This window comes from Amblyomma americanum, chromosome 2 (assembly GCF_052857255.1).
Source record: "Amblyomma americanum isolate KBUSLIRL-KWMA chromosome 2, ASM5285725v1, whole genome shotgun sequence".
NCBI classification, from domain to species: Eukaryota; Metazoa; Arthropoda; class Arachnida; order Ixodida; family Ixodidae; genus Amblyomma; species Amblyomma americanum.
Genome location: NC_135498.1, coordinates 60,319,285 through 60,391,373, shown reverse-complemented (window position 1 = coordinate 60,391,373; position 72,089 = coordinate 60,319,285). Strand labels below are relative to the sequence as shown.

At 46.9% G+C, this 72,089-nt stretch overlaps 1 protein-coding gene and 1 long non-coding RNA gene across 2 annotated transcripts in view; one reads left to right on the top strand and one right to left on the bottom strand.

Annotated features, from left to right (window-relative positions):
• Positions 1-15,792: 15,792 nt before the first annotated feature.
• Positions 15,793-62,809, bottom strand: LOC144118599 (uncharacterized). Its single transcript, XR_013312065.1, has 3 exons — positions 62,624-62,809; positions 53,912-53,996; positions 15,793-15,861 (listed from the first exon to the last, which is right to left on the bottom strand). It is a non-coding gene; the product is annotated as an uncharacterized LOC144118599 (long non-coding RNA).
• Positions 62,810-71,197: 8,388 nt separating this feature from the next.
• The window catches only part of LOC144121312 (uncharacterized), a 6,464-nt gene continuing 5,572 nt past the window's right edge, over positions 71,198-72,089 (top strand). Inside the window, exon 1 of the mRNA XM_077654466.1 lies at positions 71,198-71,328. Within this exon, the coding sequence (XP_077510592.1) occupies positions 71,289-71,328 (40 nt within the window). The 5' untranslated portion in view covers positions 71,198-71,288. The remainder of the gene's footprint in view (positions 71,329-72,089) is intronic.

Here is a 72,089-nt window from a genome sequence, read left to right as displayed (position 1 = left end):
TTTTAGGGGTCAATATTACATTGCGAAAAGGAAGGCCGTCACGATTCAAGGCGAGCACAGTTCTTAAATTTTGTTCATCGGCGACGTGATTCGAAGTGTAGAACGTCAAAATGAAGCATTTGAAAGCTTGCTGAGTTGGCTTTCCTGCGTTTCATATTCATGAAATGATGTCGCTGCGCATATTCTCATCGGCGAAATCACGTTGACAGCTTCGACGTCATTAAATACACTAGTGGCGTTTGTGTTTGGTGCATTAGAAATGATAGCGACATTATGCATAGACAAAGTGGGAAAGCCCATACAACAAGCTTTGAGATGCGTAATTTTGACGTACGACATTTCGTACCATATTGCCGATCAAGAAAATTTAAAAACTTGGCTCCTTATCGTTGTTAACGGGTTAAATTTCGCAATATAGTCTTGCTTCCTGGAACCAAGAATAAAAGACTGATTTGGTTTAGGAGGGCTTAATGTCCCTGAGCGACTGACTATGACTGAGCGACTGAGGCTATGAAAAGCTATGAAAAGCTATGAAGGCTATGAAAAGCGACTGAGGCTGTGAGGCTATCAAGAATAAAAGAGCTGATTAGTTACTTTTGATTAATCAATAGCGTAATTATTGATCTCTATCACGTACATATTATCTGCCTTGCTGTACAATCTACCGGCACGACCGAAATGACGTATATCTCAGTCTTCAAAATAAAAATCTGTAAACATTAAAAAAAATCACCCGGTATATTTGCGCACATGTTTATGCAACGACACGCGCCAATATATCTATGCTTAACGCTATACTGAGGACGCGCGCTTGTAAGAAGATAACGCGTCCCATTTCTAGATAAAGCAGCTCGATTCGCACACGAATGCCCTGAAGAGGAGGCGATTGTGTGCGTCGATCGATGCCAAAGAGAGTGGAGAGTTGAAGATGGGTGGAGGGGGGGGGGGGGGAGAGAACAGGAGCGGAACTGATCGTCAGTAAAGCCGCACAACGCATACGCGAGCGCCGTCTATGCACGTGCCATAAGTGGCCGTAATGGACGCGATCATTTAGGGCTCCGTCCGTACGGGTCGGCGCAGCGAACTGTTCCGTTTTTAATCGCCGCCGAGGCTTCGTGATGGCCACGGTGTCAGAAATCCATATCGCAGCACTAATCCTTGGGCGCTGAACAACATGCACAGAGAGAGAGAGAAAGAAAGAGGGTGAGGGAAGCTCATTGACTGAAAAGCGAACATGCTCAAGCACGTCAAGCAGTATGGTATCGCCTACACAGGCTATACCGGTGAAGCTAATGGATCAACAGCACACTTATTGATCGCAGAGTAGCTCTCGTCGTGCAGACACTATCTTGTCGGTTTCTGCTTATAGCTTTTTTTTTTATTGGGTTTAACCTCCCAAAGCAACTCGGGCAATGAGGGACGACTTAGTGGAGGGCTCCAGAAACTTCGACCACCTGGGGTTCTTTAACGTGCACTGACATCGCGCAGTACACGGGACTCTAGAATTTCGCCTCCAGCGAAGTTCGATCGCCGCGGCCGGGATCGAACCCACGTCTTTCGGGTCAGCAGCCGAGCGCCATGACCACTGAGCCACCGCGGGCATTTCTGCTTATAAAGGACAGAACTACGCTTTCACGAAAAAATCGATATTACTGTTGATTTACGGCACAAAATGATCGTTCATTACTGAAAATAGCGCGAATTCTGTGCGTCGGTCGGAGCCCACTGTACATCGAATCTCAAGAACACTGTGCACGGGTCTCTAAAGCCAAAGGATTGTTTCCTTGGACCCTGAATGAACGCCACCTTTGATATGTAGAAGTGGCTTACGCGCTGTTGTTGCCACTGTGGACGGACGCTTCTCCAAGTCTCGTTTGATTCGCAGGCAAAAGGTTTTAAAGCATCGGCTGCACACTTTAAGCTCAGATTTGATGCCACAAACAATGCCCGGATGTATGGCCCCAACACGCCAGACATTTTATCAAGTATATATGACAATAAATGTGGGCAAATTAATTATGCCTAATTATGCCCTTATGTGGGCAAAGTAATTATGCCACTCGCCGCATCACGGCACGTATGCCTAAGAAGCGTTGGCCGAGCGGGAAGTGAAACAGGTAAACCAGGCGTCTTCTGACAATTAAATGCCAATAAAAGGAGCAGTTTCTTCTTCTTTTTGCATCCGAGTGCTTAAAATGTAGTTATATTCGACAGTGGCTTGCACAGAGTAGTACAAATAAGAAGAAAAGGTGGCCACAACTTTGAAGCGTCATATGGATTAATTCACTTTCACGGTACGGAACTCCGCTGATGAAGTAGTCTATTTTTCAACTGCTTAACCCCAACAATAGCGGCAGATAAGGAAAAAGAAAACACAGAAGAAAGTAGTAATAAAGGAGGCCGTTTAATAACAATACGGTTAGGAAACGGGCAAGCGAGATAAGGAATTCGTGTCGCAAGGCGCGACGCCCAACAGGCCCTGCTTACACTTAGAGAAATGAACGAAAGAGGCGTTCAAAACATCTGGATCGCGGCACGCATCGCCGACCTTGCGGGCGCACCATGATGAGTCGCCGCTCCGACGGCCACAGTTAAGTGGCCGTTACGGCGCAAGGCACGCGCGTCGCTCTCTGCCCGCGGTCCGTACCTGTCACTGGCAAGCGCCAAGTTGCCACACCGCCGCACTGCCGCTTGATGGAAGCACAGACCAGCGCGGCGAGCGGCCCCCACTGCCTGAAAATGTCGCCATTTGTCGTCTGCAGCGAGCCCCAACCGGCCGCCATCATCCTACGAACGTGAGTTCGCGTGGAAAGCAGGGATCGCTCACGGGGAACTTCACACGGCAGCCGGGAACTCAGGTGTTAAGGAAGGACTGCAGACTACATATCTGCCAGACTGGGCAGTTTCAGACAGTCGTATGAAGGAAAACCTGAACCCTGTGGCCTTCCTTATCCAATCAGCCTATAGATACAGAACACGAACACGGCCGTGCAGTGTGTCGTTCCACTGCCTGCCTTCTAGCTATCCAGTCGGCAGAAATCAGGAAAGTGCTGGGTTCGTTTTCGGAGTTGCTAAGTCAATACCGTCTGCCGAGTAAGCACTCGTCTGCAGGGCGTCCTCTCGTGATCCAGCCATGGAGTTCTAATAATACTGCAGGCACTTGCTTTCTCTCTTCACTCTTCGGGAGTGGGCGACCATAGAATACGGGGATTACAACGAGATCAGCACAGTGCTTGGAAGAAGGTGATAATGAAAAGGGAGGATCATGACAGATTTCATGCAGAGTTATAAAGGTCGGAGTTCGAGCGACGGAAACGTCATCGCGTGGATTCAACGACGGCTGTCCATGTTGTGCATCCGGGACTGTCTTCATGGGAGAACAACGTCGACGGCCGCATGAATACGTAGAAATGGGACATGGGAGATGGGATTTGGGGAGGGGGGGAGGGCGACACAGTGTATACCCTTTCCTCGGGTAGCAGCGAAAGTCATGCAATCATGCTACAGCAAGTACTGGACACGTTAATGTTGCCCCCTTTATAATCGCTAGGCTGCTTTCTTTCTCTGCCGCACTACTTTGTTCTATCGTTCCATTCCATCAATCATCAACGCTTTCTTGTTTATTTGCGCATTCTTATTTTCTTCCCGCTTTCCTTAATCCCCGTTGCGGGAAAGCACATAAAGCGTCTTTACGCGGAAGCGTAGAATGTGCAGCCACAGCCAGGCGAAGTACGCCGCCAGGAATACACAAACAAACTCGTTATTTACGAGTTCCTAAGACCGACACTTCGTGGAGAAAGAAAAAAAGAAAGCAGTATAATGATTAAAAAAAGGTACACGAAGCAATTTTAGAGGCCAGCCCAGTTCCCTTCAAAAAATTACTTTCTTTCTCAGGGACACACCCAAACGTGATCCAAGGGAAGAAGTTACACACACACACACACACACACACACACACACACACACACACACACCACACACACACACACACACACACACACACACACACACACACACACACACACACACACACACACACACACACACACACACACACACACACACACACACACACACACACACACACACACGCACGCACGCACGCACGCACGCACGCACGCACGCACGCACGCACGCACGCACGCACGCACGCACGCACGCACGCACGCACGCACGCACGCACGCACGCACGCACGCACACACACACACACACACACACACACACACACACACACACACACACACACACACACACACACACACACACACACACACACACACACACACACACACACACACACACACACACACACACACACACACACACACACACACACACACACACACACACACACACACACACACACACACACACACACACACACACACACACACACACACACACACACACACACACACACACACACACACAGAAAAAGCTGTTTACCCTCTTGCGCGCGTTCACTTCTATACTGCTCAGGTAGTTTCCACACACCTGCGCAATGCTTATAAGTTATAACCAAACGTCAGTTTGTTTAGCCTACTGGGCGACCTCCCTAGTGCTCTGTATAATTCCCCACCATCCAGGCAGATGAGGTACGTTATTTCGGTTCTCATGCCATGGCATGTTACTGAGAAAAGTCTCTTCCTCGTGCAATCGCATTACAGTCATCTCCGCTTCACTCCATCTCTGCACGTCGCTCCGCTACGAAGAAAGCAATTTTCTCGCTCGCAACTGCTGCTGCTTTTAATTATTTATTTTATTAACTTTCACGTTCTTGATCTCCGCGAAGACCATTCGCTAAGCATACTTCACCACTTGACGGGCGGATCTTTAGGTGAAGCTACATCACATGCGAGAGGGAAGCCTTTTCGGTGTTGCGGCAGAACGGAACGGAATTTGATCTCCGCCACTGGAGATCCGCCATTTTCCCGCTGCCTGGGGAATGTTTTATTTTTCCTGGTGTTTTCGTTTCCATTTATTCTTTTTGGGAGATGCGAGCTCGTTTCGGCAACTTCAAGCGAGTGTGATCGATCAAGCGAGATATGACATATCGCCACTGATGGAACGAAAAAAAAAATCAGATGCGCTGAATAAAACAACAAAAACTAAAACAGGGACAATTTTCAAGGAAGCAAGGATAAGGAGAGGGAGAGAGGGGTTCGGATTTCAGAGTAAGTATGACATCAAAAAACAACGGGAACGCGATGAATTTTTTTTTCTTGCGCCGGCAGTGGCTACAGTTTCTGAGTTGTGGGAACATATGCAAATAAAAAAAAAACGCAGCAGGAGGAGGGTAGGGCGACACATGTAACAACATATCAGGCGTGGGAGACATCGAGGGTTATTGTTTTAGAGCGAAAGCGCCATTGCTCCCGTTCTTCAAGGTATTGTCGGTATGCAAAACAACCTTGGGAAGCAGCGGAGCACAAAATAAAAGTTATAAAATAAAAAAATGAAAACCTACAACAAAAAAAATAATATAATTAAACCAAATAAAAATAAAAATGAAAAGTAAAAAGGATTCAAGCAAACCAAGAACAAGAAATAAATAAAAATAAAACAATGCGATAAAAATACAAAAAAATAAAATAAGAACTAACAGCAAAAATAATAACAACTCAAATAAAAGTAAAGAACTGCCGAAAGAAATGTGTAAAAATTGCAGAAAACACTCCAGAACGACATGTGTAAACAAATGCAGAAAGAGCTGCGGAAAAGCAGCTTTTGCTCAGCATTAATGTTCAGCAGAACTGCGACGAACCTGCGTCTTTCTTTTTCAAAGTTGTGGACGATCCTTCAATTCTTTTTCCTTTTGGATGTCAGCTGACGAAATGATTACTACGAAGTGTTATCTGAGGCATACGTAAAAGAAATGTCGAAATAATAATAAAATATTAACAAAAAGACTCGAAAAATACCCACAAATATCCCTCACGTTGTTTTCGTGCGTCTTTGTTACAGATCTTTTTCCATTCCCACAAATTCAATTTTTCGTGATCAGTTGGAGGCAGACAGTTGGAACAGACACCATCAGCAGTGAATGGTCACGGAAAAGTTCCCGTTTCAGGGCTTTATTTTAAGATGCATCCGCTATTCAACGCTGTCTTTGTAACTATGTGCTTTTACCGGGCATTGTAATAGCCTTGACGCCAAAAAATGATACGGGAGGGGGGGGGGGGGGGGGGGTCTGGACACTGCTGAGAAATTTAGGAATGTTATAAGTGATATATTAAAAAGCGACATATAAAAGCAAGAAAGCCCGAGAACTATCTATTCGGGATTGACATGACAAACAACCTCGCTTTAAGCGCCTGCGGAGTCCTCCAAAGGCGAGCTTCGTTACTATTGCCTCTTCCCAAAATCTTGATCTTCGCTTCGGCCATATTTTATTCTGGAGTACACACACACTGCGAATCCCCCTATTTGCATCTTTATTATCGCCTCCAGAGCAGAAGATCATAGAAAAACGAACAGCAAACAACTCCATTAAGGCAAAGATGTGCCGTACAAGAAGCATTATAATTTTTCTGGGTCTAATTTTTTACTCAGGATATTTTCTCCTTTTTTAAAATTTCGTCTTTCAGTTCTACCGTTTCAAAGTGTGTTTCTCAGGAGCCGTGGGACAAAGTGTGAATAAAGCCCAGGAGAAGGGACAAGTCTTCACTGCATAAATTTGATGGAAGCTGCACCGCGAACAGTGCGTAAAGGCGGCTTCAATATGAAGATAAGTCGAACGAAGGCAGGCTTAAACAAGGCGTCTACGGCTGGATAGAAAGTAAGTGCAGAAAAGCAATTAAAGGATGCTCGAGGGAACGTATGTGTGGGACACAGTGAAGAAAAATAAATTACTGAAAAGTGAAATCTTGCCGTAATCGCCCGCAAGAAAAGGCTGGCTCGCTGTTTGCGGACTGTTGTTGATTTGAAATCACGCATATTCTCGCGCGAGTGTGACCAGGAGCGGCCGCGTATATCATTTGGAGAGAGAGAGAGATAGAGAGGGGGGGGGGGAGCAGAAGCGGCGGCGCGAAGTGTTACTCTGCGGAAAGCAAATATTTATCCTCTCTTTGCAATGCGTATACGAGTGCTCGTTCCGGACACTTCAGGACGCCTAGCTGTGTTTACACTGTTGCCTCATATTTATAAGTCGGTGTGCTCGGATATATAGCCCCCTATATATGCAGCCGCACATATGTGTATGCCGCCCTATATGCAACATAACTATATACCACACATAGTATATGCAAAGCACAAGTATATATAACTTGCACATAGCCCGGGAGGACAGCTCTATGTCTCGAGATTTAACACTAGCGAGGCGAGAAAGGAGTCGTGATGTTTTGACGACTGCGGACTCCTCTATGTTCGGAGTGAGTGCTCTGTTAGGCGACGGCACAGGCCAGTTTATATTGCTTAGTATTGTTTTTATTTTTATTTTTGCTTAGGACAAAATTTCGGTACTCCGCACGGCTGATCTTCTTACCAGAATTAACCAAAGGCTTCGACTCGCAGGTCATTCAGGCTAAAAAACTGATGAGCACAAGATTCTCGTACCAAACCTCACCTCAGGATAAATCCCGAGGTGCTCTTTATCCCGAGGTGCTCTTACTGCCTCCCTGCAGCTTATATTAGTCTCTCACGGGCCAGGCTTGATGCGAATGTGTCCGCGTTCAGGTCTTCTTAAGCGCACACATAAAGCATTTCTTCTTGTTCCAATTACATTATAATCGCAGTCATTATTAGTATAATTATTTTTATTATTATCGCTCATAAACCATACGCACGTTTATTGAAACATATGACCGGGTTTTGATATTCCAGGCACTCTTAAGACCCCTGAGGTAACAAAAAATACTCAAAATAAATATAAAGAACTCGAGAGTAAAATAACACCCAGAAACAATTAGATTCATGCCCTTTTCCGTACGGCACGCATGCTGTCAAAAGTTTATTGCAAAGATAAAATACAAGCAAAATTGCCGGTAGTCTTCTGCTTCCTTAGTGAACCATGCATGATATTGAGAGCCCTAAGAGGAGCGGGCGTTTGAGACCGTTGCTGGCAGATCAGCCAGGAGATCAATCTGCAAACCACAGCGGGCCAGGGTTTATCATAGAGATCGCTACAAACAGCGCTCGATTGCATAAAATGCCTGCAAGGAGTTTCGATCTTTCACAGCCGCTGATTACGTAATGGCGTCTTCTCCCAGGCGGCTGAAGCAGCGGCTTCGCGAACACGAGAACTGCAAGCGCATTCGCTAGTACAGCAGAGCGGTATACCGTACACAAAAGGAAACCAGGGGCAGCAGCTCACGAACCCTACAGCCCGAGGCGCAGATGTGCAGCCTTGCGGCGCCGGACTTCACGTGAAGCATGAAGGAAAAAGAGGAACAAAAGGGGTCGAGACGATGGGAGACGGGAGCAGCACCCCTCCGAGGCACGCGGGCGACAGATGTCGCTGTCAGCAACGACCTCTTCTACCGAACAGGAGACACAGGCCTCTGGCGTCGAGGCGAGGTGACGCCGGGTTTTGAACGCTAGGCACATTTCTCCCTCGAAACAAGCAGGAAGAAAAAGGAAAAAGGGAAAGAGTTAACAGCAGGCCGACCATTAGGTCCGCCAGGTTATGGTGATGAGAACCGAAGAGAACGCCTTCTGAGATTTGTTCAACCACACTACTGCCTTTATTATAGTTTTTTTCATCTATCGAGACGAAAAACGGCCGAGCTGCTACACCGCTCTTGGGCCTTCCATACTGACATAACCAGCGCTCCTACTGAGCCGAACAATGTCACTTGTATCAAATGATTCTGAACCATACTTGTTACTTTTCTCTGCCCAGGAATTGGGCAGTACAGGAGACTACAATTTGTTTGTGCGCGCGTTTTTCACTGACGCCCGCAAGCGGTAGCGTGCGGGCAGCAATTTAGAATGCGCCAAACGCTGCTGCAGAATTTTTATTCCCTGCGTGTCTTCACACACAGAAAAAAACAAAGAAAAAGAAAAGGAACGAAGGAGCCCTGCGAGATAAGGCTGACTTCATTAATCACCACACACTGCCTCTCTCTCGCGTCTGCTACTTTGCGGTGTATTTCACTGGAATCTCCACCAAACATGAAGTCTGCTAGGCCTGACTTATTCGTTTGTTTCGTCCTTCCTTACTTTTTCCTTCTTTTTTCTTTGTCTCTCTCTCTCTTTCCTTATTACCTTCGTTCTTTCCACCTTTCCTTCTTTATCCCCTTCCTTCCTTCCTTCCTTCCTTCCTTCCTTCCTTCCTTCCTTCCTTCCTTCCTACCTTCCTTCCTTCCTTTCTTTCTTTCTTTCTTTCTTTCTTTCTTTCTTTCTTTCTTTCTTTATTTCATTCTTCCTTCCTTCCTTCCTTCCTTCCTTCCTTCCTTCCTTCCTTCCTTCCTTCCTTCCTTCCTTCCTTCCTTCGTTCCTTTGATTCCTTCCTTCCTTCTTTGTTTTTCTTTCCTTCTACCTTTGTTTGCTTGTTTCTTTCTTTCTTTTTGTTTTCTTCTCTTTCTTTCTATCTTTCTTGCTTTCTTTCTTTCCTTCTTTCGCTTCTCCTCTTTTCTTACTCTTTCTTTCTTTCTTTCTTTCTTCCTTTCTTTCCTTCTTTCGTTCTTTCTTTCATCATTCTTGGGTTCGTGTGCGTGAGCTCCGCTGCTCCCGCAGTCCAGCTCCATTGGAATGCACGCGCCGTCAGCGGAAGCGAGCGAGCGAGCGGAATTCGCGAGCGCCGAGGTTGGCCAGCACAGCGGGAACAGACTCAGCGAAAGCGAGCAACGCTTCCCGAGAGAAGGACACCCCGATTTGGCTGCAGCGACAGTTTCTTCTAGTTCCTGTTCGAAGTTCTTCCTGGAGGGAGTTGAAGCCTGCAGCTGGTTCTTCTGAGAATATGGCGAGTGCAGCATTATATCGAGGGTTTAGAGTAGCGATACAGAACATCCGTCGTCTCCGTTACCCCATGCAAGCCAGTCAGCCGACGTAAACGTGCTGTTCATATGTTACGTAGATCTCTCTACTATGTATGTCTTTAAGGAGGAAAAGATTGGAAAATTGTGAGGCTCCGTTTTGAATGCGCTTTGAAATGCTTGAAAGGGATTGAACACTATTGAAAGATTGAAAAAGGTTACAGGCAGCGCTTTCGTCGCCTTGTTCCTGTTTGAGTGTTCTTGTTTTCGTGCACAAAAAGGCATGCATGAGTATTTCATTTTTTAAGACAATGTACAGTTCAGCGGCGGCATTATATGTCTTTAAGGATGCTTGCATTTATTATCTGTGTTGAAAGATGTTTCTATGTTCACAATTAAATACTGACTGTTTTGAACATCATGGGTTGGTTCAAATATCCAGTTCTGTACCCTTTTTTTTTCTCCTTATTTGCAGAGTTTGCTGCCCCTTGAAAGCATATCGCGTTTGTTTTACGTCACCTACATGCGCAAGATTGGCCCATGTTTTCTGTATCTTCCGTTTCTTTACAACTGTCCCCACAGCCACCAATACCTTCGGATTAATTCAGTGTTCAAAACGACAGCCTAAAAGAACACTCCACGAGCGGCACAGCCGTCAGCTCACCCCATACACTTGCATTCATCAATTCCATTTTTTAAAACCTGCAATGCGACCTCAAATACTTTATTTACTACTCTCACGATCCAGCCTAGATACGGTGTGACGGATCCATTCCATTTCGCCATTATTAAAGAGAAACAAGAAAGGTAAAATAAAAAAACAGGCTCGCTTCGCCCGGCCGCACTCACACGGTGAATGTATCCAGTACGCGCGCGGGAGCAAAGAAAGAAAAAAAAAGGAAAAGTCTTTTTCTCTCTTTTTATGTGTGTTTGCGCCGTGCGCAAGCTGGCGCAAACCGCTTTCCACTTCGGCGCCTTCCGTTCTCTTTCCGCGCGCACTCCGCCCGTCGCACTCTCGCCACGACAGTGACACCGGTGACGACGAAACTGAACACGCTCGTGCACGAGCAGAGGGTGGATGCAGGGAGGAACTATAACTTCCTCTTCTTCTCGAGCGACACGATCGAGTCCCGCAGCTGGGAACGGAGCCAAGAAAACAGAAAGGAATTATATAAAAAAGACGGTAACCTGGCAACAGAAGCTCACCAGTGCGTAACGTTAACGTGTAGCTCCGCGCCCAGTCGGCACAGCACTTTTTTACTCACACCGTCGCTTCAGCGCGGAGTTCAGAATCAAGACTGGAAACGGCGCAAAAAACGGGACAAGAGAGAGAGAGAAGCAACACACACAGCTGTGTTGAATCATGAACCAACTGGCACAACAATCCTCCCTTTTGCAGTTAAGTTCAGAATCATTTCTAAACAATCCCAGCGTTCTATCCTTCGTGGATTCACGGTTCCCCTGCGGCGGCCTATACATGAGGACTGGTCTGTGTGACTGCGTGTTTTTTTTTTTGTGAGTGCCTGCGTGTTTTTGTTTCTCAATGTGTGCGCGTGCGTGTTTCTGTGCGTGTGTTTGTGCGTGAGTAAGTCGTCGCCTCGCCTCTGTACAACCCGCCTGCCGGGCTTTTCCGGAGTTTTCGCGCCGCCAACTCCGCGCTCGGGATGAAGCTTCTGACTCGCTTATCTTTCTCTCCATACCATGCCCAATCTGGTTCTTTCTGTATATATCTCTTTTGTGAGTGCTCGCTTTTTGTCAGCCTCTTTCCCGCCAGAGAGAGTGAAGAGTAAGCCTACTTCGTAGTACTTTTTTTTCGCTATCGAGCGTTTGTTCCAAGACAGACGCGCACTGTGCTCAGTTTTGCTGTGTTATCACATTTGCGCAACCAATCTTGCCTGGCATTCCTGTGAAAAAAAAGAACAGCTAAAAAAACGATACGTACTGCGCGACAAAAGCATGAAGCGTGCCTGCGCGTAGGTGAGTAGGTAAATAGGTAAGAGGACGGGGGAGCAATAGGCGACTAGAACAGAAACGAAGAACTAGCGGGTGCTTCTATTTTGTTTTTTCTTTTCCTTGCCTCCCGCTTCCTATTTCCGTTCAACAACCGGTGTTCAAGAGTGAGCAGGAAAAGCCCTGCGCTTGAACTGTTGAAAAAGCGAGAAAAAAAAACAAAGAAAAAAAGACAATAAAGCTGACCGTAGACCTCGCATTCGAGGTTTTTGGCGTGGGAATCAGTTGGAGCGGAAAGACGAAATGTCGACTTCCCGTTTTCCTTCTTAAGGCCCATACTTTGAACGTTTTCTTTTTTTCTTTGAAACCATGCTTGCTTTTTTTCTTTCTGTGCATAAGACGCATTTCTGTATTTGCCGCTTTCGTTCTTGAAAATAGATGAGCAGATTGAAGTGGCTTGTCTCCAAGCCTCTCTGACGCTTTGGAACTTCTATCAGCTGCGCGCAATCAAATCGAATGGTAATAAACCTTGTGCTCCTGGCTACATCCGCACTGAGTCACATCTGCGCGATTTCGCCTCAGACTCGATTCAGTGTGGCTCGGAAAGTACGTTCGCAAATTCGGGCAGTATGCACTCTTTACGCAGTTTTAACGCGAACCTGAAACATTTTCATTTTCTTTCGCGAAATACGTGCGAGGATGTTCCTGTAGTAACGCGTGGTGATAAACAGTATTTTTTTAACCGAGTCTGAAGGGCTTCATGCCCAAGCGCCAAAGCGAGCTTGAAAACGTTTCTTTTCAGCAACCGGGATTCCAGGGGCTACTTTAGTATCGACAATGCACAGTAGGGCGATAGTTGCACGCAGAAGCGCACAGTTTACACACTTATTACAGCGCGACAGAAGCGTGCACCCTTCCCTGCACCTTGCTTCCAGCTTCGTACGTTGCCTCAGAGAACCCGCCGCGGTGGCTCAGTGGTTAGGGCGCTCGGCTACTGATCCGGAGTTCCCGGGTTCGAACCCAACCGCGGCGGCTGCGTTCTTATGGAGGAAAAACACTAAGGCACCCGTGTGCTGTGCGATGTCAGTGCACGTTAAAGATCCCCAGGTGGTCGAAATTATTCCGGAGCCCTCCACTACGACACCTCTCTCATCCTTTTTTCTTTCACTCCCTCGTTTATCCCTTCCCTTACGGCGCGGTTCAGGTGTCCAACGATATATGAGACTGATACTGCGCCATTTCCTTTCCCCAAAAAACCAATTATTAATTATTATTGCCTCCGAGACCTGCTTTGTACTCATATTCTCCTATATACGTTTTCGGGTAAAGCTCGATTTCACCCGATTCTTGCATCCCAAACAAATTTCTTAAAAATCAAGTTAAACCCGATTTTTCTCCGAAAATGTCCCTTATAGAGAACACACAAAAGCAAGAGAATGAGGGGCTCGTTAAGATATCAGTATAATATAGGTACATATGAAAGGGCATAGAGAACTTACAGGGTTGTTCAAAAGTTTCCAGGCCACAGTGTCTGTTTTCGAGTTATGTGGCTGGACATTTACGTCGCCCTCGAAGCTGAATATACCTGTACGAAGTAGGAGAAGCATCACCCTCGCCTTTCACAACCTTGTTAGATTCATAGCGTGTTAGTGGATTGACTATAAGGCTTCAATTAAAGCAGACCCTGTGGCCTGCGAACTTCTGACCACACCTGTACATTTTGCTGAACAAAGCACAAGATACCGCACGGAAATTAGCTGATGTTCTGTGCTTATTCCGGAGGAGTGTTCACTCAACTAGTGGTTTTAAACGTGTCTTAAAGCTTGTTATTCGTGACGTGGCTTAATTTGAGGATATTGTTAAGGTACGCAGTTGCGAGACGACAAGGGCGTTGGACTGTCGCGGTGCTGGAGATGACGGCGACGTTGCAGCTATAGTGCTGGTGTGACGTGGTTTTTATGTGCTCTCCGAATGAGGGCTGTCGCGCTTGCCGCTTAGTTAACTTTCGTAATAACATGTTCAAAAGTTACTTTCAGAAGCGAGAGACCAAAACACCGGCACTGATCAGGCATTTGTTCAGAATAGTGTATCAGGCGCTGTCCACGCAAACGACGTCCTGGTCAAGGGCTATTGCGCGTCTATAACAGCCTCCATGATGTTTAATGAATGGTTTCGCAAGTTGCAAGGCAGGTGGGTCTTGAAAACACGCGAAGTCCTCGGCAAGAGACTCACAGTTTAAGCGACGAAATAATTGTAGTAGCGAGAAAAAAGAAATGTAATCTGGTGAACAGTTTTTTCTTCGCAACTTGTCACTTCCATGTTTGTTAAATACTGAAAAAAAAATTGGTGATTTTACATCCCGCACTAAAACGAGCACGCATAGTAAATTGTATCTTGCTGCGAAACCCCGAAAATCCCGGTTTATGGAAATTTTTTAGCATAACCAGATTTCTACCCAAATTTAAATTTTAAACATTCGTCGATTTTCTAGAAAAAATAAAACCCGAAATCGAAGGGCCCTATATACAAACCACAGCCGTAAAAAGGTACACTAATGAAAAAGGGAGGCAAAGATTTCCAATAAAGAGCGGATGGTCACTTTTGTGTCGGTCCCGTTCAACTCGTGCAACAAATGCTCCCCCTAGCGGAGGGATAAAAGATCGCCGCCAGGCTGGCCAGGATGCCCCGCGTGTATGTACGTGCATAAGGGTCGACTCTGGAACATCGATGGGCCTCTTCAGTCAGGGAAAGCCTCCGTACACTGCATGACGTTGCTTGCTTGCTTGCTTGCTGTTGTTGACAGCAAGAACGAAAGGGAAAGTGCACGGGCCTGCCCACTGGCTCAAGCCGAACCACAATCGCTGCCACGTGCTGAAAGCAGTAGAGTTGAAAGATAGGAGTGCACGGCGTTCCACGTTCAATACATCCAGGGCGTCGCAACCAATCATCAGGCGCCATCCTTCGTGATTCGCTATACGCGTCGAAAGGCCGCCTTCTGACTAAATAGTAAGGAAGGAGCATAAGTGCTAGCACGACGGGGGAACGGAGACGGGAGGGGGGGGGGGGGGTGCACCTTGGCTGACTGAAGACGGCTGAAAGGCGAAAACAGCGCCGCACAAAAATACACACACATACATTCAAACGAGGAACAAGACGTTTTTATTGACGACCCGGACGTCTAAACGTTTGTTATCGCTTCGATGTATGTATAGAGGGAAAGCAGCGCAGCGACTGCCCCACGAAAGTGGACGACGTATTGCCATTGTTATAACTGGCGGAGAGCACGTACATAAAAGAAAAGAGAAAGAAAATAAGAAAAGAGAAGCTTGCCTCCGGGGCCAGAACCTTTCGTTCCTTTGGTTCTCGCGCAGATGGATCACCGCGCCGTGTCGATAATCTGGCGGCGTCCTCCAAAAGAAGTGGGTAACACTTTATTCAGATCGTTGCGGGGAAGAAACGGCTCTCTCGATATTCACTGACTGCGGCAGTTCCATTGAGCGAAACAAATTGGAAGAGGCTAGGTTGTATCGTAATTGACAAAATGTTTTCGAACAGCTTGATCAATACAAGTAGTACTTTGGTTTAGACTAGTTGGTTGATAGCTGAAATTGATTCTAAGGACGGCGCAAAGGAGACAAGGTCAAGGAGGGTACATCCTGTCCCGTTGTCTTGGCTTGTATAGTTTGTTCAATTTCAAGATCATTATGGGCGGGGCCAAAGAAGAGTTCTCAATTTAAATTAAACTATAGCAGCGCCGTTGTAAAAAACGAGAAAATAAATAATAAATGGCGCCTTAATTGAAAGGCAGTATTCAATTCACTGGCATGTTTGACGCAAGGGAAACGCGCGTAGGATTAATGTAATGAAATATGTGACCCAAACCGCATAACGGCACGGATGGCAGGAATTACACTCACTTGTACGCTGGTTGACTTGAACACCTGTGATCATGTTCTGCCGCAGCCCAAGTGAGGTTTTTGCTGTCCCGAACATCGCCTGAAAATAAGAGATGATAATATTATTCTCGCAGTAGTATAAGGAATCACAGACAACCATGTTGTGATTAAGATGGGCTCTTCTAAATGTAAATGCCTTCTCAGATAAATAAAAATTGCACATATAAAGTTGAGAGAGAGCCTGCTTCAGGATTAATGTTCACTTCGGAGAAGATTGAAATAAAATAAAAGTAGCGCAAGTGCATAGAAAGGACTTCAAGAAACAAAATGGGAATTTGAATGAACGAAAAACATTCGTTGAAAAAACGAAGATGGGTTACCTCCCAAGCGAAACCATCTACTACAGGGACAAATCAACTGTTTTGTAACAACGCACTGTTCAAGTCGTCGGAACATCGAGCTATGTTTTGTGTGACCGAAAGCGAAACCATCTACTACAGGGACCAAGCAACTATTTTGTAACAACGCACTGTTCAAGTCGTCGGAACATCGAGCTATGTTTTGTGTGACCGAAAGCGAAACCATCTACTACAGGGACAAAGCAACTGTTTTGTAACAACGCACTGTTCAAGTCGTCGGAACATCGAGCTATGTTTTGTGTGACCGAAAGCGAAACCATCTACTACAGGGACAAAGCAACTATTTTGTAACAACGCACTGTTCCAGTCGTCGGAACATCGAGCTATGTTTTGTGTGACCGAAAGCGAAACCATCTACTACAGGGACAAAGCAACTGTTTTGTAACAACGCACTGTTCAAGTCGTCGGAACATCGAGCTATGTTTTGTGTGACCGAAAGCGAAACCATCTACTACAGGGACAAAGCAACTGTTTTGTAACAACGCACTGTTCAAGTCGTCGGAACATCGAGCTATGTTTTGTGTGACCGAAAGCGAAACCATCTACTACAGGGACAAAGCAACTATTTTGTAACAACGCACTGTTCAAGTCGTCGGAACATCGAGCTATGTTTTGTGTGACCGAAAGCGAAACCATCTACTACAGGGACCAAGCAACTATTTTGTAACAACGCACTGTTCAAGTCGTCGGAACATCGAGCTATGTTTTGTGTGACCGAAAGCGAAACCATCTACTACAGGGACAAAGCAACTGTTTTGTAACAACGCACTGTTCAAGTCGTCGGAACATCGAGCTATGTTTTGTGTGACCGAAAGCGAAACCATCTACTACAGGGACAAAGCAACTATTTTGTAACAACGCACTGTTCAAGTCGTCGGAACATCGAGCTATGTTTTGTGTGACCGAAAGCGAAACCATCTACTACAGGGACAAAGCAACTGTTTTGTAACAACGCACTGTTCAAGTCGTCGGAACATCGAGCTATGTTTTGTGTGACCGAAAGCTTGAAGCTTGAAGAAACGATTCTCGGCAATTCATGTGTATCGGCATCAGAAGGCTCATGATACATGGCGCATGCCAGACGCTTAGACATGTGTATGTGCGGGACGCGTTTCTGTTTTGAGCAAAATAAAGGTAGCTGAAACCATAGCTGTAGGATGCCCCACGAATGGCAGCAGCAGCTAACTTTGCTCCTCTCTGGATTAGTCGTATATGGTTGGTCGCGTAGCCGCACGTGTAACAAGAACCGCCGGACACGCCACTCCGCGGGCCATTACATAATATTATATTCTCTTATACGAGGACGATCTAATTAGGTCTTTGTGACCGAAACAAGGAGACGATACTTTTGTCACGTCATAGTGTTTAATAACTATAGTTCTAAAGCTCCACAGCGCTATGCTGATAAATAATCCCATCTTGGTCAAAATGCGTAGGAAGGCAATGTTCAGAAATCACTCAGAGACGACTTATTTACTGATTCATATCTGCTTTCATTTTGTCCTTTTTTTTTCTTTCTCAGTGACAAGCGTTTGCACATCTGACATCAGTGGCAAAAGGTAGTAGTCAAAGGCTTCTCTTGCGCGAGTTGGCAAAGTGTAACCAGTGTGGCAGCGGAAGGCGCACAACTGTAGAATAAAGAGAGCACGTCTCACTGAGCCTTGACTGATGCGCGTTTCATTCTCGCTGCCTGTTTTCGCATAAACGCTCAGGGTGCGGACAATAAGCACTTTCATCACATAATTGCGTGCACTGAATGTAGGGCTCCTTACAAGGTCGCGCGCGTGTGTGTACGCTGCTGTGATAAACGAGTTTGGTAGTCACTTATTGTACCGCTACAATGTTTATATAGCTTCGTGAATCATGTCTCTGCAACACGTACTTTTCTGAGCTCTCGTAGCTTGCCTTGCGTCACGCCGCCACGTCGGTCTGGTTGTTTTCCTTTTTATTGCGTTGCGTTTTTGTATTGTCTTCGGCGCTGCTGTGTTGTGTCACGCTGTGCTTACGAGCAACGCCACTATGGGGATGCTCTGCGGTATGAAAGCGAGTGCTACAATCGGCGAAAAGTCCACTGCAGCAACCGCCACGACATAGAACGAAATATACAAAACAGCATGGCCAGTGATAGGAAATTCAGGAACGAATAAAATGGATAAAAATCTTATTAAGGCCTTTCTGTGAATATAATATTTCACTTATGAAAAAAACACAAGATATATAACAGCGGTGCACATGCATAAATGATCTGCCTTCTTTGCCAAAAGTGACCAGGCTGCCTGGTTTTGCTTTTCAGTCGTATAGTTGAGCACCTATGCCACCCTGCAAACTAAATCTCTGTACACTCAAAACACGAGTACAAATACATGGAGTGAAAAAGGTGTAGGCTGTCCTTAAGGTCACCCACTTAATTAAAAAGGTGTGCGCTAGAGGACAACTTACTCCCTTTTTACTCCTTTCTGTTTAGAGTGTAAGGTAAGAGGAAACCTTGTCCCCACCATCCGAGACCTTTTCATCTTTAGGGATACCGTAAGAACTCAACTATACGAGTCAGAAGCAAAGCATGCAGCCCGGTTACTTTTTGCAGAGACGGTACATTTCTGTGTACACCAGAAATATCACGAACTGGGGCGGTGAGTTCGTTGTTCGCATCAGCATTCGCCAAAAAAGAGAGAAGAAAATGGTGGGAAAGAATATTGATTTCGTGCAAGCAATGCATATGAAGGAGGCTTAAGGACAGCCGAAGGTAAATAAATCAAAGTGGACCAGAAAGCGCACAACACCGACATTAAATGCCGCTGCGGAGAATAACACTATCCGAAAGGGCTCGTGAAGCAAGACGGACCATATATATGGAAAGAGAAACAGTGGATCACGACGGGGAAATCTGTGTACGCATTAAGGGCAAAAGAAGTACGTAGTTCGCAACCGCGGTTAGGCTTTCACGACGAAAGCAGTGGAAATACAATAGATGTGCAAAAGTAACAAGCCACATTCCACGAACAACCTAAGAAGCAGCCTAAACGGTGCGGCAGAAGCTTCTAGAATAGATGTCCATCGAGTAAAAGAAGGCGGCCCGTGCTTAGCTGTAGCCTGCGAAATGTAATAGACGAGATGGCTCTGTGCTCATACCAGGAAACCGAGACATGAAAAGGCTGTTCATTGCCGACGGGAGAGTACGCACGTACAGAAGAAGGAAGAAAAGATAAGAGAAGAAAGAGAAACCGAAGAAAAAAGAAAGACTACTTTTCCCTAGGGAGCAGTCAGGAGAATCACTTAGTGCTTGCGCAAGCTGGGACTACATCCCTTTGCAAGGACAAGCTACGAGCCAACAAAGCGGTGTAGGGCGCGGGAGAGAGGAGGTAGAGCGAAGAGCTAAGAAAGAAGGCACAGTTGGAATGACAGATGAAACGGCGGCTTCGTCAGGCAATCTCGTATAGCGCCGTTTAGAAAGAAAAAGAGCGAAAGAGGAAACGAAAGTGAAAGGAAAGAATTGAGGGAGCGGCTGTTTCTGGAATTCCGAAGCTTGTATATTGGAGGCGCCACACGCGCCGAGTGCTGTAGGTGCTCCCGGGAAATAATAAATTGCCCCAGGGATACCTTCAACGTGTGAGCGGGCTCTATAGCGACAAAGCGGGGGGCGCTGTTTTTCCACTATTCGCTCAGCCTTCCTTATCCAGAAATTTCGGATTATTTAAGTTTTTCATTTCATTTCATTTATTAATACCCCCAGGGCCGTTTGGTATTACAGAGGGGAAGGAGTGGATCCTTTCTCGTGTGAGCCTCTATGCAGACTGTCGCTTTATTCGAACGCAGCAGAAGGAAAGCCCACACGTAAGCTAAAAAAATATAAGCGAAACAAACAAGCAAGCAAGGGAAGAAAAAAAGTAAACAGTGCGCAGTGCTGGCTGGCAAACGACGCAAGTGCGTATTTGTCATTCGCCGACGGCTCTTCAGTCTCACCTGTTAACCTACTGCCGTTTCTCAAAAGACGTCGAAAGCATTTTATACAAGTACGGAAAAGTAGAGCTCGACAAAGGAAGCACACGGGGAAGAGTTTTACTGATACAGCTGTAATGTTCACGGGTAACTCCCGTGGTCGAGAATAGCAAGGTAAAGCAGACTGGGCAAGCTATTCTTCACTTTTCTATTTTTTCCCTTCGTTCTAGCTTATGCTAGGAGAGGCAGCAAAAAGAGAAAAGGACAAGAATGCATCAGAGAAAAAAAAAGAAAGCATAGAAGGATGAAAAACATATGGCCGAAATAAATATATTTAGAAAGATTTCCCAAACTCCACTCTCACTTGAAAGACAAATCGCGACCAAGACTTGGTACGATTAATTCGCACTACTAGAAGTAAAGACAGAGCTTCAGGAGTTTTTTTTTTCAGCTATGAGACGTATAACGAAAATTAATTGCTTTCTGTTTGGAGCATTTAATAGCTATCAAGAAAAAATTAATTGTAGTTAGACCGCCGTTATTTTATTTGGGATATACTGCAGTCCCAGGCCTCCAAGGCACTGCTCCGCTTCTTGCGAACTTCTGGCCTGCACGACAGGCTGTTACTTTAACGAACGCTGACTTTTCATAGTGGCTTCAATTTTGTGCTTCTCTCTTTTCTCTTTCAGTTTTTTATCCCCACACCCCTTTCCCCCCGTGTAGGGTAGCAAACCGATTATTCTTCCGGCTAACCTCCCTGCCTTTCCTCTCCTTCCTCCTCCCCCTACTGCAGTCTCGGAAGACCAAGCAGCTGGGAGCATACAGATACAAATTTTAACATAGCAGACTCACACAGTTGCATCTATATGAGAAGGCGTTCAGAATAAGCAAATAAAACGGCTACGCCAAAGAGAACTTAGCGACATACCTACAGCACTGTGCAAACTATGCAAGTGGCAGTAGAGAGAATGAGCAGATAAGTTCGAACAAAGCAGCCAAAGATAGCAGTGCGTGGTGAACCACCCATTTGAAACGATTTTCGTTAGATTCTCGAGGAAAAGCAAACAGTTAAAGGACTTAGTTCAAGTGAGGAGCGGGCAAGGAAAACGTTGACTACGAGCTGGAACAGATCGAACAAACTCGGTTTGTTTGTCATGACCTGCTGCCTGTACGCGCCTCGCCTGCTTCGGGCTGTTTGAGTTGGAGAAAGTTCCGCGGTTACCAAAGAGGGTCAGCATGATAAGCGTAGCGACGCGACTTGACGGCGGTAATAAAAAAAGATTTAAATCGGCAGAGAAGTTAACGGCGCATGCCAGTTGAGACGTTTGCAGTAATGAGCCTGAATAATAATAATAATAATAATAATAATAATAATAATAATAATAATAATAATAATAATAATAATAATAATAATAATAATAATTGGTTTTTGGGGAAAGGAAATGGCGCAGTATCTGTCTCATATATATATCGTTGGACACCTGAACTGCGCCGTAAGGGAAGGGATAAAGGAGGGAGTAAAGAAGAAAGGAAGAAGAGGTGCCGTAGTGGAGGGCTCCGGAATAATTTCGACCACCTGGGGATCTTTAACGTGCACTGACATCGCACAGCACACGGGCGCCTGGATAAGAAAAGGAAATGTTATTAAGAGTTACCACACCCTACCCAACAAAACTTCGCGCGGTGTAAGGGCGAGCGTTGCCGAAATGAAAATGTAAAGAAATACAAAAAAGAAAAAAAGAAACTTTAAGAACAGCTGTAGTCTGTACTGTATAAAGAAAACAAGTGCCACAATTCAAAGACAAGATATTCGCAATATGTGTGCTAGCAATGGCGCTGGCTTTCATATAAATACACATTACAAACATAATCATGCGATTCTCCAGAAGGGCGAAACGAGAGTTCGAACCGACGGGAACAAAACGGAGAGAACGAATAAAGGAGCCGGTTGGGCAAACCCACAAGCAGAGAAAGTCCTTACAGCAAGTTTAAGGCAATAGAATGAAGAAGAATGAGAAGAGAAAACAAGGCCTCCCCCGGAATCCCACAGACATTCCGACGGATTACGAAGTCGACGGCGTCAATACGCCGTGGCCACACACGGGGCCTCTTCGGGTTCAGGTTCTGCCGTGCTCGATTGGATCTGGTACTCCCTCACGCAAGCAAGCAACCTTCCCGCCCGTCTCATCACTCTCTCCCTCTCTCTCTCTCTCTCTCTCTCTCTCACACACACACACACACACACACACACACACACACACACACACACACACACACACACACACACACACACACACACACACACACACACACACACACACACACACACACACACACACACACACACACACACACACACACACACACACACACACACACACACACACACACACACACACACACACACACACACACACACACACACACACACACACACACACACACACACACACACACACACACACACACACACACACACACACACACACACACACACAAAGGGCAGGGAAACAAGGAGAAATCCCCATTCAGGAAAAAGCGGCCAGACCAGTAGCAGCCGCACAGAACATAACTTAGAAACGGCAGAGCTCCGCCAGAAAGGGAGAACCTATATCACTCTCATCCACACGTCCCGCCGCAATCCGAGCCCATTTTCCCCCGGACGTCTCCCTTTCCCGTCAGAGGCAATCTCTTTTCCACCGCCGCGGCGGCATCCCTCTCCATGCGTGCGTCGTCCTCCCTTTTCTCCCCGGTTCCGAAAGCATGCATCGGTGTGCACCGCTCCTATTCCGTGACCCGCTAATACCCTAGCAAATAATTCAGACGGCGAGCGCATTGCGGTCAACGTCGTGGTTTGGAAGGGGACACACTTGCTGTCCTCTCCGCTTGCCTTTCGGGGTGCCGCACTGTGCGACGGCTCCTTATTCCCCGCCTGAGGAAGAAGGGTCGCGAGCGAAGATACAATTTTTCGCCGGACACATAAATGTGGCCGCCCGAAGGGAGTGGAGCATAGTTTTCAAGAAACGGCGGCCCACTGGCCATCCTGCATTACTGAATATGCAATGGCGTTTACTAACTGCCGACAACTTTGGAATTGAATGCGGTCGAGGACGCAGGTTTATGGTTTATGGGGGTTTAACGTCCTAAAGCGACTCAGGCTATGGGGGACGCCGTAGTGAAGGGCTCTGGAAATTTAGACCGCCTGGGGTTCTTTAACATGCACTGACATCGCACAGTACACGGGCCTCTAGAATTCCGCCTCCATCGAAATTGACCGCAGCAGTCGGGATCGAGCCCGCGTCTTTCGGGTCAGCAGCCGAGCGCCATAACCACTAAGCCACCGCGGCGGCATGGTCGAGGATGCAGTTAAACTCCCCTATGCCAGCGTACTCGTGGGTGATTGCAAATTGGTTAGTAAGAGTGCATGATAGCCAACTTTATAACAGCATTAGCATGTTTACACTGACCCGAACTGATAACCTCTTCAGCAACATTCGGCAACCCATGACTTCATACTTGTGGCATATAAGGTGCCAAAGCTGCGTCTGGGTTTATGGAGGAGGCGTTGTTATCCTTCAGTTAAGATGTGCTTTTTCTCCTTTCTCTGAACCTGCATTTCTCCTTTTGTTCCTTCGGAGCAATTTTAAACCTTGTGAAAACATAGAAGGGAGAGCTGCTTTTCCCATTTTTTCTTCTTGGTTTCCGAAGTGAGCACCATCGACGAGAACGAGCGGTCGTTAAAACATTTTGCAACTTATTTGTTGGATGCATGCACTTATATCACAACAAGGTTCGACAGAATTCTTGCACTCTAGAAATAGGCTCTCGCTCAAGGGCGCACGTTAGCCCAAAGCACAAGTATACCTACATACTAGGCGCAACAACGTCTTGCCCTAGCCAAATAAAGTCAACGAAACACGTGGCGTGGGATTTAATTTTCAACGCAACAAGCGTTCATCCTGTTTCTCGCATCGGCATGAATGCTTCCTGCTTTCCCAGGCTCGGTCATGATACAAGAAGGCAGCGACGCTTTAGCCACCATGGAACGAAGGACAAGCCACACTGACAGCCGAGAAGTACACAATGGGATGAAGCGATCGTGACGCAATCGCACCTTGGCACTGCCACCTAGCGGGACTCGGATACACGGTGAGCGGATTATTAGAGGTATTAAGATGGGGGACCCTGCAGTATTACACATAGCTGAACTGTGAGAGCATTATAGGCATCCCTTGCTTCGTAAATTATGCAGGCAGGCGACGGCTGTGAAAGGGGCGGATATGTGTTGCCTCCGTTGGCGCTTTCTGTAACGGGATGCACCTTTCGCAACTCGCCTAGCCGCCTGTCATTTTCGTGGAGCTGTAACCAGGGAGTTTGAGATTCTCCTTAGATCCACATGCGAAGGCGAATGCTGTGAGACATAGTGCAAGGAATGTGTTGCGTCAGTAAAGCCTCGAGGAGCGCAAAAATAGACACGTGCGTAACTAAGAGCACCGCTTGGAGAGCACGTGAGGCAGCTTCGGCTTGGATGTGTTTTCCCGTCCGGTCTTAAAATATGCGCAGGAACGGCTTGAAAAGCTGTCAAGTCGATTATTCGAGTGAAACTTCGCTACCACGCAGTTATGGAGAACACCCCTGTGAAATCGTCGTGATTTATTTTACACGATTGAGAAAGGGCTGCTCAGAGACCGATGCATCGGCTCTCAGCTAAGGACTTAGATCAACAATTCCTTCCTCTACTGCAACTGCGACGCCTGGTATCTCCACATGATTCCGAACTCAAGTGCTTATACAGGTGCTACTTTCGTGTAATAATGCCTTCAATTTTGGTTCATCTTCAGGACGTTGTGTAGTACGGGAGCAGTTCTATTGGTATTCAGATGCGCAAAATTAGGTGGAAACCGAAAAACAGGATGTGGTTTCTATGCCTGCCTGCATACCAGATGAAACAGGAACTGGTTTTAGAAGCGGAAAGAAGATGAAAATATAATTCGTCTATGCAATCAGAAAATAGAAAATACAGGCAGGATTGACGTAATATTGTCATGTAGTAGTGACGGCAGTCGAAGCAGGGAGGAAGGCAGCCAGAAGTTCTACCAAAAGAAAACTCTTTATTTGGGTTGACTTGCGGTCACAATGGACTGAATTCCTCGGCGGCGGCGTAGCAACAGCGTGCTCGGCGGTCGTCGAACAGAATGCCCGCCACTGTCGGCCGTGCCCAATTTAAAGCCGATAGAGAACCTTCGAGATAAAGCGTGCAAAGTTACTAGAACATTCGGGAACACGATAGAATCGGTTCCGCCTGGATGCGAACATTCGAGATAAATCTGATCGCGCCTTGCATCCACAAACAAAGTGATAAAGCGGCGTGCCGGCAGATTTGAAGAAGGAACGAACAAACACTAAAAAGATTCGTGACAATATATATGTATTCACTCATACCTTTAAATCCCATATGAATAGTCTCATGGACATGACGTGCCGAAATAAAAAAAATTGGAGGGACGCTTAAGCAAAGCCTTAAGGATATGACGCGATATAGTTAATGAGTTCATGCCAACATATGCGGAATTCGTCATTCTCTACTTTACATTGACATATCCCTTGAAGTCCTCATACCACTCCTTCCGCAATGGTGCAGCGGTTGAGAGATGCACCACTGCCCTGCGATGGCAGGTGCTCCCACCTTTCGGGCCTTGTGCAACCCAAGTTGCTCTTGCTGAGCAACCTGTCGCGATCAATCATTAATTGAACCACCACCTGCCAGGGTGGTTAGTTTGCTGACAATCCGGTGGCTAGGTTGTGATGACCCCATAAGGTCACGTGACCTATATTGCCTACCTAGGTTGCTTCTACGGGGGTGGCTGCCTGGGCCACTCTATTTATCACTCACAACGTCGACGCTAACACCGACACCAGATTTTCTGCGTAACTGGGCCTTTAGCGCTATCGCGTTAAACCAAAGAACACAAAGATGCACAATAACGAAGGCTGATGTTTATCACGAGCTTTTAGTAATAATAATAATTGGTTTTTGGGGAAAGGAAATGGCGCAGTATCTGTCTCATATATCGTTGGATACCTGAACCACGCCGTAAGGGAAGGGATAAAGGAGGGAGTGAAAGAAGAAAGGAAGAGAGAGGTGCCGTAATGGAGGGCTCCGGAATAATTTCGACCACCTGGGAATCTTTAACGTGCACTGACAACGCACAGCACACGGGCGCCTTAGCGTTTTGCCCCCCATAAAAACGCAGCCGCCGCGGTCGGGTTCGATCCCGGGAACTCCGGATCAGTAGCCGAGCGCCCTAACCACTGAGCCACCGCGGCGGGTACGAGCCTTCATTGAAATCGTCGCTCAGGATGGTGCTATTCAATATTTGCCAAGCTAGATAGCACATGCAGCTGCGTAAAACTATGGCGGTGTTACCGCCCACACGACAAAGCATCAGAGGTGCATGCATCACATTATCAGCGTTACTCCCTGAATTTTAACGCATGCCATTACAGCTGCGCAATAGAGCCGGCGTCCGTACTGAAGCACCTTTTGTGGTCACGTTTTGATCTCGCCGAAGTTATAGACGAAGCCACAATGCATCAGCGGGCTCTTGTGCAATCAGGTATAAGGCGTCAACCTCTATTAACGCTGCTGATGTGAAGCAGCAGAACTTCACTGCATCGCTAAATTCACCCATTCATCCATAAGTAGGGAGCGCCACAAATTCGGTTACGAAACATCGAGCAGCAATATAAACGGCATAACACCGACGTTGAAGCGCTTAATTTTGTTGTTCCGTGTTTAATGAAGTTGTTTGTCTCGCAACCAACTTGGCAGCGCTTATTATTCTCTACGACGGCATACCAACCAACCTTTACGTAAACTACGTTATAAAAGTGATGCAGAGTGACAGCGCCTCGAAACAATAAAGAAGACGTACCTCTGCACAAGCAGCTCCTCCCAGTGCACCTTTTCCTCTGTCCGGTGCGTTAATGGCGACCGGCCGCATCGGCCTGACAAGTCAATGTCTTACCATGACGCCCGCCAGGAACTGCCCAGCGCCCTTCCGCGTTTCGGGAGTGCGCGAAGCCAGCATCGACAGAAGGGCATCAGGATAAAAGAAAACGGCAGGAGCAGCTACACCGGACCGCCACCCAGGCGTGACCGATGGAAGCATTGGGCTGCCTCATGCTCACCAAGGCGCAACCGCGCGCGCAATAGAAGAGAAGAGCCGGAACCCCGGCCCGAGGCTTCCTATACGCTACACAAGCACTACGGTATAGACGGACGAGGCGACTGCCGAAGCGCCCGAGAGAGGGCGCGCGTGTGGCTGAACGATACGGGCGTCGTCTCTTCGCCAGTACGCTGAGAGAGATGCGTACAGCTGTCGCGACGGGTCTGTGTGTCGCCTCTTATCCCCCTCCCCCCACTTCAAAGCAACAACCACCATCACCACCTCTACACCAGGGCGAGCACGGATGGGCGCAGGAAAATATGAGCAAGAAGACGCTGCCAGTACGGTGCTGTGGCGGCGCGTCGGAGATGGTAATAGGATACCGGCAAGCCCGTGGCCGAGATGTAGTGCATTCCGGTGGAATGACCGTCGCGAGAGGTCGTTACGGGAAGTGGGTCAGGTATTACGGCGACTCCGCGTCGTTGCAGTGATCATAGGTAGTGATGGTGGAGCACATATGCGCAGTGTCGTTTATGGATGCGACGATTAGAGTACACGTAGTTAATATATTAACGTAGCCGCACAAAGAGTAAAAAGGAATTATACGATGATTGCAATTGTAAAAAAAAAGGAAAAAAAACCAGACCTCGGAATTAAGCCTCTTTTAGGTGCGGAGCTCTCCAGAATGACGCTTATCCCATCTCTGCCACAAATAAAAGTGCCCTCTCGGAAACTCGCCTCAGTGCCATGAAAAGTACGCTTAAGAACCGAGCTCCGTAGTTAGAAAGAAACCTGACGCATCAAATATGGTGAATACTAAGAGAAAGATGGAAAGCGAGAGATTTCTGTTTCTGCCAAGGAAAAAAAAAAGCCCGGTATCAAATGGGTCTTCCGATAGCCGTTTTACGGGGACACAAAAGTGGAACTCTGATTACCGAGTTTACGATGGTGTTGGTATGCAGCGAAGCCAGTGCGTTCGGTACAATGCGTCGCCGCTCCCTGGAACTTTCATCTCGAAACGATTTCGGCGACGGAACACTACCCTCGGAGAAATGATTGCCACCAGTGCACTGCCGTTGATCGATTGGACGGATTTCGCGTCAAAGTAGTCGTAAGGACGATGACAGAAAAATAAAAGACCTAAAATGAAACACAAATACTCCAGCAGAAATCTCTACTCGGGTCTTGACTTCAGCGGACAGAAGGCAGGACTCCACGAGTAAAACAATATTAAGCGATAATAAAGAAAGGGCACAGAAAGAGAGGCGAAGGAAAAAAAATAAAATAATACAATGTCGCCCTCGAGCGAGACGTCGCTATCTGTGATGGTGGCGAGCAATCAATACTTTCCAAACGGAACCTCGCTGCGAACCTCTGACCTGGGAGGGATAGAGAGAGAGAGAGAGAGAAAAAGCGTGAGTGATAGAAGAGGAAAGAAAAAGAAAACGGGCGCAGGCGAGAACAACTAATGAGTGGAGTTGTGGATAGCTGTAAGGGGATATTAGAAACAAAGAAAGGGCAGGAAAAAATTCACAAACGGAGAGGCTGTACATGCACTGGTTAAAACCACAGAGTCTGTTGCACTCTGAATACATTATTTATCTTCATTCCGTTGTAGATGATGTTGTTCAAAACAAACTTCGTTGTAATTCGAGAGTCGGATGATTTAATCCATGCGCCTAGCGAAAATTCCGAGCGACCGGAAATAAATTACGCCGTGCTCATGCGTAAAGAGCGTTGGCGCTTTGAAGAACACGAACGGAATGAAACTACGTAAAGAAAGGGAAAGAGAAAATAAACTTAAAGAAAAGAAATGCCGGCCTTGCCTTTTCCTTTGAACTAACTCCACCCGTTTTTTGTGCATGGTATACTGCGTTATCTGGTGGACGAGGTGTCAAGAAACAGGAGACCGTCCAGGGAAGCGAACGAAGATGAAGTGTGTTCAACAACAAGAAAAATAATAAATTCAGAGAGACGTCAACTCTCGACTGAAAAGGAACTGGGGTGTAACACTTTATGCAAGCGGAGCAAAGAAATTAGATTGCTGGGAAAACGAACTCGCACCTGTGTCTACGGTGACTGAATCAAAGGTTCATTTGCAAAACATTATAGTGCACGCCTTCTTGTGTATACTGTTAGTTGCCGGTTGTTATCTGGATCTTTGCGTTTCTTCGCACTTTTTCCTTCTCGTATGCAATAGCGGTTATTAATCGTCAATATATTTTCAACACGGCTCCACTGACCCGATGCTTACAGCCTGAAAACTTTCCTGTAGCAGGGTCGCCGTGGTGTTTCCAAGGCTGGCGGTGGGATAACGGAAGAAATCGGTGTGGTCAATCAGGTGGCATGTGATAGTTCCATCACTTTTGGCCGGTTAGTAACGATCCTCGTACACTCTAGGTACAAATCTATGTGCCTTGTCTCATTTGCGCCTTCAGTTTTACTTCAGCACGGCGTCCTACCTTGACTATGGAAAGTGAGATGGAAAAATAAAGGTAACATCCTCTAGCTCAACCGAAAACAAAAAGAAGCCCGTGAAGGATGTTCCTCCTGATGCCCTATATCACTCTCGAGGGAAGAGCACGGTGAAAATTGCTATGCGAAGCGATGGGTCAGTCAGTGGCCACTGATTTTGCAGCCAATTCGTCCTCTATTGTGCTTCTCGAAGGCCTCCGTTGAGTGCGAGAAAAGTTGCTTCTCTCTAGAGGGCTTCGAACTCTGAAAAAAAAAAGAAAACAAGCACGAGTAATCCGCGATATATCGTGAAAAGCAGGCTGCGAGCCCCGCTGCCAACTCCTCTCATGCGCAGGAATGATGAAACAATTTCATACATAGCGTTGCAATCGCACCAGCATAAGACACGCAGGCAACATCTACGTTCACCTCGCCAATTATCTCGAAGCAAAACTTCTGGCCAACTTTGTTTCTCGAGCATAGCGTCGAATACAGCTTTGTTCCATGCTTTTGTAAACTTGAATAAAGCCTCAGACTTTCTCGCCAAACTCGGCTACGCGCGCACTAAATGAGCTCTAATTAACGCCCCGCCTGCACGCTTCGTTATTTACTCTGCGCCGTGAGCGTACGACATCAGCAGTGTTGAGGAAGGCGCTATGAATCTTGCAAGGTCGCTGTTTGTGCTCGTGTTAAAAAAAGTGCATACGCGAGATAACTTCAAGCTGCTCGCCATTCGCGAGCTCGTAGAGTCAATAGTTTAATCGCGGTTAACGACTGAACTTGAACGAACACAAACGAGCCATTAAAGCAAGGACGCGAGGAGAATTTCTAGCGCTTAGCAGGGCCCTAATTTTTATGCGCTTAGCAACGCCCTAATTTTTATGGAGACTAATAGGGCTAATAAAAAATCTGGAAACAAAAGAGGAAAGAAGTCATAAGAGGTCACGAGCTCGCACTATATCGACGTATTTTTTGGACGAAGCTGTTTTAATTAACTACATTTTTTTAATTGGTACTTTCGTGCCTGCGAATGCCTGCCCTCGTATTAGGCATAACAAAAAGTCCCCACTCGTCTGAGAATAATTATGATATGTGATAAAACGTCAGATAGACAGAACGTCCTGGCTCGCCTGAGTGCTACGAATATAGCCCCATTCTTCACGTATTCCATCTTCATTTTTTTCGGCCATCGTCACTAGTTAAGAAAAAATGCAGGTCTCCTTTGTTGCTTCAGGACCGCTTGCTATAGGTTGAGGCGAATGACGGGAACTAATCAGAATCTGACAAGAAAGACCCCTATATTGGTGCAGGCTAAGTTTAGGCATTCGCGGGAATAAGGTATCTCAGAATAAAGACAGGCGCCAGCAGTCATATACTCATGGGCGCGAACTGAACCTGCAAGCACGTTAAACGCGGTAACCCTGACCGCAAGTGACAGCCGACGTTTCGCGAGAAAGACCGCTACCTTTACCATAGCAGGCAAGTTAATAGAAAAATTGCGAAAGAGAAACAATCTTCTAGCTATATCTGTTTCGTCACTACTTCAGCTCAGCAGCGTGTATGCACCCCATGGCCCAGAGTTATTATACTCTCCGAGCACATATTATTTCTCGCATTTCGCACTACATAGTTGCCGTGGGTCCTCCGAAGGTACAGAAACTATAATTTTCATTGTCGTCATTTATAATCGTTTTCATTTTTTTCACAAGTTATGATTCGCGCGCTCTTTCTCGTAGTTCTTACGGAAACGGCAAGAGGCTGGCAGGCAGCGGAGATTTGCATCCGCAGAACGCGAAATGTGACGCAACTGTCTGCACTTCAAGAAAATCACTGCTGAACACCCACTCCCCTCCTCCTCCATCTAACCTTCTCTCCCCTTCATATGAGCGCCTGACGTTCTTGCCATAAGATTCCCGATATTGTATTTTTTACTCGAAAGCGCTCGCCAGAGTCACTAAATAAAGACTTAGAGTACCAGCACTCTTTTCTGCTATTGTTCTGTGCCGCCGCCACGATCATTGGTCAGTTTGCATCACGTGATATTTGTTTACACTGCGACGGTTCATGGGGGCTGCCATTTTGTGGCTTATGCGTTTTCAGTCGGGCAACTGTGGTATTCCTAGTGCTGCCGGTGACCGACTCAGTGACCAGGGATTCCGCGCCTCGCAGCATTTCAGCTGCACAAGAGCATACGAGGATGCCGTTTTGCTGCGTTGTTGGCTGTTTCAACTCGCAGAATGATGGAAAACGCTTACCGTTTGCACCTGAGCGGCTCCATGCCGTACGGCTACGATCCCCGCCGCAGCACAGGGTGGCTAACAGCGTTGTTTACAAAATGGCCGGGCCAAAGTTAGCGGCGAGGTCGCCGAAGCGGCAATCTGGCAACAATGATAAACAACAAAATGGCCGCCCCTGCTTACCGCCGTGCTGCAGTGACGGTACTCTAAGTCTTTATTTAGTGACTCTAGCGCTCGCTTTCGCCGCTGGCTTTTCCATCGCACAGAGCCGGCTGCAGGCAGAGCACGGTGGGATGCACATAATGGTGGTTATGGCGCAGTGTTTCTTCTCGTTACCATGGAGCAGGGGAAGGTCCTTGTTTCCGTCCTGTATGTTTTTAACGCTGGCGACTGCATGGAGCTTGTGTCGACGGCAGGGTGAGTGAAAAAAAAATTCGATGCAATTATGATCGAGCTAGGTTGGTAGTTAGGCCTAGACGAACTGAGGCTGCTCAGTGGGCTCTGCCAAAATCACCTGATACAGCTTTTCTTAGAATCAAAAATGCTTGCTATTAGTGCTGAAAGCACTATGCCGATAGGTAAACCCCAAGCAAGATCTAGCGATGTTTTTGGGTTTGTGCCAAGAGTGCATCCGAACACCGGAACCGATGTGAAAACCGAAGTGATAGCGCATCTAATTCGCATTTGGCTTAACTACGCAAATGAACCGTCTATTTCTTTTTTTTACGTATGGACACAAATTCTATGAAATAAAAAAGCACGCGACCAATGAGCAAACATAGTTGACTTTGCCCTCTGAGGCTTTAAGAATCGCGAATGTGTCCTTCCACTGAAAGAGGGCAGCCTTGCGAAAGAATAGTATGGCAAGGTACGGAACGATACGATGATAGGCGTGAGACGATGCGGTGCCGTTTGGTATGGTATGGGATGTTATGGTGTGTTGTGGTATGGTGTGGTATGGTATGGCATGGTACGATATTACCGCGAATATTTGCAGTGTTTGTTCGTTCTTCAAATCTGCCGCCACAACACTTTATCGCTTTGTTTGCAACGCAAGACTCGACTAGATTTATCTCGATTGATCGCAGCCAGGCAGAGCTGATTCTACGTTGTTCAGGAATGTTCTAGTAACTTTGCACGCTTTATCTCGAAAGTTCGCCATCAGCTTTAAATTGAGCACGGCCGACAGCAGCGGGCATTCTGTTCAACGACCGCCGAGCACACGATTCTCGCTACGCCGCCGCCGGGCGATTCAGTCCATTGTGGGCGCAACCAGCCCAAATAAAAAGTTTTGTTTAGACACCATTTTCGCAGCCTTTCTGCTCTCCGGAGTGCAGTCGCCACTTCGTGACAATATGGTATATGTATGGTATAGAACTGTATGGTATAGTATGCTATGGTATAGTATATATGCTATGGTACGGCACACTACAATACGGCATGGTATGGCATGGTATGTAGGTTTGTTTAACGTTCCAAAGTACACATGGGGTATGAAAGAGCGGTTGGCTATGTGCCCCCGTTAATACGGTGGCTTCATTGAGCTAGTAGATAAAAAATAGTCTTGTACCACGCGTCGAGATCGACGTTTATTGCTATCTAACCAAGGACACAAGAGAAAACGGTGCCTGCGTCTGACAACTTGTGTTATCGCGTGGAAGTGCACTTGTCCAAGGATTTGAGTGGAGAGTATCACCTGTCACTCGAACTATAAGCTTCGTGATGCTAGAGTAACGAGTTTGAAGTCTCCCGAGTTTGTGGGAAGCTTAACGTTTTACTTGCCAATGTTCCAAAATTCAAGATTGGAACATACGAAATCTGATTTTTTATTTGATTGACCATCTATCGCCGTTTTTTCATTTTGTTTTCGCACACTAGTTGACACTTGTAGAAAACATAGCAATTTTAATTTTTATTATCAACCTATTTAGAAGCTTTGGATATATGCTCACAAACAGGCATATTTTGCGCTCCTTCAGCGCCATACGTTTGTTGATTTCTTTCGCTGGAAAAATGTATTGTTTGAATGAGCAGAGCAGAACTAAAATATCGGCATATAGTTAGGTATTACTTGGCAAAAAATGAAAAACAATAAAGACATTCTATTTTTCAGTTTTATGTGAATGTTATATTTTTGAAACGCGTTTTACGGTGTCGAAAGCAGCGTAGACTCGCGCATGCATTTCGCCGTGTTTATCTTCTTCTTCGGCATGTTAATGACGCCCCCTAGGTGTCGTTTGGCACAAACTTGAACACTATCTTTCCTTGGCATTATGTTGACATTGCGTTTTTGCGTGGCACGTGGAAGGAGCAGCATTCTACTGAAGCACATAGCCGCATCAATACTTGTGAATATAAGTAGAAAACGACTTCGCGTTTAGTTTTATATTGTAGTACTGTACTTCTCAACGCAATAACTCTCGTTGTAGGTCATGGCACAACGCTTCCTCCCACTGGAGGCTGCAATTGACCTTTTCTTCAGCCTTCCCGATGACGAACGCGAAGGTGCGTCTATATGCCAATTGCCGCCTGATGAAGATGGCAATATTACTGACGAGGAGCACGTGAACGACAATGACTTTTCTGAAGTTGTTTCCGATGATGTTTGCGGGCACGTTGAAGTTCTGCAGTGCTGCTATGAAGACTTTGATTCGCCTACTGCATATTCGAGTCCTGAGCCGCGACGAAAGAAACCAGCGCGGAGGCAGTCGACTGCTGGATAAGGGCGCAAGTCTTCAAACAAGGCTGGAAAAGCAAAAACCCCAAAGCGCTCCCTTAGGGCAGTATGGGGTTACCGCGTTACGTTCGACGAAACACTTCCCAGAGATGATCCTCCGTTGTTGCTAGAGGCATTTCCTGAACTAGCGAACATGAGCCCATTTATGCTGTTCAGCAGAATTATTTCTCCAGAATATCTTGGTTCACTGGCTGAACTGACTGCAAGGTACGCACTCCAAAAGTGGGAGGAGGTGGATGTCACAGGAACGGACATAGGTCAGTTTTTCAGTCTCTTACTTTTGAGCGGATATCACTCCGTCCCATCTGAGGACTCGTATTGGAGCACCGCAGAAGACCTTCGTGTGCCTTTAGTCGCGACAGTGATGGCCCGCAATAGGTTCTGGCAGCTGAAAAGGTTTTTTCATGTAGTGAACAACACTCAGTTGAAGCAGGCGAGAAGATGAACAAGATTCAGCCGTTTTAAGACATCTCCAAATGTTTCCTCCAGTTTGGAGTGTTCCACGAAAGCCTCAGCATCGACGAGTCAATGGTGCCCTATTATGGCCACCACTCGTTCAAAATGTTCATTCGCGGTACACCTATTCGATTAAGGTATAAGATATGGATGATGTGCTCTTCGAATTGGTACCCCTATGCAATGGAAATATATTGCAGGAGAAACGAGAAGGCACCTCTCGGGCTGAGGGTTGTTAGCAATATGGCATCTGTGCCGCCCGCCCCTGAACAGCAAGAAGTCTGCTTTGACAACTTTTCCACTTCAAATGGTCTCCTGACGAAACTGGTTGAACAGGGGATTCGAGCGACGGGGACTGTACGAGATACAAGAAACAATGGTTGTCCACTGAAGAGCTTGAAAGACGTCGGAAGAGAGGAAAAAGGTTCTGTCCACTACAAGTGTGATGGGTTGGTCTACGCATGCAGGTGGAACGACAATGCAGTCGTCACAGTTTCTTCAAACCACCTCGGCCATGAGCCTCTTGGAACTGCAAAACGCTTCTCACGACGCGCTAACAAAAAGGCAGACATTCCTCAACCATATTTCATCAAAAAATACAATGAGAGCATGGGGGGAGTCGATGTTCCCGACCACCTCATCGGAAGTTATCGCCCAAGACTTCGTAGCAAAAATGGTGGCGGAACCTTTCAGCAGTGGTCTGAACATGGATATTGTCCCAGGATGGCTCCTTCACTGCGAGCTTCACAAAGGAACTGATGGCGCCATGACGGACATAGAATTTCGGCGGGAAGTCGTCATGTCCTTGCTGCACCTCAAGCAGAGAATCACTCTGCGGCCTGGACCTCGGGTTCATCCGAGACGGTAGGGTAGGAAAACTGATGGCCACAACATCATCTCAGCAACTCAAGGGAGGTGTGCAGAGTGCAAGAAAAACACGACGAACCAATGCCAGCAGTGCAAAAAGCGCCTGCACACGAAATGCATTGCAGCATACCATGGCTTGTGAAGTGTTCACTGACCTACATCAAGTAAGATGAAAAAAAAAATGTTCGCAAGCATTGTTATAAACATTTATACTTTTGAAAGGCCTTGTATGACGCTAATAATTACTCTTCTGTTAACATGAAGAAGCAATCCCCATTTAACAGTCAACAAAAGTTGTTCCAAACAAAATTTGAGATTTTATATGGAAAACGCCAATGTTCCAGAAATGGAACATGCGAAAAAACCTGTCTTTGTGAAGACCCATGCAAAATTATCAACATCAATTTCAGTTTTTTTACTACTCCTGCCTAGTGCGGCGCTTAAAAGGTTAATGTAGAGCGTTGCAGCCACACGTTTGGACCATTTTGTTCACGCGGTTCTTCAAAGCACCGACTAGTTCTAAGCAGGCGAGGTGACCGGCTTATGGAGGCGCCTGCCGTAATAGCCACATCATTCCACGACGCATAGAACATGCTCCAACAGTTTTCTTCCGATTGCTATAATGGTGATAAACTCTCAAAGCACCTTTGAAGACACGCGTTCACATAATGGGCAGAAAGCCGCCACAACCGGACGCTTTAAACCCGTTACACGTTTACTCTATACGCTCTACCAACCCTACAACCTCTGAGGCCTGCGGAACTTAGTGAACGAGTAGAGCCTAACTCTATCTCACTGAGAGCGCAGTAAATAATGCCACGTGTATTGTGTTTGCTTCTATCTTAGAAGAAACAGGCCACTTTATCACCCTCTCCGTTTTTGAGTGAAACCCGCTTGAAATATGAGATAATATTTGGCCTATAAGGTACGCATGAAACAGCCTTCACAGTAAAGGATACAATACAGATGACGAGAGTTTTGTGTGAGCAAAACCGATCATGCGAAATACTGACGCGATGAAGCCAGAGCCCAGGTTTCAGGTCTCTGACGTCCGAGTCTGTACGGAGGTATCATCCTGATCAATTCAAACAACCCAGCCTCTTCACCGTTAATATCACTATTGTTATTATGTTGCTATTTGTGTACACCGAATGTGGTCTCACACTGTGATCATCGAGACAGGAACGGAAAAAACGAGAAATTAAAGGCGAACAAATCGCACGAAAAACACTCATACACTGTTACGTTTCGAAATATCCCGAGCCTCGGGACAGTGGGTTTCGGACGGACATCCGCTGGTCTGGCCAAACTGCTCCAAGCTGCTTCCTCGGGTTCCCGGCGCGCGTATGTTTTCAATTGTGTGCATCGGGAGAGCGGCGCCGAGAGGGTCGTGCGCTAAGTGGCAAAGCCCAATACAACCAGTTGCCGGAGGCGGCGAGAGTGTGTCTGGGTGTCCTGTTGGGTGGCCCGTGCCCGGCGGCGGACGCGGCTGCTGTTGTTTACAGTGAGCCCCACCACCTGTGCACCAGCCGTTCTGAAGACGCCTCCTCTTCCATTGTGCGGAACTCTGTTCGCAAGTGCTGCTTCGACTTGTGCCTTGTTTTCGCTCCTTCCGCCTGGGTCGCCTTTCGTGTTTGTCATCGCTGCTGCAGGAACGGCCAGGCGCCGGAAGTGGCGAGGATGTGTCGGGGACGTCTCGGTGGGTGGTTCCCGAAGAAAGTGCACGTGACCCAAAAGGGTAGTGATTGGACGCTTTTCATTAAACCAAGTTCCCCAACTAGGGACCTGGGGACACGGGACCCTTTAAAGCGAGCCGCAGTGCTCATTGTGGGACCGAAAATCGCTTCGATCACCATGTAAATAAATCTCTGTTTTCTCTATTGCTCGACTCGTCTCTGCATCGTCGTCAAACGCGATGCCCGAGTGCCTGCTGCCCGACTTCTGACGATCGGCTCTTCGCTACCCGTTGGGTCCGCTAACGGAGCAGACAGAACGCAACAACACCTTAATTTTAAAGAAGCCACCATAGTGACTTTACTTTATCAAAATACACGCCTGTAAACCTTTGCAGTCTGTACAGTAGGCGTAGCCTTGAACTTATCCGGCGTATTCGTTAGCACGATGGCGTCAATCAGCCGACGTTATCGCCGCTTCAGTTAACCAGACGCCGGGGAAGTCCTCACCTTATATATTATGCACCAGTGACAAGATATTCAATAAAAGAGTCATCAGAAAGAATAACAAAATAAAACTCTATGGTAGGCTGCATAAAATGAAAAGATACAACGACTGTAGTGGAATGAATGAAAAAAGTAAAAAAAATCACACAGACAGCTTCAGTACACTGATAGATGGGGCGCTTTTCGCTGTTATTAGGGACAAGCTCCGAATGAAACAAAGGACTCGCCCCCAGCAGCTGCTTTTACCGCGCTAATGCACCAAGCTGCATTGTTCGCGTAGGAGAACTCGGCGTCCTTCACGATGACCCATTTATAAAAGCCACGTTCCACTAAAAGGAAATGGCTGCCGCTTTTACTTTCCTCACGTCCAATTTCTCTTTCCCGGAGGGGAGGGGGGGGGGGTACACACTAAGCGGATGACAGACTTCTACTTATTACAACCAGCAGCACGTGACAGCTTGCAGACGATGAACAAACGATAATGCACCTTCAGATGAGAACTTGGGGCTGCATAAGGTCGAGATTAAATAAATGGCCTTTACAGGACGTGTAACTAATAAGCAGCAAATTTGATTATCTGGACACGAAGATATTAGATTCACGAGCCAGCAATTGGGTGAAGGGACAGTGCGAGGAACTGACACGCAAGACAAGGCAGGCAGCCACGTAAGTAGGATGTCAGTGTGCAATGTATTTATGGCAAAACAAAGAAGGTATTCAACGGTCAAGCAAACGCGAAAGAAAGAAGACCAGAAAAGTGTTCTTCTTTCCTTCAAATACGAATAATCAATGCGGACTTGCCGTCTACGTTATCGTTTCAAGAGGGAGAGAAAAAAAAGAAAGATATAATGCTCGTGAATGCAAATACAATTAAGGCACGAAAACTGTCAGGAAAAGTTCAGTAACCGAAAGTAACAAAAAAAAAAACACGCGAAAGCAGTAAAAGAAGACATGTATGCATGAAAGAAAATAGTAAAAAAAACGGCGAGTGCCCGAACGAGGCAGTATGCAAATCAGGGGAAATTGATGGAATAACACGAGCGGGATTAGCGCGAAGTGAGAGGCGCGCGCGCCCTCTTCGAAAGCTGCACTGTGCAGGAAGAGCGCTGGAACGGACGCACCGAGCAACGGAACGGCCGGAGAACCAAACAGAACAAAACAAAATGTGATACAATAAGAGGCAATTTAAAACCAAATTAAGCGAAACACAAGCACAATTGAAATAAAACGAAAACAAATTTTCGCTTCCAAACGGCCCGCTTTCTCATTTCGTCTGCGGCGGAGGTTCATCGTTTTTTATTTCTTTTTAACTTCCCGGCAGGCAAATAGTCGTCAGGGAAAGCGCCGGCGGCCGCTGGAACTTGGTTCTAATCGCACCCTACATTCCTCGCCCCGATAGGAAATTAGAATTATCTCTTCTTCTCCCGCCGGTTGTTTGCGTTTCACTTACACTCCACTTTATTTTTTTCTTCTGCGTTCGTTCGCGCACGGCTTTCTCTTCTATCATTCCCCGGATATAAGCCACCTAAATGCGTAAGGACTCGCCTGAGCCACCGTGTCAGTACAGCGCAGCGCGGGCACGGTTTCCCCTCTTGTGGGTTCGAGCTTCAACAGAATGAATGACTGAGGGAATGAGGGAGAGAAGGAAGGAGAAAGGGAGAGAGTGTTGAACAAGCTCGCGAACGTGCTCCCGCGTTGCGACAGTGGGCTATAGTCACTATGTATTTGGGCACGGGAACCGGCGATTTCTTTTCAGGAAAGGAGGCTTACTGCAATCGGCCCGCGGCGCTGAAAGAAGTCCGAGCTTCGGAGAAAAAATTGAAGCACATAAAATTCAGTCATTGTTTCACCGTTCCTTCCATTCCGCGGCATACTCCCGTTGATGACTTCTTGGATGCTGGCGCGCGTCGTTCGACATTATATTGATTTAATTTAATTTGTTTTTTTCCCGTATTCCATCGAAACAAAGTTTCGTGATCCACATCGTTCCATCGGAAGCTTTCCCGTCTTCTTAATTCCGGGCACCATGTTTGCACGAGTTATCCTTTTGATTCGTTGGCCTCACCTCCGCACGTCTGCTCTGTGTTTGTTATAGCGATAAAAAGCCTGCTGCTGTCTAGTGCCATTTGTAAGACGACTGAGCTCAGGACACGAACACGGGTGTCATGGTGCTGTGCAGCATAAAAGCGTATCTTCTCAAACGATGTTTTCGACGACAATCTTTGACCCTTTATAAAAGCCTGATTTGTAAAACGTTCTCGAATCCGATCTTTGTTAAGGTTTTTGTGTCTCCTCCCCTCACCTGAAGCGCTAGTGAAGAGGGCCCCTGAAGCATTATTGTAAGCAAACGGATAAGGAAACAAATTACCAAAAAAAAAACATCGGTCGACCACAAACGCTACGTATTTCTTTATAACAAATATAGATCGTCAATACAGCCTTGTGCGTACACATTCTTTTGCCTGCACTAGTCGCGTGCAATGTGACCATATTGCTGTAATGGCTAGACCATGCTTCGCTGTAATATCTTTTCGCCAATGGTAACAACGTCGCCAAGCAATCGTAAGAAATCATGTGCTTATTTTTGCGCATGTTTGTAGAGTGCTACGACGCTGGATTACAAGAGCGCCAGCTTTTTTAATTTATTCTAAAATTCGAGCAAACGGGAGAGGAATGTTTTAATGCCTCCTCCCTGTATGTGTTCAGGCGTATTGCCAGTAACCATAAAGATCACTCCCTATAACAATAACTCTACGTTTATGGCAATCCTGAGAGGTTTACTACTTTTTATACTTTCCTAGTGCCCATATCCACACGCTGTATGTAAACACCATAACTTTTAGCTCTGGTCCAATGGCGGCCAAAGTGACAGAATAACTGCTGCTGTGGAAAAGATAATGGCGCGCAGTTTATTATCATAGCAGACAAGAAGGGAAATTCCAAATGTAGGTGATATCAAATGAACACTAGCTATAGCAATCATGTCGTCGAAATTAAACCCGAATCCCTCTCCGTACATCATAGCACATACGTAGCTTTAGCGTTTATAGCGATTGAGTCTTGACCCATCCATACGGGCCTCGCATGCGGGAGGTGCGGGGTTCGATCCCCAGTGCCGCCGGGTACCCACCGGTGATGCAATGGGTACAAGCTTTCCCCTGGCCTGGTGCTCGGCTTATCAGGGTTGAAATGCTTATAAAATGGGTCTTTGACACCACCCTGAGAAAAAGAAAATACCTTGTGTCATGGCGCTCTTTGGCCATAGATGCCCTTGCGCCATAAAAATCCACAATCATCATCATCATCATCATCATCATCACCATCCATACGTCGACGACAAATATGCGACGGAGTGTTAGGCATGAACATGACCATGCTTCGCACGTTACTGGAGTGATTGTGATGTGGTGGCACACACAGAACACTTCGTTACGGACTTGGGCAATGCCTTGCAACAACAGCTTGACCTTGAGAGCATAAGGCGGAAGGTACAAGATGCACAAGGTGCGGATAAGCTGCAGCGAGGAAAGGAGCAGCATCGCGCGCACAAGCAGCTTGCTGTCACCAGAAACAGGATGCTACAGCTGCAGGCACTGTAGCGACACTGCTCAGACCTTTTAGAAACGCCCACCCGATAAAATGGGAAGAGAGGAGAGGAGGACGCGACACTCACCATCACCTTAGGGTAGTGCGCGGCATGACGTGTGCAGAAAAAAAAAGCAGGTACGAGATTGAAAATGTACTTCAGGGGGGGGGGGGGGGGGGGGGGTGTTGACCCTGAATCTTCTGCATCACTCACCAAGGGTTCCTGGTTGTTCGCTTTTGGTGCCATCCTTGGCCTGTGAAGATGGTAGCAGGAGTCCACGATAATTTTTCCGAATGATTAGAGAGCAGTTATGAAGGCGAATGCCCCTGCATACAGACGAGCGGCTGATATGTTCCGTGACTTCATTCCACCGGTGGCCTTCACTAGGCCTGACACGAGGTTTTACTCCTCGACACGGCGTCGTCACCTTCGCTTCGCAGTTAATATTTACGAATCACACTCTATCGGTAACTATAGCCCTACGAGTGTAACTGATTAGAAAAAAAACACCTATACCCTTCTCGACGATACGCTGCTAGTGGTACCCCCTTCCGATACGCATCAGCGGTCATGCATAAAGCAGAATTAATGACGATTGAAAAATAATTACACCGCAGTGTGCTTTTGTGAGTGCACATTTCTCATGGTGCAGTCCACAGTTGAGTTTCCCCTGGAAACGGCTATGGGAACGTCAATCAACCCACCGCGGTGGCTCAGTGGTTAGGGCGCTCGGCTACTGATCCGGAGTTCCCGGGTTCGAACCCGACCGCGGCGGCTGCGTTTTTATGGAGGAAAAACGCTAAGGCGCCCGTGTGCTGTGCGATGTCAGTGCACTTTAAAGATCCCCAGGTGGTCGAAATTATGCCGGAGCCCTCCACTACGGCACCTATTTCTCTTTCTTCGTTCACCCCCTCCTTCATCCTTTCCCTTACGGCGCGGTTCAGGTGTCCAACGATATATGAGACAGATACTGCGCCATTTCTTTTCCCTCCAAAAAAACCAATTATTATTATTATTATTACGTCAATCAAGGACAAAGCGTATTTCGAGCATTCTTCATCGACCCTGCGCGGACGTTTCCGCTTTGTTCCACAAGCTACACTCAACATAAAGGAGTAAAAAGCGACTAAGCTGTCGTGTGCCACACTCTCTTTTATAAAAAAAAAGAATTTGCTAGAGGACAGCTTACTCTCTTTTTACTCCCACATAGGCTACGCTCGCTCGAGAGTGCGTATATAGCTTCCTGTATGCATCTGAGAAATCCCCAGTATACGTCGCCATCATTGATTTATGTTTCTTTTTCTGTCCACTCTCTTGTTTGACCATGCGTGATAACGAAAAGCTGCGAGAAAAATCTGATCGCCTCCCTTCAGAGTGCCCTAGTTTATACCCGAGTTTAACGAAAATTAAGGAGCTATTAGCATATTTAACACTTACATATCACTGCGCGACCACACCACTGCAGACCTTCACTCAACCTGCATAGGTTGGTTTGAAGCTGAGATCGACCTCATGAAGTCCAAGTATCAAAACTATAGAAAGGTAGAGGACTGTTAACACACCACAAGCCGTTAATTATTAAATCCGCGAACATAAGGTATTCGATGCGCGAAGCTTACATTTACGACGGCATAGCCAGCTGACAGAGCCGGAAGAGAGACCAGGGCAAGCACCGTGCTTTCCTAGCGTCCGTCGTAACTTCAGAGTGAAAAATGAACGCTCCCCTTTGAGCACCAGTGTAAATGACCGCTTTACTGGTGGCGCCCCCTTCGAATGTGTGGCTGCCTACACGCGCGTCCCTTGTCACCGCGGGCGCTTGCACGGGACAAAGGGCTCCCGACTGCGCGCTGCCTCGCGCCGTTATTAAAGATGGGCGAGAGCGCGATACAAGAGTATAGTAGAATGGAGACTGAAGGGGGGGGGGGGGGGTAGACACGTGCAATCGTCGCGGCGACGTGTTGGATGAAACGCCGGCCGTTACCGGATGCGGGATATTTGTCATGAAAGCGACGAAGCCGCGCGGGTATCCAACAGGACTGGCACTGTTTCCATTAAAGCGCGCTCAGAATTAGTCCGCCAACCGGCGAATGAACAATTCCTGGCCTCCGCTACGCGATTCTTCAGAAAGATACGAGATGGTGCATAAGACAAGACAGCGTGGTTATTACCTGAAAAGCCGGATTGACTGCAAAGTTGATGCTTGTTCGCAGGAGAAAATAAAGAAGACAAAGTGCGATTCGCTGGACGAGAACGAACCGTATGGCGTATGCAAATGTCGAACTCGAGTTGAACGTCATTTGCAAACGTCAAAGGCTGGTACACGGCCCTAGTGAGAATATGGTACAGGAAAAAGAAGAAAGAAGCGTCTCTATATTGCCGAGTAAACTACAAGCTTGAGACGAGCAATTTTTTCTAGTCACAGAGCAGCTTCATAACATGAGGCGAGAATTTCATAAAATATACTGGTACGACTCAGCGGCGGCTTTTTCTAGCGCTTACTTCAGCTCCACAGCTATATTTAATTTTACAGTCCTCGTATCGGACAGTCGCGTCACAAATTCGCGCATACTTTCTGCTGGACGGACGAGTTTAAGGTCTCCTTTTCACGAGCACGTGCAGGGCGTCTGCAAGATGTTCTTATTTGCGAGTTACAACACTTTTTTAATGTCTACCAGAAAATGTAAAATCCTCAATCGCAATTTCAACCGACTAAACGTCGCCAAAAACAAAACCTTGGAGTTTTTCATACAATCTATGTCGAAGAGAGCTTACATACATGTGCCCGAGGTGCCAAGCTTGCAAAACTTCTCTCCAAGCATTCAGTTCAGCCATTAAATGACGGCAGCATCACCTACCTCCGAGGCCCGACGACTACCAGCAGCATCGACGTGACATTTGTCACAAGTTCATTCGCCCACAACTTTGGCTGGTGCACTGATTTGGAGACACGTGGAAGCGACCATTACCCAATCCTCATATCGGCTTTCCATGCGCAGAGGAACCCAAAGAAATTCCTTATAAAATCTACAGACTGGGACGCATACAAGGACGCTGTAAGCAGAGGAGTTACTGCGGCTACTCGCAATGAGGAATTAGCATCGACAATTGCGTATTGCCTGAGGGCGAGTACACAACTTACAGCTAAAAATGATAACCTACCTTCAAATGATGACACATTCCAAAGGCTTTGCGCTATACGCAGGCGAGCTGAAAGGAAAGCTCTGCGCACAAAAAGCCTCGATGACCTACGTGCATGCCGACGGGCACAACGTCACATTCGACGCTACATGGATAAACTCAGTCGGCAAAAGTGGCGTGACTTTTGTTCTACGCTGGATGTGCGCAAACCAGTAACCAATATTTGGCGGATAGTTAGAGGTATGCGCACGCCACTTCAACAACTCCACCCCTTCGCTGCACTCTCCCTTCACGAACAAAAATCTATAAAAGAAGTCTCAGAAGAATACTGCAAGCTGCTATCGGCAGGGTCAGGGCATTCGACACTCTCCGAAAATGGTCAAACAGGCATCCCAAAGGCGGCAGTGCCAGCGTTAGACCTGCCTTTCACAATGGAAGAACTATCCACAGCTATCGCGGAGACAAACAGGCACACGTCTCCGGGTCATGATGAGGTGACCTATGACGCCTTTGCAAAGCTACCCCACACCTCCCGTCTTCGACTCCTGGAGTATTACAATTCTTCCTGGATGGCTGGTGAGGTCCCCACGGAATGGAAGCTGGCGAAAATCGTGCCCGTTTTGAAACCCTGTAAGCAGCCAACAAGCTACGCATCATTCCGGCCCATTGCCCTACTGAGCTGCGTAGGTGAGCTCATGGAGCACATGATCTGCAAGCGCATAACTTGGTTCCTAGAAAGCCGAAATGAGTTCCCCCAACAAATGAACGGGTTCCGTCAAAACAGGTCTGCGACTGACAATATCATCGCCCTCGTCTCATCAATAGAGGAGTACCTTCATGCTGGGTACATCCCAACAGCCGTTTTCCTAGACATCAAGGCCGCTTTTGACTCCGTCTTTCACCATGCAATTCTCGCAGCCTTTGGCAGTCTTGGCCTTGGAGGAAGGCTATACAAGTGGATTGGGCATTATTTAAAAGAACGACAAATTTTTATTACCACTCCAAACGGTCCAACACGCTTACACGCAGTGGAGAGGGGCGTACCACAGGGAGCGATGCTCACCCCTCTCCTGTTCAATATTGTCCTTATTCACATAAAAAGACACCTTACGCGAGGGGTCCGCATAACAATTTATGCTGATGATATCTGCATCTGGACCGCGTCACGTTCGCGCTATATTACCCAGCAACGTCTTCAGAGAGCACTATTGCACATTTCGATGTACCTGGCTTCCAGAGGTCTTCGTCTCTCGCCAGAAAAGAGTGTTGCAATGGCGTTTACAAGAAAAACTATGACCCGATATCCGCTGCTCCTAGGCGGACGATCGCTGCCATATGTACGATCTCAGTGATTCCTGGGTGTTGTAATCGACTATAATCTGTCATGGTCACCTCAGATCAAAAAACTCCGTGCGAGGATTACTGCAGCATCGCAAGTGTTTAGGTTCATGGCGGGAACAAGGTGGGGTAGCAACTGCCGATCAATGCTTCTGCTTGAAAAAGCCTACGTTGAAGGAACCTTGCGCTACTGTCTACCAGTGCTTCAAAGATTATCTACATCAAGCAATAAGACTCTCAATGCCGCACAGAACAACTGCCTGCGAATATGTCTTGGCCTCCCAAAGGGTTCCTCTGCATCAGGAACAGTAGCGGAGGCAGGATGTCGCCACTAGAGGTAATTGCCGCCCAGGAAACTATGCGTACCCATCTCCGCCATGTCCTGCAAGGGAAGAAGCACTTCCTACACCGTGTCCACCTAACTCACAGCAACTCTAGCTTTGGCCAGGCAGTGCAGCTCCTGCCCCTTCCTACTATTAATCAGCCTCAGAAACTACTACCTCTGGCCTTTCCTCCATGGACACTCTCTCCTCTAAAGGTGAAGAAGTCTGTTCCAGGTGTGAATGCAAAGAGCCGCATGCCACAGGCAGCACTTCTGCAAGCTACTCTCGCCTACTTAATCGAAGAATATACGCAGCACACCCATATCTTCACCGATGGTTCAACTACTAAAGAAACTTCTTCTTGTGGCCTTTATGTGCCCTCAACAGGCCATGCCCTTTCTTACCGGCTGCAGCGGAGGACCTCCTCTACAACAGCTGAGCTTCACGGCATTAAGGAAGCTGTTTCTTACATCCTGCGCCGAACCGCCGGCCGTTGGGTTATTTTCACCGATTCAAAAGCATCTCTGCAGATCCTGGCCAACCTGCTGAAGAAAACGAATCACCAGCCAGTTTCCCTGGACATTGGGTATAGCCATCATTTAGCTATTGCCGCAGGCCACTGCATAACATTTCAGTGGGTACCTGCTCACTGTGGCATTATGGCTAATGAAAAAGCAGATGAAGCGGCCCGTAACGGCCATCAACATCAGAGATACATTCGAAGTTTTCTCACGAAATCTGATGCGTCCCAAATGGCTAAACGTTTTGCGTACGAAGAAACGTATCGGCTTTGGAGTTTGCCGACACATCAGTACCAATTCCTTCACTCAATCGACCCACATCTTAGATCAAGACTCTCACCCAGAATTCCTCGACAACTCGAAACACTTTATCACCGACTTCGTCTGAATGCTGCATATACAAATGGCCTGCGATACCGTTTTGGACAAATGAACAGTCCGCATTGTGACAACTGTGCTTCGATAGAAACTGTGGAACATATCCTGCTTGAGTGCCCTGCGTATGCTAACGAGCGTGCGTACTATGAACATTGCATGCAGAACCTCTGCCCAGTGCCCCTAACAATGGACAAAGTTTTAGGCCCCTTAGCCTGCTTCAGGCAACAGAGACTTGCAATGAACTTTCTTTTTACATATTTAAAAGACATTGGACATCTCGATAAGCTCTAAATTCACTTGCAGGTTACCTTCATGCATTCTTCTTGCAGTGAACTTTGTCAGCCCATTCGTCGGACTATGCACTCCATCATTCCATAGGTTACATCAATACTCTCCACTGCATCCTTAGTACCCATTTCATGGCTGCATTTTATCTTCTTTTTTTTTCCACCTCTTTTACGCTGCTCTCCTTCAGTCTTTATCTCCCAAATTCCCCTCCCTACGCAGAGTAGCATGCCAGCGATATTGAAACGCCGGCTAAATTCTCTGTTTGTTCATTAAAGAGTCTCTCTCTCTCCCTCTCGAGCTTAGAACAGTGCTCTCACACTGCTACTGTTACCTCAGGAGCCGAAGGCGTGGCTGTGCGGGGATCGCTGTTTTACTTACGTCATTCACTGCAGCATAGCAATGCCTCCTACACTACACAGCAAAATTATTTTCCCTTTTGTTTTATTTTTTCCCACAACAAAGTGATTAGGCTAGAGCTAACTTTATATTGCGCCTGACTCGTTACTTCTAACCTTCATTACTGCAGGACGTTCGACGCTGTTTCACTTGCGTACAGGTTTCGCCACCGCTTGTTTCTAAGGTAAGTCGTTTCAAAGGCATTAATCCCGAGCGGTACTACCACCCGACTGCGCCAATATTCGACAAATTCCGTCCGGCGCATCCTTCCCCTCTTTATCTGAAGAATGTTGTTTCCAGAACAAATTAGTCCATCGCCTTTCGCAGCCCTTCACCCCAGCCCCTCTTCACATCTCCCCGAGTTCCCAGTGTTTGCGCAGACAGCGATTTTCCTGGCATCCGCGGTCGGTGTCGTGTCTCACAACGTTGTTCCAATAACCGAGACAAGTCCTCAAAGCCTCACTGCGTGCTTCTCACAACCCTCCTAAATGTTCATTCAGTTCCTTAGTTTTTCTAACTTTGTCCTGCTTTTGTCCCCATGACTCTCGACTCTAATAACCCGTCGAGGCGGCCACAGCCGTAGAGGCTGCCGGCGCCCCGGCCCCGATCGATGCGCCTGGCCACACACACGCGACACTCATGCAGCGGCCGCAGCACTCCAAGAATTACATCTGGAACAGTTCAAAGCGGGAGACTGCATGTACGGGACTTTTCAGCTTTTAAACAGCGTGTCGTTGAAGACGACGTGACGGAATTGGAGGTGTAGCGAGGCGAATATCCATGCAATTTCTCGCCTATAGACACCATCTGGCTTAAACTTGCTCACCTTTCAAGAATGAGGGAAAAGGAGTGGAACGATATTTTTCATTCTGTGAGCGTCTACGTAGCAATGATTTCAATTTTTGAAAGCCGTCAGAGCGGTCTACGTGTTGAAATCGTACTGAGGTTAGGGACTAGATGATGTCAGGATGGCGCGAAAGGAACAAGGACGAGAGAGGCACAAGAACACAACCGAACAGTTCTTGTGCCTCTCTCGTCCTTCTCCCTTTCGCGCCGTCCTGACATCTACGGCTTTGAACCAACTAGCCCAAACCAAAGTACCTCTTATTAGGAACTAGTCGGGTCTACTACCATATTAAGGCTACGTACGTTATGGGATCTTGAGGCTTTTAGAAGAATAGAAGAAGCGGCCCGGAACAGAGTTCTTTTTAGTGCCTGTGGTTCTTTATCTTTCAAAGCTTTTTTTCTTTGTATTTCGGCACCGCAAAATTAGTCTGCTAATGACAGCGAGAGGTAACACCGAAGTGTTCTAGTACGTGTGTCGAGGCCTTGCACTTATAACGCAATTGTTAGGAACGAGTTGCACACACATAAAAGACGAAGACAGCAAAACGATGAATACGGAAAGAGCCCTCCTTCCATCTTCATCGTTTACCTGTGTTCGTCTGTTAGGTGCGCGTAACTCGTTCCAAACAAAAGCCACGCACCAACTCGCCCAGCAACAACTTCTGAACACATAACGCTGTCGTATCCTAGCGTTACACTGCTTATGCATTGTTCTAAACCTATATAATCTCACGCCGTTTCAGATTCGCCCGTAGAACAAGACAACATGATGAAGCTGCTGTCTCTAGCAAGAGGATTACAGCCATCTAACCAACTGGCTATAACTTTTATTGTAACTAACATTTTCTGCCACTTTTGTGCTTTTTCTTAAATGCGCCCTTGCCAAAAAGGTGCAAAGACGTTTCGGTGAAAGAAACCATTCTCTTTAAACCTCATGTACAAGTCAGTGAGAATACATAGTATATGGTTATATGTGGCTTTTCAAAACAATTTCTAGCGTGCACTACACTAAGTGACGGCATACAAAAACGAACACGTAGCGTTAGGGAAGCGTTACAATCTTTACGCCAACCACAAAACGCGTTCGAGCAATGAGAACCAAGTTCCTCTACGCGCTGTTTGTTAAAGTGAAAAAAAAAACTCCTTGATTTAAAGGATAGCTTTCTAGAGGCGATCGGAAGATACAGGACTCAATGCGATTTTATTGATACTTTTACTGCAACTGTGCGATATGAGCAATGCCGGAACTTAAGGTACACCGGTCAGCCGGTCTGCAGCGTATCTAACAGCATTTAGAAGAAAGAACGCGGGTAATCACAGCGCACACGCAGAAAGCGATTCAGTTTGCTTCAAGTTCACCTTATTTTTAAAGAGTTTCGGACGTCTTGAGGCGAGCAGAAACGAAATACTGCGACCACAAAATTTGCGAAAACACTCTATACTGGATACACTGCATCTGCCGATCTACTGAATACCGATCACCAACAGCAAGAAAACACGGCAGAAAATGTAAAACATATGAAAGAGAGATATAGAAAGCCAGTGACGGAGACAAGAAGACAAGTCTCCTCACAGGCAATATCGTTTTTCGCGCTTCTATTTTTTTTAAAATAAGTGTTGTGGGTTTTTCTGTTGCCTGTATATTTATACTGCAGTGTCTCTTATCAATTTTGCGAATGATTTTCGTTTTCTAGTTATAAGCTGTGTTGTATTTTTTATGGTACGACAGTTCGGGCGTAACGGTGCCATATTTGTTTTTTGTTTAGATGTTAGGAATATCTCTTTTTTCTTTGTGATCAGGTTTGCTACCGTAAAGCATGCTGTTCTTTTCTTGTAAAGTGATTTTTTTTATTAATAATTGGTTTTTTGGGGGAAAGGAAATGGCGCAGTATCTGTCTCATATATCGTTGGACACCTGAACCGCGCCGTAAGGGAAGGGATAAAGGAGGGAGTGAAAGCAGAAAGGAAGGAAGAGGTGCCGTAGTGGAGGGCTCCGGAATAATTTCGACCACCTGGGGATCTTTAACGTGCACTGACATCGCACAGCACACGGGCGCCTTAGCGTTTTTCCTCCCTAAAAACGCAGCCGCCGCGGTCGGGTTCGAACCCGGGAACTCCGGATCAGTAGTCGAGCGCCCTAACCACTGAGCCACCGCGGCGGGGCGATTTTTTTATTGTAAATGTGATTTGCCGTTTAGTCACCAGTGTCCATAAGTGTAAGCCGGTGTGTAGGCCTCCTCAGGAGGCATGCTTTGTCTGCCTCCATTTGCCTCTCCCCGGGGGCGTATTGTAATTAAGGCCGAATAAACTTTTCGAACTGTCAAACTATTCACTCTCGTGTACTCTACTCCTAAGTTGGTTTTCCATGGAGTCGACACGCCGCCGAGCCTCCTGAATGCAACTTCCATTCGCGCAAATTGCTCGCGAAGAGTCGCATACGCACCTCACGCTTTCAATGCATCACGCCGCTTCTGAGCCGCACATCTGATAACGGAAACGAAGCGTCAGCGAACGCGCTCCACCGCAGAACCGGCGCCCACGGGTTCTGCAGCTTGCAATTCCAATTACATTCTTGCCAGCAGATGGCGACCGCGAACAAAGCGCCGGAATAAGTAGGCATGACAGTGCGAGAGAAAGGAGAGTAAGGAACGTCTGCTCCTGCAGCCCAATGTGAAAAAGGAAAAGCGCGGCTGCTTTCATTCCAGAACCGTTGCAATGCTCCGCCGACTTTAATGGAACAGAACGCGCGTCGCACAATGAGCACTCCCGAAAGCAGACACGCATGCGCAAACACAAAAGTCGAGTATCAGTTTGCAAACAAAAGAGCTTCTGCATATTCTCGGCGTTCTCCTCCCGACATAAAACGGGGCGCGGCACAGATAGAAAGACAGAAAGGGAGCGATTCGTCTATACGCAACTCTTACGAAACTATAGAGCACTCACAGCGCCACCGCTGCTGAGGCGCCATGTAGTCTGAGTACGAATCTGCCTGCCGATATGGGAACGAAAGGGAATACGGAGCACGCAAGGTCAGGAATGCAGGAATTGTAAAAAGGGAAGATAGTTTCGCCCCCGCCGCGGTGGCTCAGTGGTTAGGGCGCTCGGCTACTGATCCGGAGTTCCCGGGTTAGAACCCGACCGCGGCGGGTGCGTTTTTATGGAGGCAAAACGCTAAGGCGCCCGTGTGCTGTGCGATGTCAGTGCACGTTAAAGATCCCCAGGTGGTCGAAATTATTCCGGAGCCCTCCACTACGGCACCTTTCTTCCTTTCTTCTTTCACTCCCTCCCTTATCCCTTCCCTTACGGCGCGGTTCAGGTGTCCGCCGATATATGAGACAGATACTGCGCCATTTCCTTTCCCCCAAAACCAATTATTATTATTATTATTATATTCTTGGCGTTCTCCTCCCGACATAAAACGGGGCGCGGCACAGATAGAAAGGCAGAAAGGGAGCGATTCGTCTATACGCAACTCTTACGAAACTATAGAGCACTCACAGCGCCACCGCTGCTGAGGCGCCATGTAGAGTCTGAGTACGAATCTGCCTGCCGATATGGGAACGAAAGGGAATACGGAGCACGCAAGGTTAGGAATGCAGGAATTGTAAAAAGGGAAGATAGTTTCGCATGGACGCGCCTCAACACAGCTGGGGGATGCGACGGAAGGCCGCTGGGGTTAAAAATTTGGCTCTGTTCCAGAAGCAAAACCTTTCACCGCTCTTCCGCCGCCGTTCTCCCTATGCTGTCGACCCATCTCCTTCTCTCTAGCCGCTGTTCTGCTTTCCGCTCTCAGCTAAGATATAAGTAAGAACGTTATACTGCCATATTTCGTTTTGTGGCACCTCAAAATTACAAGCGAGAACGATTCACCGAACTCAAGGAACAGTAAAAAGCGGGCGGCGACAGTGGGAAATAGGCAGGTGAGAACAAAAACTTGAGGGGACGCTTAAGCTTCTCCTTAATGGTTTGACGCGATAACGTAAACGAGTCCCTTCAGCGGCGTGGGGTCATCTTTGCGTGTTACTTCACAGGCACGGTCATTCTCTACAATTACATTCATAGACCGCTGGGAGTCCTCATACCGCTCCTGGAGCAGTGGTGCAGCGGTTACGCAATGCGCCACTGCCCTGCGATGGCAGGTGGGTGTTGAAAACACAGCGACCGGTGGGCCTTGTGAGACCCAGGTTGCTGTTCCCGCGACACCTCCTGCGACCAATCAATAAGTTAACTGCCACTTGCCACGTTCGACATGTTATCAAGCGTTTTCGGACCTACTACACGAAACCGCCTCCTGAATGGACGCATACTAAAAAAAAACGCTGTTTCAGACAATAGCAAGCCTATAAGCAGGGCATCGAGAGATGGGTGACAGGGGAGGATATTTTCGACGTGGAGCTCACGAGTGCAGTAGAAAGGGCGTGCGCTTCGGCCGGAGTGAAACTAAAAAAAAAGGGGGGGAAAAAGGAACAACCGCGAGCCAAATAGGGAGAGTGGGAAAAAGCGGGCAGCCAGCGGAGGGAAGAAGTTACATACGAAGCGGACGAATCGTAGCCGTTTTGCATGAGAGCAGGCGCTTCATGCAGAATTGATGGTGGCCGTGAAATGGGTTATCCAGCTTGTGAAAAAAAAAAGATCTGAAAAGGGGGAGAAGGTCATGGCAGGGCTTTGAGCCTCGATCGGGAAATGGGGTGGCCGCGCCACCTGCACGTACTGGGGGCAGTTTCGGTCGTTCCCGCACGCACGCCCTGCGCGTCCTCCATTGGCCATAGTTTACGGTGGCGGAGAACAGAGGGTGCGTGGCTGCATGTCTGTGGGGGAAAAAGGGAGGGAAAAGAGGACGAAGAAAAAAGAAAGATGCAATGGAAGCAGCGGCCACGTTACCTTCGTAAAGCCGCCGAAGTTGGTGTACCAAAAATAAGCTGCAACGGGCCCTTTGCTTTGCTGGCTTGGATCCCAATCTGAATACCTGTAAACGAAACGTGCGAACGGGACAGAAAAGGGATTACAGAGCACGAAGGACATGTTCTCTGATTCATCTGCTATTTATGCATACTATACGTACAGAGTGAAGTGGGGCTTTTTATTCCGTGCTTTAATGAAGCATAAGCACAAATAAGCACCGGAACAACGCTGAAGGCTCGAACACATATCAAAATGGCAATTTCACAAGAAACTGAGGAGGTGCATAGAAGCAACGCAAAGCCGTCATTTTTCGCAACAATATAAGTCTCTGGTGATCCGCCAAAAAGTAAGCAAAGAAAGTGACCGATTTTGCGCGCTATAAAGTCAAAAAAAAAAAAACAAGCGGCGACACAAATATGCCGCTATAAGCGGCGCGCCACTGATGCGCAAAAAGTCGAACCGACATTACGACCTAGAACTGCGTCGCAAAAGTGCGGCATCAGCACTGTGCTCGAAGAGTTTCCCTTGCGCGCGTGTATATACTTGCCTATCGCACATCATCGCGCAACAGTGAACAGCGTAGTGGTGTAGGTTCATCGGGCGGTACTCGAACTATACGAGAGAAACAGAGGGCCGAGAGTGAAAGCCGGACATGGAGTAAACAGGAGTAACAAACACTGCGTCAGCGAGAACAGCCCGAAAAGACGACAGCTTCCCCGCGCATTGTTCGGTTCGAGCTACTTTTCGCCCTAGCGGTTCACCCTCCACTTCCTCTTTCTCCCCATCGCCTCCGGCGTCGCCGAGTCACGGAGCTGACCCCGTTCCTCGTCGTCCAGACAGCCGAGATCGAAGCGAAATCACGGTCCATACGGGGAGTTGTATGGGAGTAGGCGAACAGAGCCAGACGTGTATTACACAACTACGGACGAAGCTATGGGAGATGAACGAGGCTGTAGGTGATCGAAGGCAGCCGAGGACACGGGGCCGCTCAAGCGATGGAATAAAGAGGGGGAGAGAGGCTGCAAGCGCTACATCCTCGCCTGGTTTCCAGTTACAACGAGAAAGTTGTACAAAGGAAGGCTGTAGCAGCTGTAGCAAGGCAGTTTTTCCTATACACACTTTCAAATACACACTTTCCAGCCATTTCACTCCAAAGAAGACGAGCACCAGGGCAGGGGAAAGCGTGTTCTCATTGGAAACCGGTGGGCAGTTGGTGGCACCGCGGACCAATGCCGCACCTGCAGCATATGAGGTGGATGCTCAGACCAATAGGACATCGTTGCGGAAGTAGGAAGGGCTGAACTCCGACTGATACTCGGCTCCAAGCTTGGGTACCGCGATTATCCAAGCCTACGTGGAATAATCAGTGGCGACTTCAACGCGGCAGTCGCCTATAGATCTACCACAATACAGAATTATTGGCTACACTAAGAAAGGAGTAAGACATCGCGCCGGCGCTTCCCCTGCAAGAGCCGTCCAGGCGTTCAGCACAACCTGACGCCCCATAATAAATGTGGGCCAGAGAAAAAACTAGCACACACAACAGCATTAAGAGCAGCGACAACGAACCCATCGCCTGTGGTATCCGTGAGCAGCATACAAGAGGCTGTTTGCCGGCAGAAAATGAGAAAGCCCCCTCTCCGTGCAGAGCCGACTGGTAAGCACAGCTTGAGAGCGTGGCAAGACGTTGAGCGTAAGAGCCGCACCACCGCCTCAGGGATTGCACCGGTAAGGAGAAAGGCATAGACATCATGCACCACACACGCACACATACACAAGCGTCCTATATAACCTGCACCACTGATGCCAGCGTTATTATATAACTCGGGCTAAAGCACCTCTCACAGGGACGAGGGGAGAGGGCTGCACTCTCCGGGGGTGCCATGCTGACACTGCATCCTGGTGCGCTTCATTGAGTCGCCGTTGTTGCCAGACTAGGAAGCACGCACGCGTGCATTTGTGTGCGCGCGGCCTGCCGCAATGACCTCTTTGTATATATCTTTCTGATTTTTCTGAAACACCATACCATGCATTCCAGCGGCAAGGCCTGCAGGTAGTTGAAAGGACACGAGAGCATTTACTACGTGCGCACGATGCGCCGACATTCTCGTCCGCATTCCTTTTGTATTGCTGGCTTATTGCACCTCCGAAACCAGGGGAGAAGATTGCGTGCTTGGCACTGTCCGGGGTTAACGTGCAAACGCCTTCATAGCGCCACCAAGCGTTGAACAGCTAAAGCGGACAGGAAGAAAGTGCTTTTCAGAATGGGGTTTTGTAAGCGCTGTCTTGAGACTGAGCCACTCAGTCTTACAATCCGTCACCGGTTTTACTTCAAAATCAATGCACCATCCGTGACGACGAACCGAGTGCAAAGTAAAATAAAACAGAAGGAATAGTGAACTTGTTCGCAACGCAAAGTTCCCCGACAGGAGTAGGCCGGAAACCAACGAGGCTCCTGGAAGCGACTCCACGTCGGTTGAAAAGGATTGTAAGCGTACGTGCGTGCAAGCAAGTGAAATAAGTTTGAAATCAGAATTGGCTATGAGGAAAGAAAAGCCGAAGCAACTATCTCACTTCTCGGTGGACACTTCAAACGCGCTTTGGGGTTAAGGATCACGCAGTGAATGAAAGCAGAGAGAGAAGGGTGCTGTAGTGAAGAATTCCAGATTTATTTCGACCACCTCGGGTGCCTTAACGTGCACCGACATCACACGTGCCGGTAAATTGAAAGCAAAGAGACATTCTAAGCCACACGAACTGAATGGCGAGATATATACCGAGTTTTCCATCTATTTATTTTTTTTCGTCTCTCATCTTCTGAGTCAGATAAGGCGCGATCGAGGTATTTAATCCCATTGTGCTGAGTCTAAAGCAATAGCGTCTGCGTCGTACCTGACAACGTGTACACAGTTTCAAAGCGACGGCTATCGTCCGAGGTGAAGCCGCTTACGGAGCCTGCCACGTCACCTCAGCAGAGAAACAAATAAGCGTAACGTAATTTTCCAAACCACGACTGGGAAAGTAAGAAATGTAGCATAAGTATATACCGATTGTTCCAGGGAAGACTTTCAAAGATAGGATTTTTGAGGCAAAAATATCCTTTCGCGGCATGGTATATTGTCAGGGTTGGCGGACACTGCTTAATCATCTTAACTAGTAAGCAGGTCAACTAATTCCCAATAATTAACTTTCCAGTTATTAGATCTAGGAGCCTGGTTGCAATTGAAGATTTGTAGCCGGCAGTTAGTAACCGCCATGTCAGTTTTTAGAATTTCGAAAGCACAATTACCCTCTACGCTGTGCCACAAAAAAACTTTGGCGACGTCGTGCAACATGGAAGAGCATTTCAAGAGTATGCAGGAGCAGCAACCTCTCCAGTGCACGTAACCAGTCAAAATAGCCAAATTTTGTCGAGCCAAATCGACGAGGGTAATCGCGTTTTCAGAATTCTAAAATCTGTAGCGGTTAGTAACGACCGGCTACAAATCTATAATCGAAACCAGGAGCCTAAACCTAATAGTCTAAATTTAATTATTTGAAATCAGTTATATACAGCTTACTTGTTCAGATGATTCACCAGTTTACTGGTGTCCGCAAACCCTGGCGGTGCCACGCCGCGAAAGCCATATTTTTACCTCAAGAATCCTATTTTTGAAAATTACTTAAAAGTCTTCCCTGAAACACCCGGTGTAGACGAGTGGGCCGGGCTGACGACCATAAATGAATTTACAAACTCTCTCCGCATGCGTCGGGCACAAGCAGCCACTTAGCCGACTTCCCTCCTGCCATCGCTCTTTAGGAGCGACACGGCAAGCAGGCGTCGTTTTCTGCGAAGCCGCGACACATAAACGGCTTTAATTACCCGGTGTGTGCGTTGTTCTCACTTATCCTCGCCTACACCCCCTCTCTCTATGTCTCTTGAAGTTCTCGCGGAACCACGGTCGACCACTGAGTCTTGGCGGGGAAAAGAATCTCCCACGCTGGTTTCGTTACTCAGCGAGGACTCCGGTCTCTGTTGCGAGAACTGAAAGCTTCTTTGCTTTCTCGACAGCAGTGACGAATACGAGAGTAATTTCGGCAGAATATGAGAGCGCATATAAAAACAGAAAGAAAAAAGGCCGCTGCCGTCTGGAAGACGTTGAAGTAACGAGCGTCAGCTTTGTTGGCCATGCGTAAAGCGAAAGTCTTTCCACATCCAGCGGGGCCAGTGAAGAAAACCCTGAGCGGTTAGGAAAAGTAACAAAACTTTTCCACTTAGCGGAGAGATCGACGCCTAGCGCCATCTATCAGAGAAATTACGACACACGTCTGTCCGTTGTCGAGTTAAACCCCCTCGATATACGTCCCAAAGGGAATTTCTTCCTTTGGGGGGTCAAGGTGGGCCTAGAATTCGGCTTGCGGTTTGATATGATAACGCTTCAATTAGTAATTGCATGTATAAAATGTTTGCCAATTATTTAATTGTGGTTTTATTTCTCTGCCACGACTCATGGGGTTTTAATTTCCTGCACAACAGTCCTTGGATGTATGCCCCTTGTTTTCGGAGTATATATAGCGGAACGAATGTGTAAATTGTAGATGGCGCTACAAGTCTCAATGTGATATGTGGTAGTTGCTGCCACAGATGGCGCTGTGATCTCAGGATGGTACCGGACCCCACGAAATCTCGAAACGTAATGAGTAGCTGCTTCCACAGATGGTGTTGTGATGTCAGGGTGGTAGCAGACCTCACGAAATCTCGAAATGTGATCAGTAAGACCAAACGTTCTTAAAATAAATTCCTCAGACACTTACGACTGCTTACTCCTGTGAATACGAAAGCGTTACTGTCCCTGGGTGCATTGATTGTTTGCTCAAAATGTTCGTACATGAACAAAATTTCCTTTCTACGAGTTGATGTGTTTGCGGATTGGTTGCGCAGCATACCGCGGTCTTTCCAATCCTCTCGCATCACGGCGGCACGGTTGGCGGAGTTTTCATGTACTGGACGAAAGGCGCAGACGTTTGGTTGCGGTTTGCGAATTGAGTTCATTTCAGGCAATGGGTTCTTCGACACGATGCGCGCAAGACTCCATCCGGAACGCTGTACGACGAACGATTGCATCACAATTATGGTACGGAAGTCCGGGAGGGCATACAATTGAAGGTGCATATGTTGTCACTTCGAATCCCTGTCGCAAGCTAGTCTCCAACTTGACCAGCAGATGTACGCTATGTGCAACGGCAAATCGTATGACACCACCCGGAACGCTGTGCGACAAACGTTTGCGTCACAATTTTGGTGCGAATGTCACCACATGAGTGGCGCCATATGGAGGCCGGCTAGTGGCGGGAATATATAGACGACCATGAAAAGTGGCGGTGCTCGGTTTGCTGTGTGCGTCATGTGGCAGTTTGATATCGTCACCACTTTTTGCTAGCCATCGCAGGGGTTTTCTGTACCATATGCGAGTACACACACACACACACACACGCACGCACGCACGCACGCTCGCACACAGTAGTGTCTAAATAGGTAAGTGCACTAGGCTGACACTGCTGTTTTATTACGATTACTATTGCACAGATCATGTACAATAGGTGCTTTGTTGGTTTTGTTTCTTACTTTTCACTACACATTGGTGTTAGTTCCAGTGTTTCTAGCTTTTTGTGTAAACCACCTTATCCTTAATGCTGACTTTCAGACGAAGATCGTATTGTGAGTTGGAGCCAGTGCTGCCAACCTCGAAAGCCACTTCTCCCCCAAATTTTCACTCAAACTTCCCTAGATTTCCCTAGATCCGAAAAATAATATTCAGGCATGGAAAAAAGGTGCGTAGTTGAATTGTGAACTCTTTTATTTCGCAGAGACCCTCTTACCACACTTTGGCAGCAACTTTGAATACAATAACACATTGATTTCCCATGCAAACTCGCGTACCACGTGATCACGGGTAAGGAAAACATTAGTTAATATCAAAACCTAATAAATCCTGGCCTAAGCCCTGAAATAAATGAAAACGCTCACCGGCTGCAGTCAAAGAGCGAGGGAAATCCACTTTGTGCCCAAATATGGGTGTGAACAAACAAACGCTAAAACATAGGACACGTCATTCGGGTGGCATCCCGACTGAGTTTCACTCCTGTATATACATTTCTTTTTTCATGAGGCCAATTAATTGTTCGTTCACTGCAAAGGAATAACAGTTGGCCCCTCCTAGAAACCGCTTGGCGTGAAGCGTAGCTGCCAGGGTTTGCGTCACCAAGCTGCTTCTGGTCTTTGTTTTCATCAGGTTGATCTGAGAGAAAACTCTCTCCACTGTTGCACTGGAGTGCGGCAAGCAGAGAAGCTTGTATACGAAGTCGTTCAAGAGAGGGAACATTGGGCTCCCGTCTCCTTGCCTGGCATCTCTCACTCGTTTCCAGAAGCGTTGAACGCTCGCATCTGCCGGCAGGTCCATTTCTGTATTGCGGAGCAGTCTCCATACTGCGTCAATTTTGTTCATTTCTCTTTCTGGCACCAGAGAAGGGAATGAGGTGGCAAGTGGGGCTATTGAAGAAATCCGCTTTTCGATGACAACTTGCGGGTCGATTGCCTCCAGTCTCTTCATCTGGACGTTGTCCAATGGGAATCTGGTTAATATCTGGCTTGCCGTACCTCGTACCTCCTCCCGGCCCGACCACGCCACCTCGATCCCAACGCTTTCCCCTCGTGCACATGGCGCATAGCCAGATTGTCAAAATCAAGGTGGTGAAGAAACAGTGAATAAGGAACCGATTCACATCGAAAAATAAAAAAGGCCCATGCGGAAAGTAAAATTTCCCTAGATTACAACAAAAATCCCTTTTCCCCTAAACAACGTTTAAATTCCCTAGATCTAGGGGAAAATCCCTAGGGTTGGCAGCACTGGTTGGAGCCCTGCCGTGCTGGTTGTTAACTCCTCAGTCATTGTGGCTTTTGCTTATTCATGTGCATCTAAAAAAAATACGCACAGCATACTTCCTGGCATATCAAGGTCAGCTACATAACAATAACAGTGCCCGTATTGAAAGCAGCCGTCAACAGGGTCAGACCAAAAGGTTTTGCACGAACCGGAGTCCCCGCAGCCTTTTAGCCCATACTCTCCGACCTGTCACGGCTCCGGTGCACGAAGGAGTTAACGATGTGTCCGGATATATCTCTTCATTTGCGGTGCGTGGAGGACGCACCAATCACCAGGGACGATCGTGATGTTTTCCTTTCGTTTTAACGCTCCACCCAACATAACAAAAGTAAGCATAAAACAAAACAGCCTCACAAGAGAACAAGAAAAAAAACATGAACCTATGCAATGCAAAACAACGTGGCACAAGCGGGAGCATTAGGTTCGCAGTCGAAACTATAGAGCATGTGCATCAGAGAGCAGGCAACATATGTCGGAGGCGGCGAAAGAGGATGAACAATAAAAGTAGAGAAAAAAACCCAGATTGTTCGCTACGAGATGCAAAAGAAGAAACAAAAAACAAACAAACAAGGGAGTACGATAAAATCTGTCAGCAAGCCAGTGAACTGCAGGCCGAGAGTAAAACAAAAACAGAGGAAGAGCGACACACATGGCGACGACGACGATGGTGAAGAGCTTGGGAGACGGCTGCAAGCTGCATCGAGCAATGCGGGAAAGAGTGCTTTGCTCGCCGCCGCCGGCTACTGAATGGAACTAGCGAAACGAAAAAAATCAAGGAGGGAGTGGCCAGCGTCCAACCACGTGATAGGGAAGGGCAGGTGTTTTCGTCAGTTTCGCATTGACCAGCTAGCAAGCCGGCACACTTGCAACAAATCTTTCGCGCACAGCCATATTTTATCTTGTTTACATCTACATTTCTGAGTTAAAGAGGAGAAACTGGATAGAATAGTTGCACATACAGTCCCGGCTCGCTACTGTGCTAGCCGGAACACGGGCGCGTCTGGGTTCAGCCGATGTATTGGTTGCAGAGATGAATAAGTGTTAGGGCAACACCACGGAAAGGATATCGCGCGAATATTTTGCGGATCAATTCAAACAGACATACTGTCTTCAAACCTTGGCGATAATTAGGGAATTAGTTTCGGCCATGAAGGAAATCTGCAAGCGAAGATCTGTCTGTCTGTTATTGCCAGGAAGAAAGAAAAGGAAAGTGTACAGGCCTGCTCACTGGCTCAAGCCGAGCCACAATCGCTACCATGTGCAGAAAGTAGGAGAGTTGAAAGATGGGATAGAAAGACAAAGAATAAAAACTGAGGGGACGCATCAGTGCATGCATATATCTGGAGTTGCGTAAGAGCTCTTGTCAGGAACAAAACGCTCTGTCAATATCCTTCTTCTATTGGCTCATTCCGAATATGGAAACAAAGAATCGGCGAGGTGCAAAACTCTTAAGAAAATAATTACCGAAAAAATGCACGAAAAACCGCAGTTGCATCAGCGATTAGAAAAATATCTCGTCCGTCAATGGCGACGAAGGCATTATATCGCAGGACTGGTTCACCGTCAAAGCCGAATATATTTCGCGAGCCCACGCGTAGGAGAAAGACTACCGGATCCGGAAAGCACGTGCTTCAGCGCAAGCAGGAGCGGGAGGAGGAGATAGCCGGCGGCGCGAACTCACGCCGGCCGCCAAGAAATCGACATCACCGGACGCGATAAACAAAAAGCGCACGCCCGCACGCATGCACGCAGAGAGAAGCGGCCTCACCTTTGGCGACGCGCTGCAGAATGATTGTGCGCTAAGGCATCCAGGGCGGGTTTAGGACGTAACCGTCACCGCCCATGGCAGCAGTGAGTCTCGAAGGGAGCATCGACGATTTCAAGTCGGTGGCCGAACGGCAAATGGCAGCCGCCTTGGGTCTGCAGAAGCGCGGTTACAGCCACGTGACCCGTCATGTGGGATCCTGCGCGGGTCGGCGGGTCTCTGAAACCGTTGCCATGACGACGCACCGAACCACCATGACGCCGCCACGCGGATCGCTTGTACACTTCGGCAGTGCCTGCCGCGACGCTAGCTGCCGCTTCCGGCGTCGGCGGCCGCACGCGCGGGCCTGTCGCTCCGGCATTCGGGAAAGTTCGCGTGGGGCTGCACTCTGGGGCGGCAGGAAGGCTGGCTGCTGCGGAAGTACAAAACAAAAACGGAGGATCTAGCTAGCTTGGAAGGGGAAGCAGTGAACTAAAGGTTCAAGCACAGTATGGGCGGGAGATGAGCGCATGAGAAAAAATCGGTTAACAATGAGCAAGAATTCCAATAAAGACAAGCTGCGTAATGTAAAATAACTTTCATTGAATTAATTAGACATAGATACCGGATGAGGCTTCTACGTCGCCGCAGCGTATTCGAGTATACTACAGGTGTTTGATGTTTTATTCACTGGTTTGCGAATGGAATCACGAGAAAAAGTGAGGGATCTTCTGGTGACACCGACTGACTTCGAAGCTTCTGCAGTAATTTCGTGGACGTGCTCTGACAAGGTTGGTTTATTGGTGCCACTAACGCTGCGGTAAGCGTAGGAGTATGCTCCATAAAAGATTTCAGTTTGATGAGCGGTCTAACGAACATACCTCGAGGACTTATGGTTAGCATGTCTGACTCGGGAGGCGAGGGCACGGATTTGATTTCCATCTCAAAATATTAACAATAATAATAATAATAATAATTGGTTTTTTGGGGAAAGGAAATGGCGCAGTATCTGTCTCATATATCGTTGGACTCCTGAACCGCGCCGTAAGGGAAGGGATAAAGGAGGGAGTGAAGGAAGAAAGGAAGAAAGAGGTGCCGTAGTGGAGGGTTCCGGAATAATTTCGACCGCCTGGGGATCTTTAACGTGCACTGACATCGCACAGCACACGGGAGCCTTAGCGTTTTTCCTCCATCGAAACGCGGCCGCCGCGGTCGGGTTCGAACCCGGGTACTCCAAATCTGTAGTCGGGCGCCCTAACCACTGAGCCACCGCGGCGGACCCTCAAGCATTTTCAGTGCGTCTTTTTTCACCAGCGAAACAGCGAAAAAAACGGAGAAGTGCCAGTGGCCTCGCCTGCATGCTTTGGTTTTGTCGTAATAAATGTGATCATAAAACATAAATCCTATATCATGCTGGAAGCTCAGAATAAAAATAGTGCCTTGAGGCAGAGCACCGCACGGCTTTGCAGAACTACGCCACCTACGGACAACAAGAAACAAATTAATGTTTCAAGTTGATTTGAATTCTTCAGCCCTCTATTCGCGCTCTGGAGTATGACGTTAAAATACAGAGCTGCGGAATAGCTGACGCTGAGAGCGGTGGAATCGATCTTTCTTCGTTGAGCAAGGCGAGCTAGTCGCTCGTTTTTATGCGGAAGGTGGTAATAAAAGTAAGTGTGGCTCCAATTCACGCTGTGAAGGTTGTTGGACAGCGAAGCTGAAAAGCGATACCCAATTACCCATTGCGACGTCACTTGAACATTCACACACGTGGCTCAACAAATAGTGAAACCGGTACAAGTGAAATGTACTTATATTACCCTTTATGACTTCTTAACGACACTCACGACTGTAGATATTCTTTGCTAAGGTTGAATCAATGCATGAACCATGAGTGGTGTTTAAGTTGAGTTGCATTGGTGAAACGGTGTTCCCATTGTTCACACGTGCCTTCTTGTTTCATGTTTTTTTTTCTCATGAAAACGAGTACTGAGGGTATGCCCGCCGCGGTGGCTCAGTGGTTAGGGCGCTCGACTACTGATCCGGAGTTCCTGGGTTCAAACCCCCCGACTGCGGCTGCTGCGTTTTTATGGAGGAAAAACGCTAAGGCGCCCGTGTGCTGTGCGATGTCAGTGCACGTTAAAGATCCCCAGGTGGTCGAAATTATTCCGGAGCCCTCCACTACGGCACCTCTTCTTCCTTTCTTCTTTCACTCCCTCCTTTAACCCTTCGCCTTACGGCGCGGTTCAGGTGTCCAACGATATATGAGAGACTCTGCGCCATTTCCTTTCCCCAAAAAACCGATTCTTCTTCTAGTTCTTCTTCTTCTTCTTCTTCTTATTATTATTATGCTGTATGCCTATTTCAAAGGAGATTTACGATTTATATAACTAATTTTCTGTTGTTTACTTTAAAAATGTTTTTCTCATCCTTTATTTCATTGCTACTTTTAAGTATTTTTATTTTAGTTTTAATTTGTATTGTTTTTATTTTTGTTCATTATTTAATTTGTTTACAATACTACTGCTTTATGATCAGTGTGATATACGATTTCTAGGCTGTTGGGCACCTTCCCACTCGGAGAACAATTCAATTTTACAGAAGCTTTACCGTCCAAGGAAATTTTCGTGTCGTGGTAAGCAAACAACACCAGGCTAAAGAAAAACACGCTCGAAAAGGCACTGATTTTGCAAGAAATAAAACGTAATTTGTCTAGTGAGAGCTTTAATGTAAAGAACATTGAATATTTCTCCATCTCAAGTGCTGCGTAAGTTTCGTAGTTAATTTTGATATACAATGGGAACAACATCCGACGCGTGCCGACAAACGTTAGGATTGCTGCTGCTTTCAAAGGCGTTGACGTCATTCGAAGCCTTCGTGTGAACTGCAAACCATATAATATAGGGTAACGACGGCGGCATAACGGGCTAGAAATAATAAAAAAGGAAAGAAAGGTTAAAAAATCGAAGGACGTTTAAGCTTCGTCTTTAAGAGAGGGACGCGACAGCGTGCTGCAGCGTTGCCAAGGGGTCCACGGAACGCCATCGACCGTTCGGCGCGTCGCCTTGCCCGTAGGAAAATTTAAGGAATGGAAATGACGCCTGTCTCTCATATGTTGGTGGACACCTCAACATCGCCGTAAGGGAAGAAAAATTAAATGAAAATTGGTTTTATGGTAAGGAAATGACGCCTGTCTCACATATCTCGGTGGACACTCAAACAGCGCCGCAAGGGAAGGAATATTTCCAATGCGTGGTGCCTACAATTACAACTACGTGTTCCGGTAAACAGGTTTGCAGCTGCTTCAAACAGGGTTGACGTCGTTCGAAGCCCTTGTGTGAAGTACAAACCGCATAATGTATGACAACGGCACCTGCAAACAATGCGAAGCACGTTCCTTCTCCCCGCGTGTGTTTCCGGGTAAAGATTACGGTTGAGTTTTCGTCGTTGTAGTAAGCAAAAAACGCCAGGCTAAAAATTTAATCCAAACAGCATATCTCCTTTGAAATCAGGCATAGAGCTGAAGTACATTTCCCTTGTCTGGTTTCCCTCTTAGTAGAGTCACGTGTGGGAATTTTCAAGTGACGTCGCAATGAGTAATTGGGTGTCATTTTACAGCTTCGCTGACCAACCACCTTCACAGCGTGGATTGGAGCCACATACTTTTAACCTTACGTTTTTTGCTTACGACAACGGCACGAAAACACAACCGTAATAATGGACACGAAACGCGAAAGGCGCCCATGTGCTGTGCGATGTCAGTGTATGTTAAAGGTCCCCAGATGGTCAAAATTATTCCTGAGCGTTCCACTACGCACTTCTTCCTTCATTTCTTATCTGACCCTCCTCTATCCCTTCCCTTACAGTGTGGTTCAGGTGTCCGCCGACATGTGAGACAGATACTGCGCGATTTTCTTTCCCCCAAAACTAATTTTCTTTTAATCTTTACGGGAAACACGCGGGAAGAAGGAAGCTGTATTCTGTATTTGTACATAACGTATATTGCCCCCTACCACTAACCTTTCTCACTATCGCTCCCCCTTTCTGTTCCCTCTCCCTGTCTTCTCCCTGTCATTTTATTGCCGATAGCCGCTGCTCAGGTGCTTCAGGTTTTGATGGCAGATGCAGCGGATAGCAACATATTTTTCTTCCATTGTTATTTTATTAATAAATAGCCAGTCACAACAACAAGGAACGTGCTTCGCATTGTTTGCAGGCGCCGTTAGAATAATAATAATAATAATAATAATAATAATAATAATAATAATAATAATAATAATAATAATAATAATAATAATAATAATAATAATAATAATAATAATAATAATAATAATAATAATATTAATAATAATAATAATAATAATAGTAATAGCCTCGTTCTCGCCTCTGTCTAGAAGGTCAACAGCATTGATGTCATGTGCTTTAATATATTGATGCCTTATGTGGTGAGAAATCCTTCATTTCTGTCAGGCATTTTCGATATTTATCCTATGTAAAGCTAACAACCTGTAAACAAGTATTAACAATGAGACAGCTTCGAATGACCGGAGATAGGGTGCCTTCTTCCAGCGCCAACTCAGGCCGCCTTATTCAGTGAGGGCATTTCTGTCTCAACCTTATAGCGGTAGCTGCAACTTTTGCCGTGCCTTTGGCAGTGCTCTTTTCGTGACCCAGAATTAGCCTCTATAGCAATTGTAGAAAAACAAATGCAGTAGAGAATGTTAGGAGCCTGAGGGGAATAATAATAATTGGTTTTTGTGGAAAGGAAATGGCGCAGTATCCGTCTCATATATCGTTGGACACCTGAACCGCTCCGTAAGGGAAGGGATAAAGGCGGGAGTGAAAGAAGAAAGGAAGAGAGGGGTGCCGTAGTGGAGGGCTCTGGAATAATTTCGACCACCTGGGGATCTTTAACGTGCACTGACATCGCACAGCACACGGGCGCGTGAGGGGAATGATCTACTAATAAATACGCTACTTTCTGGTATTCAAGACGTAATACGAACCTTTTCATACTGAAATAGAGAGCAGAGAAAGCCCGTAGGACGCAAGGGAAGAGACAAGGACTACCACAACATAACGATGACAACTCATTGGACAACTGAACGAATAAACAACTGAATTCGAGCTCCGTGCCGCTCTCTCTTTCCATCTGTCCTGTGCGCAGCTCTCGCGCTATTTCAAAATAATGCACTTTCTCACCCGTCATGCAATTTTTTTTATGTTACGAAATGCTGCACACTTCAGAGTTCGAGCACGTCTGCTCGAATACACATGAGCGCAAACAAACAAAGCAGCTCCAAACCAAATCAAGTCAAATTAAATCAAACCAAGTTTTTATTTGCATGTATATCAGAGAAATGAGGGAATGAGGAAAAAAGTTCGCGGTCTGATTCTTCACCGAAAGTAGGCGATAGCGTTACAAAAAGTAGTTATTTACAGACGAAGGATGGCACAATGATAAGGGTGGCACAGTGATAAATGCGCAGCAACCCCTGAATCACTCTTGGCCAAGTTGTATGCGTAATCAGTGGCGCGGCCTTAGTCTGGTTTGCTTCTTTTAGCAGCCTTTATAGTTCAGTCGAGCGAATATGTGCTCTGCCATCAAACCAGCACTTCGTTTTAAGATTTTGGGGGCGCTTACTGGACTTCGAATCATCGAGCCCCTGAGAGCCAACGCAGCAGTACTGTGCCGCAACGAATGTGGGCGCTCAAAAATGAAAGGCAACCGGAATGAAATGTAATCGATGACGTTGATATTTATTGAAACCTTGCCCCTTGGTGTCAGTGCTGTACGTGTCACCAGCTGTGCTTCCACGCACTCACTATTAGAGGCCATTAAGGCCCGCCGCGTGTTACCAATGCAACGAGCTACAGCCTCTTGGTGGTCCAATCATTCGGTCCACCTGATCGAAAGTGGGTGGAGTTCGTGTTTGGAACTGAGTTAGGATCGAAGGCTGAATTGGTACGTATTAGTTGTATGGGACACTAGTAGGAAATCAGCGCTTCATTATGTCTACTACAAGTGTTTCATTCTTGCGCATGATTGTTCTGCCCATCCCAAAGTGTGAATGAGTAAGGAAATATTTGTTAGAAAGGCAGGCGTCCTCCTTGCGGTGATGTTCGCATAGTTTGAGGCAGCAGTCAAGCACGATTCTAAGGCGGATGAACGGGCTGACTGGTAGTTAACCGGGACAGAAAAGCTCAGAAAACACGAGGAAAAAGAAAAAAAAACACGACGGCACGAGCGCTGTCAGTAGACCATCAAGCCGCCGTTGGTCCCAATCTAGCTTGAACCGCTTGGGTATATGTTGTTTCGTGTTTGATTGTATTCCCTGATTGAAATTCACGTTCTTTTCTGTCTTAAAATCCGACTTCAATTCTGGCCTCAGTTTCACTGTGATTTCGATCATATGCTCGGCTGAGATTGCTGGGAATAAAGCCTTAAAGAAATTTCATGCTTAACTCTTTTGTCTATGCCACGGGAAAAATGGCCGTATTTAGCTAAATAAGTTTTGGTTCACGAACTAAGAGGTTTAGAATTCAATGAAATACATCAAAAGGAAGCTAGTTTAGCACACGTTTTTAATGCGAACTTCAGCAATGTGTTTTATGTCTTATTATCAAATTTTACTCGTGATATCAAGGTTTTTATTAAATTCGCACAAAACTAGCATAGAGGTGCTTGTACTACAAAAAACTACAACGAAAAGAAATAAACTTGGGAACGTACAAAATATTTATAGTTCAGCAGAAAATAATTATGAAAAATAAGTTCTTCCTGGTTCAATTTTTCGCCTAGAAAACAATCACATTAGGCTTTATACATGAGCACGCCATTGGGCTAAACAATATGGCGAATCTCTCGTAGCGCAGGTGCTGTCATATCCTGTTCAAATATGTGGAAACCGTACAAATTACACAAATGACATCGGCAACGTCAATACCTTTTTCAAAACGGCTGTTGAGTCTAGACAACGGACCGAAATAGGGAAATAACTGAGGTGCTGCAATCGATGTTCTGGACTTGCTCCTCAGGTTTTCTTCAGGCTCTAAAGCTAGATGATGAGGCCACACCCTGAGAGTCACTGCTACGTAGGTCGTCGACAAAAATAACCGTAGATGCAGCTGAACAACTAGACTTGTACGTTTCTGTGTGCGTGCCACGCTGGCGGAGGCGTCATTATCAATTTCTACGCTCAGCTGGTTCACAAGTAGTTAAAAAATTGCCGCCACACGAAGAAAAAACAAACTGAGGTTAAAATTAAACGCGTTAACTAACTTAAATGGAGATCGCAAATCATGTTGAAGAACAGCGCGGGGGCTCTTGAAATGGGCGTTCGCGAGCATCGTTTGTGGGCTAACCATGGGCAGTGGGCGCGTGACGGAAAGAGTTAAAAAGCTTTGATCTCGGGCAGCTTTAGTCAGCAATACACAAAGAGATGACAACTGACAATCTTTTCCAGTAAAACGGTGGGTTGAGCGAGTTGGTACATACTTGAAGAAAAAAACAGCGCAGCAACAGGGACAAGAAAGAAGACGGGACAGGCGCTGACTATCATCATCATCATCATAAACATCATCATAATCATCATATTATTATTATCATCATCATCATCATCATCATCATCATCATCATCATCAACAACAACAACAACAACAACAACAACAACAACAACAACAACAACAACAACAACAACAACAACAACAACAACAACAACAACAACAACAACAACAACAACAACAACAACAACAACAACAACAACAACAACAACAACAACAACGACGATGACGACGACGACGACAACGACAACGACAACGACAACAACAACAACGACAACGACAACAACAACAATGAAAAACACATGAAATACACTCTACCATCAAGAGCGCGTATGAACTGCACCAACAACACCAATAAGCTGACAACTTCAGTCATGGGGATCGAGATACAATAGTTCACAGTCATGAACGAGGACGGATGGGGTGCTTACGCATGTGTCGCGGTTTTATGAATATGAAATGCTTCGCTGATTTCTCTCGTTAGTTTATCTTTGTGATTGTATAGGATCTTAGTATCGTTAAAAAGTAGAGCACATGGTTCTGCAGTAGGCGTTGAGGTGTTTCGACCGCATTCTTTGCAGTGCAGGGCTAGGTTCGAGGAAGGCGCCCCTTCGTGCGCCTGTTCTGTCTTCTTTCTTGTCCTTGTTGCTGCGCTGTTTTTGTTCTTCACGACAATATCCTCCAGTGTCGTAAACATGATGCTAGCTCAATTTTTCTCGCTTAACTTAATCTTGAAGATTGCCTTTGCCTCTCATATTTTCTGCGTGCGTAAGGAGGAAGTTATAGCCCGAGCTGTGACCTCCACTTGTCGCTGTTCGCTAAGTTCCTTGTTGGTGGCGCCGAAATTCAACGCCTCGCAACATCGCTGGGTGCTCTCTGCGTTCACACAGAGCCTTGCACTGTGCGGCGGCAACTTCCGCTTTCTCCTGCGGCAGAACCGTCCGAGCTCAAATAACGGAACTGATGGGCCGAGATGGGAAGAGAACTGTAATAAACAAGAATAGCGAGAGCGATGTGACCTTGCTCCTAAGAGCCGGACGGCGCATAAATACGCCACCGCAGCACGCGACTGTCACTGCTCAAGTCAGCCCGTCTCCAGCATACGTGCTCGACAAGCGCTGCAGAAATGATCCGCGTGTGCGTTTCTCTGGTTCTGCTTCTTGTTGGTGAGTGTCGTTTTTTTTTTCACGTACCCAATTTATTCCAAGGTACGCATGACATACAGTATTTCTTCTAAGGTACGTTTGGCATACAGTATTTCTTCTAAGATACGCTTCGCGTGCAGTATTTCTTCTAAAGTACCCTTGGCAGGGAGTGCCGTTCTTAACCTTTGAAGAGCAAATTATCAGCAATTCAATGAGAAATCACAATGCCACGTTATGCAAACTAATGCACTCACGCTGAAAAACTCAGTTACACAAGTTCTTAGCGTGGCCGAAATTTGAAGAATTTGGGTGTCGCGATTTTGTGACAACGAGAATTTGGTTTGTTTTTGTCAAGCAGTCAGAGTTATGTGAAAGAGCAACTCGTAGCTCTTTGTTCGTGATTAAAGCCGAACCAACGGTTGTTCGCGTTATACAGAGTATAATAATAATAATTGGTTTTGGGGGGAAAGGAAATGGCGCAGTATCTGTCTTATTCAGAGTAGCAGATTGCGTTTGTAGCACGGGAGAATTATCTGGCCATTATAGTGCACTCGCTTTCGCTCTCGTAAATGGCAATTCTAAGTTCTTCAAGACAGTCAGTTGCCCACTTCACATGTTCTTTTGCCCTATAGCGAATAGTAAACTCAGACAGCCGTTGGCTTTTGTCACTTTCTCCACTTATCCTTTCCTTCATCATTACTTCTTTTGCCCGCAATCGACGACTGATAGCTTTGTAAAGCGCACATGCAGTCTAGATCATCGTTGTTGTGACCAGCCGTGAA